Genomic DNA, 72,089 nt, shown 5'->3' with positions numbered 1-72,089 from the left:
AACATCTTTAATAAGACGTTAACTAAAGAGTACATAACGCATCTTCACAATTCTCTTGTGTGGTAGTATTTTGATATACAAATTTGTTATGTGTCTGTGCTGGTTTATATTATAGTATATAAGTCATAAACATAATTAGTTCTTTAAATAATACTAATAACATTTTAATGAGTGTACAGTAATCCATCATATATGATTTTGGTTATCAAAGGTAGTATAATAAATACTATTGCAAGTGGTATAGATATTTATTCATTTCTCATTTTCTCCTCATAAGAATGATTCCTATAAATGGAAGAAGTACTATGTCATAGAATAAAAATTTATGGATGCTTCATCTGTATTGCCAAATTTCTTTTTAGAAAGGATGTACCAATTTAGATGTACAAATATAAAGTAAATATTCTTGTAGCACAGGGACATCAAACACTGTATATGAAAGGTAACACGTGCACTTCTCTGAGCACTGAACAAATGAGAACAAGAGAGAATTTCACCTGTGAATTATCCTGCTTTCATTGCTGTTTTTTGATTATACCAGTTTTGTTATTGATTTATTATTGTATTTTTAATGTCTAAACTTTGCTATAACCTGCTTAAAATACAGAATGCTTTTCAGATATATAATTTAAAAGGGAATTAAGCAAAATTTAACAATACATAATAAAGAAAATGGCTTCTTAAAAATGATTATGATTCGGTTCTTTGTTTTATCAATAAACTCTTAGGAGTTATTACGGAAAATTATTGCCTTCAAAATAGCAATAACAACAAAAATAAAATAGATATATGTGGTAATAAATGAGCAGAAATTATGACTCATGTTAAAAATTGGAAAAGTAATGACAATTATTTTTTAATATTTCGAGAAAATTTAAACATAAAAAAATAACAGATTTTCTTAATCCTCAATGTGTAGACTTAAAAATTGCACCTTGCTAAACACCTTTATTTTTTTCTGATGATCCCTGTTAAATTGAAAGTTAGTAGATGTATAAAAACAAACAAAAATAAACAAAGAAAACAGAGAAATGGTAACTTTAATTGTAAGAATTATAATGAGTAGTATCCCAACTGTGATAGCCAAACAGTAACACATTTGAAAGGAATTAAACAATATACTTTACATAAGTAGTAGACAACAATTGAAATTAAAAGACTTTATAGATAAAACATAATGTAGGAAAGATTCACTTAGCAGAGGAAACAAAGACTAGATAAAAGATGATAGTGGAGGAAATTTACAAGGAAACATTTAAAAAGTGCATTATTTCATCAGGCCTCAATTTCTAGATTGATTTTTTAGCCAAATATAGACTCATTTGCACTTAAACTCAAAAATAAAGTATATCACAGAAAATCTACCTTCAGGGTAAAATGAGGCCTGAACAGCAAGAATACTTTGTAATGCATGGAAATTATATATGTGGCAAATGGATTAAAATTCATTTAAAAAATGCCATCTGTCCATTTCTTTTAATTGGTGTATGTATGAAAAGCAGAACATTTTGTTTTCATGCTAATAGGTGCACAATTCAAAAAATATTTCGCATGTGACAGTCTCTGACAAGAAACTGCTTTTTGAGTAAACTGGAGCATGTGTCTTTCAAATGCTGAACTGTTAAAATGTGGCTCCATTAGCTTAATATTTTGGGTAAAAATTTTTTATCAGTCCTAAAAAGGGAAAATAAAAATTTCTGTCCAACAGTACAGCTAAAAGATTTTCTGATAAAGAAACAAATTTATTTTTATTTTATTGATTATTTTAAAGAAAGTAGCCCACATTATGATACTTTACCACTAAGGGGCTTACCATTCATCTCTAAAAAAGGAGAAACATTTTTTAATACAAACAAAATACAAATAATACAGTCTATGGTTTTTTTCCCCAATTATCCCTTAACTATCTTTTTAATCATTAACTTCAGTGTTGATATTTTGACTATTAGAAGATTTATTTAGAAATGAATTGGACTTCACTGAAACACATTTCAGATCTAAGACTAATGGATAGAAGTTACCATCATATAGTCATATTTCTGCCTATTTTGAAGAATTTTCCAGAATTACAATGACCTGCCTAGTAAAACAGTACATTTCTATGTGCTGTGCTATGCTTAGGTGCCCAGTCATGTCCAGCTCTTTCCCACTCCATGGACTGTAGCCTGCCAGCCTCTGCTATCCACCGGGATTCTCCAGGCAAGAACACTGGAGCAGACTGCCATGCCTTCCGTCTGGGGATCTTCCCAATCCAGGGATCGAACCCAGGTTTCTGCCATTGCAGGAGGATTCTTTACCATCTGAGCCACAAGGGAAGCCCAAGAACACTGAAGTGGGTAGCCTATCCCTTCTCCAGAGGAATTTCCAGACCCAGGAATCAAACAGGGGTCTCCTGCATTGCAGGCAGATTCTTTGCCAGCTGAGCTACAAGGGAAGCCCAGTAAGTTTGCATACATTTAAGCAAAAGCTGTCTGGTCACTTGTAAGGGAAAAAGTAGTGAATATTAGTCAACCTAGATGAGAAGTTGAGTAAAAGTGCCTTCACTTCCATGCTAAGGGTCAATGATTTTGTGGAAAGTGTCATTGCTATATTTCTTCCGTTTCCCATGACTAAAGTAGCTTTAAAATATGTAAGGCAAGTGAACTGTTACATTATATTTAAAAATTAAATGTTAACATAAATACAATGCCATTGTTTCACTTATTTTTCACTAAGTTAGAAACACTTCATTGTATCTTTTCTTATATGAGATATACAAAATTTTAAAAATAGTTAATTCTCTGGCCTGAAACCACCAGAACAAAATGTGTGTGTGGGATGTGTGCGTGTGTGTTTTATCTTAGTAGAGGGAGAAAAAAAGAGAGATCTACATAGATCATGATGACTGGCAAAGAATCACCTTCATGTAACCATTGGAGTACTCATCAATAAATATGTGAATAAACTACCAAGTAAAGATGCACATGAATAATTCATATAAAATGTCACATTCACAGGGCTGGGAGTAGTTTCTGCTCCATCAGCCAGACTGGAAAACCTAACAATTCATCAGGCATGGGGTAGAGTACACAAGAGGGGTTGTCTTCATATCAGGAAATAGTAAACCTATAAGGAGCACTGTTCTAGTCCTCCCTAAGTTTTCTTAACAGGAAGATCTCAAAGGATCAAATGCTCCAAGAAACTTACACTACCCAAAAATAAAGTCAACAAAGTATAAAAATATAAAAATAAAGATTCTAACAAGGCAAAATTCATGCTCTTTGCAGTTTAATAATACTTTAGAAGGTATACCATGGAGCATAAAAAGTACAAAACATAATAAAGAGATATATCACTTAGATGAACATTCAAAATTGAAAAAGATAATACAATTTTCAGAAAAACATGTTAAAAGTCACTGGAACTTTATGTGTTTAAACAATTGAGAGACTTAAAATACACACAGGGGCCAAATTTAATTTCTTCAGGTGAAAAGTACTCTGCATATGATAAAGAATACTCTGAAGGAGATAATTAGAGGAAATCATTGAAAAAAAATGAATAAACTTGAAGACATAGAAATATTTTTTCCTATCAAAACAGAGACATGGCGGTTTAGTTGCTAAGTCATGTCTGACTCTTGTGACTACATGAACTGTAGCCTGCCAGACTTCTCTGTCCATGGGATTCTCCAAGCAAGAATATTGGAGCGGGTTGCCATTCCCTTCTCCAGGGGATCTTCCCCACCCAGGGATCGAACCCAGGTCTCCTGCACTGCAGGTGGACACTTAATAGACTGAGCTACATAGACAAAGCACCAGAGAGATGTGAGACCATTAAAGTGGTATGTGTAACTGGGATCCTTGAAGGAGAAGTAAAGGAGAAGAGAGGTGGAAGTAACAAGGACAAAAAAAAAAAAAAAAAAAGAAAGAAAGAAAAAAATAGATCATTGTGACTTTCAGTTCAGTTCAGTCCCTCAGTCATGTCTGACTCTGTGACGCCATGAATCGCAGCAGGCCAGGCCTCCCTGTCCATCACCAACTCCCGGAGTTTACTCAAACTCATGTCTATTGAGTCGGTGATGCCATCCAACCATCTCATCCTCTGCTGTCCCTTTCTCCTCCTGTCCTCAATCCCTCCAAGCATCAGGATCTTTTCCAATAAGTCAACTCTTTACATGAGGTGGCCAAAGTATTGGAGTTTCAGCTTCAGCATCAGTCCTTCCAATGAACACCCAGGACTGATCTCCTTTAAATGAACTGGTTGGATCTCCTTGCAGTCCAAGGGGCTCTCAAGAGTCTTCTCCAACACCACAGTTCAAAAGCATCAATTCTTCGGCACTCAGCTTTCTTCACAGTCCAAATCTCACATCTGTACATGACCATTGGACAAACCATTGCCTTTACTAGACAGACCTTTGTTGGCAAAGTAATGCCTCTGCTTTTTAATATGCTATCTATGTTGGTCATAACTTTCCTTCCAAGGAGTAAGCGTCTTTTAATTTCATGGCTTTAGTACATTCTAAATTTCAGTGTATATCAGATCTAATCCTTTGAATCTATTTCTCACATCCACTGTATAATCATAAAGGATTTGATTTAGGTCATACCTGAATGGTCTAGTGGTTTTCCCTACTTACTTCAATTTAATTCTGAATTTGGCAATAAGGAATTCATGATCTGAGCCATAGCCAGCTCCCAATCTTGTTTTTGCTGACTCTCCATCTTTGGCTGCAAAGAATAAACTCAATCTGATTTCAATATTGACCATCTGGTGATGTCCATGTGTAGAGTCTACTCTTGTGTTGTTAGAAGAGGGTATTTGCTATGGCCAGTGTGTTCTCTTGGCAAAACTCTATTAGCCTTTGTCCGGCTTCATTCTGTACTCCAAGGCCAAATTTGCCTGTTACTCCAGGTATCTCTTGACTTTCTACTTTTGCATTCCAGTCCCCTATAATGAAAAGGACATCTTTTGTGGGTATAAGTTATAGAAGGACTTGTAGGTCCTCATAGAAGCATGAAACTTCAGCTTCTTCAGCATTACTGTTTGGGTCATAGACTTGGATTACTGTGATATCGAATGGTTCTCTGGGTTGACAAATAGATTAAAGGGATTAGATTTGGTAGAAAGGGTACCTGAAGAACTGTGGATGGAGCTTTGTGACATTGTCCATGAAGCAGGGATCAAAAATACCCCCAAGAAAAATAAATGCAAAAAAGCAAAATGCTTGTCTGAGGAGGCCTTACAAATAGCTGTGAAAAGAAGACAAGTGAAAGGCAGCAGAGAAAATGAAAGACATACCCGTTTGAATGCAAAGTTCCAAAGAGTAGCAAGGAGAGATAAAGCCTTCCTCTGTGATCAGTGCAAAGAAATAGAGGAAAACAATAGGATGGGAAAGATTAGAGATCTCTTCAACAAAATTAGAGATAACAAAGGAACATTTCATGCAATGATAGGCACAATAAAAGGCAGAAATGGTATGGACCTAATAGAAGCAAAATATAGAGGTGGCAAGAATACATAGAAGGAGTATACAAAAAAGATCTTCACAGCCCAGAAAATCAAGATGGTGGATCACCCACCTAGAGCCAGACATCCTAGAATATGCAGTCAAGTGGGCCTTAGGAAGCATCACTGTGAAAAAAGCTAGTGGAGTTGATGGAATTCCAGTTGAGCTATTTCAAATCCTAAAAGATAATGCTGTAAAAGCACCACACTCAATATGCCAACACATTGCTCAAACTCAGCAGTGGACACAGGATTGGAAAAGGTCAGTTTTCATTCCAATCCTGAAGAAAGACAAATGCAAAGAATGCTTGAATACCACAGAATTGCACTCATCTCACATACTAGTAAAGTAGTGCTCAAAATTCTTCGAGCAAGGCTTCAACAGTACGTGAACTGTGAACTCCCAGATGTTCAAGCCAGATTTAGATAATGCAAAGAAACCAGAGATAAAATTGCCAACATCCATTGGATCATCAGAAAAGCAAGAGAGTTCCAGAAAAAAACATCTACTTCTTCTTTATTGACTATGCCAAATCCTTTGACTGTGCGGATCACAAAACATTGTGGGAAATTCTTCAAGAAATGTAATACAATACCACCTGACCTGCCTCTTGAGAAATTTGTATGCAGGTCAGGAAGCAACAGTTAGAACTGAACATGGAACAACGGACTGGTTCCAAATAGGGAAAGAAGTACGTTAAGGCTGTATATTGTCACCCTGCTTAAATATAACTTATATGCAGAGTTCATTGTGCAAAATGCAGGGCTGGATGAAGCACAAGCTGGAATCAAGATTGCCGGGAGAAATATCAATAACTTCAGATGTTTAGATGATATCACCCTAAGGGCAGAAAGTGAAGAAGAATTAAAGAGCTTCTTGTTGAAAATGAAAAGAGGAGAGTGAAAACATTGGCTTAAAGTTCAAAATTCAGAAAACTAAGATCACGGCATCTGGTCCCATCACTTCATGGCAAATAGATGGGGAAACAATGGAAACAGTAGCAGGCTGTATTTTCTTGGGCTCCAAAGTCACTGCAGATGGTGACTGCAGCCATGAAATTAAAAAACACTTGCTCCTTGGAAGAAATGTTATGACCAACCTAGATACCATATTAAAAATCAAAGACATTACTTTGCCAACAAAGGCCCATCAAGTCAAGGCTATCGTTTTTCCAGTAGTCATGCATGGATAAATGAGTTGGGCTATAAAGAAAGCTGAGCACCAAAAATTGATACTTTTGAACTGTGGTGTTGGAGAAGACTCTTGAGAGTCCCTTGGACTGCAAGGAAATTCAACCAGCCCATCCTAAAGAAAATCAGTCCTGTATATTCATTGGAAGGAAGGATGCTGAAGCTGAAGCTCCAATTCTTTGGCCACCTGATGCGAAGAACTGACTCATTTGAAAAGACCTTGATGCTGGAAAAGATTGAAGGCGGGAGCAGAAGAGGATGACAGAGGATGAGATGGCTGGATGACATCACTGACCCAAAGAACATGAGTTTGAGTATACTCCAGGTGTTGTTGATAGTCAGGGAGGCCTGGAGTGCTGCAGTCCATGGGGTCACAAAGAGTTGGACACGACTGAGCGACTGAACTGAACTAACTGAAATTTCAGTGTATTCAAATCCTTACAATCAAGGAAAAAATATACAACACATCTTAATCATATTGCTTAAAACAAACCAAGAAAACCAGATGTTGTTTGCCAAGGAAGAAATATAGGAAAGACATATTTCTCATTGAAAAAAAAATGTAAGCAAGAAAAAAACTAAGAAAATAAATACTGAAAGAAAACAAAAGCCAGTCTAGAATTCTATATGTAGCAAAAAGATCTTTCCAACTTGGATTAAGAAAATAGATTTTATGCACACAAAGGCTAATATAAATATGCATATGTCATATATATATATACACATATGCATATAAATATGAGCATAAAAAGATGATAATATATAGGAAGTCTTTTAGTCTTGAAAAATTAATAACAGAAAAGAATCTAGATTAATATAAAAGAAAGAATAGGCAATAATAATTAAACAGTTTAAAAATTAAGTAATAGAAGTATACTAATGCAAATACACTATTGTTATCGCACAACATATAGCATGAAATAATACAGTATGAATGAAGACTAAGATAAGTTACTGCTATACACTATATACTACAAACCATAAAACAATCATTAAAATAAGCAAATAGCTAACAAACAGAATAAGGTGTTATTAATTTTACATTAACTTTGCATAAATAATACTAAATTAGGCAGAAAACAGGTATTAGAAAAAGATGCCTGATAGAAAACAAAGACAAAATTATATAACAAAAAAAAAAACAAAAAAAATATATAACAAAGATAAAGTGATACAATAGAATCTAATCACATTAAATATAACAGTCTAAATCTCCAATTAAATGGCAGAGATTGCCAGATTTGATTCTTTCAGAAAGGAAGATACAACTATATGCTATCCAAGGAAACACACAAATAAGTTGAAAATGAAAGAATGGTAAAAAATTTACTAATCAAAAGAAAGCTAGAATGTCTCTTGTAATCAGTTTATGAGAAAAGGATATTACCACTAATAATGAAAGTCATTTAATAAGGATAGAGGGATCAAATTATTTATAATGCAAATAATATAATGCAAATAATCCTAAATATTTATCTACCTAAAAATACTTTCAAAATACATGAAGCAAAATTAATAAACTGACAAGGAAAATAGACAAATTCACACTATAGCTGGATATTTCAGTAGTCTTCTCTTAGTTAACTAAAGAAGTAGAGTGTAGTAAACCAATGAGATTATAGAAGATAGAGGGTTGAACAACATTATTAAACTGAGCTAAATGACATTAATAGAACACTATATTCAACAATACCACAATGTAGATTCTTTTAAAAAAGCATAATATTTTTTACTAAAAGGAAGTTATATTAAATTTAAAGCATTCAACTAATAAAGAATGTTCTTTGGCACAATGGTATTACACATCAATAACAGATATACTATTTCTTGAATTTGACCATATATTTGGAAATTAAGTAATGTAATTCAAAATTGCATGGGAGTCAAAGAAGAAAACTATTTAAAAAACAAAACAAAACGTGAAATTAAGGATACCATAATATAGGACATGACTTTAGAATATTATATAGGAAATATTTATAACACAAAATAACTATGAAAAGAATAAAGGCTTCTAATCAATGAATTCTATTCTGAGAATTTGAATAAATAGGACTAATTTAAAGAAATTAGAAGAAAGAAAAGTATCAGAGTAAAAAATCAGTGACATAGAGCACAGAGAGTATTTTTTAGCAAATCAAGACCTATTTTGTTGGACATATCAATAAAACTCATATATCCACAGAATATTAAAAGAGAAAATAAAAGATACACAAAACCATAAGGAATAAAGCAAGCTATATCACTGAGACACATATAGATATTAAAAGGATAGTAAAGGCATATTATATATAAACTCATGCCAATAAAATGACATATTAAATGTACAAGTTTCTTGAAAGAAACGAATTGACAAAGCTTATTCAAGAATAATTGTCCTGAATAGTCAATTGGTATAAAACCATTTGAGTATGCAGATAAAATCACTCTCATACAGAAAATTCCAAATCTACAAATGTTTAAAGAAAATTATAAAAATGTCACAAAAACCTATCCAGAATCTAAGAGATAAGTTTCCAACTAATTTATCATTACCATGATACCAAAACCATATAGACGGTACAAGAAAATTTCAGAGAAGTGATTTTTATAAACATAAATAAATTAGCAAATTGCATCCAAGAAAGCACTAAAGTATTCATACACCATGACCAAATGGGATTTATCCCATTTATACAAGAGTTCAAAAATCTAAGATTAATGTAATACAGCATAACAGCAGACTAAAAAAGAAAGTACACACTAATACATCAATAGATGCAAAAGAATGACTTTTAAAAGTCCAACACCTATTTATGATAAAAAAAAAAAAAAAACTCTTAGAAAACTAGAAACAGAGAGAAACTTTTGCAACTTGCCAAGGACTAAGAATACTCTGCAACTAACATTACAGTTAAAGGTGGAAAACTGGCATATCCACTAAAACCAAGTACAAGGTGAGGATGTCACCTCTTCCTCTTACCACTCCTTTTCAACATCATAGTTGAACTCCTTACTATTGTAATAAGGCAATAAAAGGAAATACAATGTATAGAGCTTGGATAGGAAGACATTAAACATCATTTTTTTGATGATGACATACATCTACATACAAAATTTTAAAGAACTGACAAAACACTCAATATTTTTATAATATTCAAATCTCCCCAAATTGTGATTAGATTTAATGCAATTCTATTCAAAATCCAAGTTGGCATATCTTTTTAAAGAAATTTAACACGGAGAAACTGGAATTCTTGTAAAGAGTGGCAGAAATGTAAAATGATGCAACCAATTTGAAAAACTGTTTAATAGTGTCTTAAAAGTTAAATACTTACCTAAAACATGATTCAGAAACTCCAATCCTAGGTATTATTCATTGAAAATGAAGGCATATGTCCATAGAAAATCTTGAACATGAATGTTCATAGCAGCACCTTCATAAAAGATGAAAAAAATAGATGGCTTTCATCAAGTAAATAAACAAAATGATAAACAAAATGTGGTGAACCAATAGAATGTGCTATTTCTCACAAATAAAGTCATGACCACATAGACCACCACCTTGTCTAACTCAATGAAACTATGAGCCATGCCATGTAGGACAGAAGGGTCATCATGGAGAGTTCTGACAAAAAGTGGTCCACTGGAGGAGGGAATGGCAAACCACTTCACTATTCTTGCCTTGAGAACCCCATGGAACAGTATGAAAGGGCAAAAAGATAGAACACTGAAAGATGAACTACCCAGGTTGGTAGGTGTCCAATATGCTACTGTAGATCAGTGGAGAAACAACCCCAGAAAGAATGAAGAGACGGAGCCACAGAAACACCACCACCCAGTTGTGGATGTGACTGGTGACGGAAGTAAAGTCCGATGCTGTAAGAGCAATACTGCATAGGACCCTGGAATGTTAGGCCCATGAATCAAGGCAAATTGAAAGTGGTCAAATAGGAGATGGCAAGAGTGAACATTGACATTTTCAGAATCAGCAAACTAAAAGGACTGGAATGGGTGAATTTAATTCAGATGACCATTATATCTACTGCTGTGGGCAAGAATCCCCTAGAAGAAATGGAGCAGCCATCATAGTCAACAAAAGAGTCTGAAATGCAGTATATTTGGATGCAATCTCAAAGATGACAGAATGAACTCTGTTCATTTCCAAGGCAAACCACTCAATATCATAGTAATGCAACTCTATGCCCTGACCAGTAATGCTGAAGAAGATGACGTTGCACGGTTCTATGAAGAACTACAAGATCTTCTAGAACTAACTCCCCAAAAGATGTCCTTTTCACTATAGGGGACTGGAATGCAAAAGTAGGAAGTGAAGATATACTTGGAGGAACATTAAATTTGGTCTTGGAGTACAAAATGAAGCATGGAAAAGGCTAATAGAGTTTTGCCAAGAGAACACACTGTCCATAGCAAACACCCTCTTCCAATAACACAAGAGAAGACTCTACACATGGACATCACCAGATGGTCAACACCAAAATCAGATTATTATATCCTTTGCAGCCAAAATGGAAAACTCTATACAGTCAGCAAAAACAAGATCAGCAGCTGATTGTGGCTCAGATCATGGACTCCTTATTGCCAAATTCAGACTTAAATTGAAGAAAGTAGGGAAAACCACTAGACCATTCACATATGAACTAAATCAACCCCCTCACGATTATACAGTGGAAGTGACAAATGGATTGAAGGGATTAGATCTGATAGACAGAGTATGTGAAGAACTATGGATGGAGGTCCATGACATTGTACAGGAGACAGGGATCAATACTATCCCCAAGGGAAAAAGGCAAAATGGCTGCCTAAGAAGGCCTTACAAATAGCTGTTTAAAAAAGAGAGGGAAAAGGCAAAGAAGAAAATGAAAGATAAGCTTTTGAATGCAGAGTTCCAAAGAATAGCAAGGAGAGATAAGAAAGCCTTCCTCAGTGATCAGTGCAAAGAAATAGAGGAAAACAATAAAATGGGAAAGACTTAGAGATCTCAACAAAATTAGAGATACCAAAGGAACATTTCATGCAATGATAGGCACAATAAAGAACAAAAGTGGTATGGACCTAACAGAAGCAGAAGATATTAAGAAGAGGTGGCAAGAATACCCAGAAGAACTATACAAAATAGATCTTCATGATCCAGATAACCACAGTGGTGTGATCACTTGCCTAGAGCCAGACATCCTGGAGTGTGAAGTCAAGTGGGCCTTAGGAAGCATCACTATGAACAAAGCTAGTGGAGGTGATGGAATTCCAGTTGAGCTATTTCAAATCCTAAAAGATGATGCTATGAAAGTGCTGCCCTCAATATGCCAGCAAATTTGAAAAACTCAGCAGTGGCCACAGGACTGGAAAAGGTCAGTTTTCATTCCAATCCCAAAGAAAGGCAATGCCAAAGAGTGCTCAAACTACTGCCCAATTGCACTCATTTCAAGTGCTAGTAATGCTCAAAATTTTCCAAGCCAGGCTTCAACAGTGCATGAACCATGAACTTCCAGATGTTCAAACTGGATTTAGAAAAGGTAGAGGAACCAGAGATCAAATTGTCAACATCTGTTAGATCATTGTAAAAGCAAGAGTTCCAGAAAAACATCTACTTCTGCTTTTTTGACTACCCCAAAGCCTTTGACTATGTGCATCACAACAAACTGTGGAAAATTCTTAAAGAGATGGGAATACCAGACTACCTGACCTGCCTCCTGAGAAATCCGTATGCAGGTCATGAACAACAGTTAGAACTGTACATTGAACAACAGACTGGTTCCAAATCGGAAAGGAGTACATCAAGGCTGTTTATTGACACGCTGCTTATTTAACTTGTATACAGTGTTGGACTGTCTGAAGCACAAGCTGGAATCAAGATTGCTGGGAGAAATATCAATAACCTCAGACATGCAGATGACGTACAGTGGAAGTGACAAATAGATTCAAGGGATTAGATCTGATAGAGTGACTGAAGAACTATGGATGGAGATTCGTGGCATTGTACATTGTACATTGACACCACACTTATCGCAGAAAGTGAAGAACTAGAGAGCCTCTTAATGAAAATGAAAGAGGAGAGTGAAAACGTTGGCTTAAAGCTCAACATTCAGAAAACTAAGATCATGGCATCTGGTCCCATCACTTCATGGCAAACAGATGGGGAAACAATGGAAACAGTGGAACACTGTATTTCTTTGGACTCCAAAATCACTGCAGATGGTGACTGCAGCCTTGAAATTAAAAGACCCTGCTCCTTGGAAGGAAAGTTATGACCAACCTAGACAGCATCTTAAAAAGCAGAGACATTACTTTGTCAACAAAGGTCTGTCTAGTCAAAGTTATGGTTTTTCCAGTAGTCATGTATGGATGTGAGAGTTGGACTATAAAGAAAGCTGAGCACTGAAGAATTGATGCTTTTGAACTGTGGTGTTGAACACGACTCTTGAGAGTCCCTTGGACTGCAAGGAGATCAAACCAGTCCTAAAGGAAATCAGTTTCAAATATTCATTGGAGGGACTGATGCAGAAGCTCCAATACTTTGGCCACCTTTTGCGAAGAACTGACTCATTTGAAAAGACCCTGATGCTGGGAAAGATTGAAGGCGGGTGGAGAAGGGGACGACAGAGGATGAGATGGTTGGATGGCATCACTGAGTCAATGGACATGAGTCTGAGTAAACTCCTCGAGTTAGTGATGGAATGGGAGGCCTCGCATGTTGTAGTCCATGGGGTCACAAAGAGTTGGACATGACTGAGTGACTGAACTGAACTGAAAGTCATGAATCATAATACATACTGCAATTTGAAAGAATTTTAAAATAACTTTGCTAATGAAAGAGAAACAAAAGACAGCACACATTTTTTTTCCCATTTACATTAACTTCTAATATATATTTTTATAAATCCTGTCAAAAAAATTTTAAAAACCCTATCAATTTTGCCTAGAGAGTACTGCACTATAGCCTCAGGTGTTCTTAAGTGCTAGGAAGGAATAGAATCAGCTGGTGGAGAATTGCTATTATCTGAAAGTTTCTCAGAAGTCAGTTTAGAATTAGATTTTTGCTTTGGTTCCATCACCACCACAGAGAAAAAGAAATAGCTTTCACTTTTGAATTGTCACTGTTTCCATTACTTTAAAACCTTATCCAAACACAAAGATTTTGGCAAGTTGTAATCCAAATAAGCAATAAAACAAAACAAGTTTTAGCACTTAAGGGTACATTTAACAGTGTAGAAGCCTAAACTAAGTTTATTGCGTTGGAGTGATGTATCATCACCATGATTTTGTTAATTGAAACCCGGCACCAAAAAAATATATGAGGGAAATTTAGAATATATTTAGACATCATTTAAATATCTTTAAGAGTCCTGGGGAAAGAGAGAGCAAGATAATAATCCAATTCAGCCAGAAATTCTTCTGTTTTCAAATACATATTTTTAAAGAAGTCAGTGAAATAATACAGGACAAACATTGAGGAAATGGTAATGAAATTACATAAAATAAAAGTAGAAGTACTTCTATAGTTGAAAGTGGGTGATGCAAACTTACTTCTTAAAACTAATATTCACATTAAATAGTTTTTAAAATAATTTAACTGGTAATTAAGAATTGGGCTTTCCTCGTGGTTCAGTGGTAGAGAACCTTCCTGCCAATGGAGCAGACACAGGTTTGATCCCCGGGTTGGAAGGCCCCTTGCAGAAGGAAATGGCAACCCACCCCAATGTTGCCTGGGAAATCCCATGGACAGTGGAGCCTGGTGGGCTACAGTCCATAGGGTCACAAGAGTTGGATGTGACTTAGCAACAAACCAACAGCACAACAACAGGTTGAGAGTTAAGTGAAGGAATTAGCCATGCTTTGGGAGTGAAGTTTTAGATAAAATCAGTCAGAAGAAACAGGTCGTCATACACACTGAAGTCAGAAAATAGATTTTGAAGCCAACCCTTTTTGAAGATACTTGCTTAAAATATGCATGCATGTCTAGAAAAAGAATAACTGAGAAAAGATATATTTTTTAGATCCAATATGAACATCCCAGCTTAAGTTTCGTGTATTAATATACAAAAATACAAGAGGCCTGGGGATCAGGTTTTAAAAAATTAAGGTGTATATTAATTTTCTATTACTGAGTAAAAACTTACCACTAAATTAGTTGCTTAAAGTAACACCTGTTTAGTAATTCAGTTTGTATGTCAGAAATCCAGGTAGACTTGAGAGTTTTCTGCTTAGAATCTCATAAGACCAAAATCAGGGTCTCAACCAGGCTGGATTCTTATCTGGAGTATCCAGAGAACTTGCTTGAAAACTTACTCCAGTTGTTGGTAAGATCCAGTTCTTTGGGGTTTACTGAGGGCTCCATTTCTTAGTTGCTTTTAACATGGTGTGCAGTTAGTTCTAAATGCTATTAGTCCCAGTTCTTTTTCATAGAGACTCCTCCATCTTTAAAGCCAAACAACAGCGTAGTGAATCATTCTTGCACCTTGACTCTGTTTAACCTTTCCTTCTGCCAACAGGTGTAGGTAGTTCTCTGCTTTTAAGAGCCCTTGTGATTAGCTCAAGCCTACCAGATACTCTGCTTTTTTTAAAGGTCAACTGTGCAATGTAACATTATCGTGAATGCAATATCTCCTCATGCTCTCAGTGTTTAGGGATTAGGGCTTCGTATCTTTAGAAGACATTTTACAAATAATGTGTTCTAGGGAGGTAGGAACTGGGCTTGGAAGCTGAATTAGTATCATTCATCAATACCAACAGTCTTAACCTAGAGTACAATTTAGAATCAATCACTACTCCTGCTTGAGTTCTTTCTTAGAGCAACGAAATTAGAATTTCTGAGGGTGGAGACTAGGTGTCAGCACGAAGCTTTCCAATCACCCTAATGTGATGATGGTATCAGCAGTTGCAGGTTAACTTACTTAGGGTGATATATGTAGCAGCAAAAACAGAAACAGTTCGAACTAACACCAGATTTTCTCAATCTCATATGACTTTAACTGATGATTTCCCAGTGTCTTTTTCTAATTTCAAAGATCCTGAGTGTTCTAATTAGGTTGAATATCTGTGTGCCCATTATGGCCCACATATGAACAGTGCACATGTGCACATAGGAATCACTCTACAGATGGACAAGCAGGGCTTGCCAAATTTGGAAAATCATTTAAAAACATTCAAAACCTGCTGAAGCATAAAATCATCGTCAAAGGTGGTTTATGCATCAGGAATATCAGGTTTCTGTGTGAGACAGTAGACCCATTAAATATATCTACAAAGCCTGTAAGCATTAGGAATATTATTTGATATTTTAGAAAGGTATATGCAAACCTTTGTAAAACTGAAAGTCTTTCAGCTTAAATTTTTCTATAGTTATATTTACATAAAGTCAGAGATTATTATTGTAATAACTAAATGATTCCAAATTATTCCCTAAATATAGTGAAGCTCATCTGATCATTCATAAATAATGAATTTATTTCAAAATGATCAATTTCTAAGGAAACATCTGAAAGCACCACTAACAATGGCCATAACATAAAAAAATAAATATATTGACTATATTAAAATATTTACATCCTTGTTACATTTGAATCTGAATATATGTCCCATATTACAAATATATAACTGACCTGTTCAAACTGTGAAAATTATTCTAAGCTTCTGAAAAATTAAAAGACAATTATTATGCTTAAGGACCTCAGCAATCCAATGTGGGAGGCAGAAACACTAATGAACAATGACACTAATAGTAAGAATAATTAAGTGAGTGATATTGGTTGAAAGGTTCAAAAACATTAACTAATTGAATCCTCATACCCCTCTGTGGCCTTGATATTTTTGTTTTTCAAATCTCATTTCATAAGAAAATGAAGCCCAGAGAGTTCCAATAACATGGCTAAGATTATACAATTTTTTTTAGACACTGTGGGAGTAGGATTTTAATTCAGGTGGTAAAGCTGCAGAAAGCATACTTTTAGCCACTTTGCTCTACAGACTCCCAGAGTGGTAGGACTGCCTCTAACAAAACTACAATTTGGAGGAAAATGCATGAAGGCTACATGCAAATGTGTATTATTTATTTAGATCTGAGACACGACATTTGAATTGAAGGTAGAATTTCATCAGTTATGAAATTTAAGGAGGGAGAGGATTCAAGACATTGGAAGTATCACGTAGTGTTAATTAGTAGTTTGAAGCACTGAGATTGCATTGTTATCTTTCTTTTATAAATCTCAAAGGTGTGTTCATTATCTGCTTCCTTTATTACAACATCTTGTTATTGTCTAGTTGCTAAGTTGTGTCTGACTCTTCTGTGACCCCACGGACTATAGCCGGCCAGGCCACTCTGTCCATGGGATTTCCCAGGCAAGAATACTGGAGTGGGTTGCCGTTTCCTTCTCCAGGGGATCTTTCTGATCCAAGGATTGACCCTGGGTCTCCTACATTGGCAAGCAGATTCTTTACCACTGAACCATTCTTAAAATATTTTAATTGACTTTTAACAATTCCATATAAATATTTCCTCTGCATTATCTTTCTCCACTTTATTAAAATTGTTGGGTAAAATTCCATAAAATTTTATTGTCAAATTACATGACACAGAAATCATATATATTTGCAAACCTATCATAAGCATACAAGGAAACTAAATGCCAGAATTTAAAAACATTTCAACATTTAAATTTACTAATTATTACCTTATTTTGATGACTTCTTTTAGAATGGAAGTTTCTTAATATAATAAAGGGCATACATATACACTACAACTAACAACTACCTAGTGGTAAACTATTAAACACTTCCCATTATAATTGGAAACAAAAATTATGTTAAATTTACGACTTCAATTTAAAATTTTATTGGAGTATCTAGTCAGCGTAACGACAAAAAATACATAAGGATTCAATGAGATTTTCTGGCCCCTCCCATTCAAAGGATTGTGTTTTGAACTGAGCTATTGTGTCCTCTAGAACAAGATTGCACCATGCTGGAAAGTAGGGTTGGGGAGACAATAAGTAAAACTGATATGAAATTTCTTACTATTTTCAATGTGGTTTTTCCCTTGAGTAGGTATTCACTTGGCTGCTGTAGACCTTTAAGTTTTTTCCAGAGTTCTTATAAAATAACTTTAGTCTCCAGTTTAGTAGTTTTTGTTTATTTGTTTGGTTTCAGTTCAGTATTTCTGAACTTAGAGCTTCCTAATCCACCATTTCAGTTCAGTTCAGTAGTGCAGTCATGTCTGACTCTTTGCGACCCATGAAACGCAGCATGCCAGGCCTCCCTGTCCATCACCAATTCCTGGAGTTTACTCAAACTCATGCCCATTGAGTCGGTGATGCCATCCAGCTATCTCATCCTCTGTCGTCCCTTTCTCCTGACCTCAATTCCTCCTAGCATCAGGATCTTTTCCAATGAGTCAACTTGTCGCATGAGGTGGCCAAAGTATTGGAGTTTCAGCTTCAACATCAGTCTTTCCAATGAACACCCAGGACTGATCTCCTTTAGGATGGACTGGTTGGATCTTCTTGCAGTCCAAGAGACTCTCAAGAGTATTCTCCAACACCACAGTTCAAAAGCATCACTTTTTTTTTCGGCGCTCAGCTTTCTTCACAGTCCAGCTCTCACATCCATACATGACCACTGGAAAAACCATAGCCTTGATCAGACGGACCTTTGTTGGCAAAGTAATGTCTCTGCTTTTTAATATGCTACCCGGGTTCGTCATAACTTTCCTTCCAAGGAGTAAGCATCTTTTAATTTCATGGCTGCAATCACCATCTGCAGTGATTTTGGAGCCCAAAAAAATAAAGTCTGACACTACTTCCACTGTTTCCCCATCTATTTTCCATGAAGTGATGGGGCCAGATGCCATGATCATAGTTTTCTGAATGCTGAGCTTTAAGTCAACTTTTTCACTCTCCTCGTTCAATTTCATCAAGAGGCTTTTTAGTTCCTCTTCACTTTCTGCCATAAGGGTGGTGTCATCTACATATCTGAGGTTATTGATATTTCTCCCAGCTATCTTGATTCCAGCTTGTGCTTCTTCCAGCCCAGTGTTTCTCATGATGTACTCTGCATATAAGTTAAATAAGCAGGGTGACAATATACAGCATTGACGTACTCCTTTTCCTACTTGGAACCAGTGTGTTGGTCCATGTCCAGTTCTCACTGTTGATTCCTGACCTGCATATAGTTTTCTCAAGAGATGGGTCAGGTGGTCTGGTATTTCCATCCCTTTCAGAATTTTCCACAGTTCATTGTGATCCACAGAGTCGAAGGCTTTGGCATAGTCAATAAAGCAGAAAAAGATGTATTTCTGGAACTCTCTTGCTTTTTTGATGATCCAGTGGATGTTGGCAATTTGATCTCTGGTTCCTCTGACATTTCTAAAACCAGCTTGGACATCTGGAAGTTCAGGATTCACATAGTGTTGAAGCCTCACTTGGAGAATTTTGAGCATTACTTTACTAGTGTGTGAGATGAGTGCAATTGTGCAGTAGTTTGAGCATTCTTTGGGGTTGCCTTTCTTTGGAATTGGAATGAAAACTGACCTTTTCCAGTCCTGTGGCCACTGCTGAGTTTTCCAAATTTGCTGGCATATTGAGTGCAGCACTTTCACAGCATCATCTTTCAGGATTTGAAATAGCTCAACAGGAATTCCATCACCTCCACTAGCTTTGTTCGTAGTGATGCTTTCTAAGGCCCACCTGACTTCACATTCCAGATGTCTGGCTCTAGGTGAGTGGTCACACCGTCATGATTATCTGGGTCATGAAGATCTTTTTTGTACAGTTCTTCTGTGTATTCTTGCCACCTCTTCTTAATATCTTTTGCTTCTGTTAGGTCCATACCATTTCTGTATTTAGCTAATATAATACTAGAAACCTAGAACTTCCTGATATGGTTTGTTTCTTAATAAATTTTGAGAATTATTTAAAAGAATTAATACTATGATATTCTATTTAATATAAATCAGGTACTACATTAACATTAGCAATTTTGTTAATCCTTCAAATCTCAGATGAAGAAAAGGTAGAGGTGCAAATAATTAAAGCATTTTTTTTTTCTACTATTAACTTTCTCTGTTGCTAACTGACAATACTGGGGATTTTTCTTTATGTATATTTCATAGGATCACTTTATTAATGCCATGATTATTGAATTTTAAGTTCAGTTTCTATGATATTGCTATAGTTCAATACTTTGAAATTGCTACTGTTATTTTTATGTGAGTATAATAAAAGATCCATATTTTATAGTCAATTGGCTCCAAAGTATGGATTTTTTACTAAGCCATATTTTGGGCCAATATTTAACATGAGGTTGTAGCATCTAATATTACTCTGTAAGATAGTAAAGCAATATTGTGGTATGACCTACCAGCCATGTTGATGTCAAACACTGGTAAACATAGCCCTCAATTTTTAATTTCCACTTGTATAACTTTAACAAAAAATTATGATGAAAGAAGTTACAAAAGCACTTTTTTAAGTGGGGAAGAAGCTGGAAAGGAGAAGGGTGAAAATTTATTTAGAATATTATGATTTCTACAGGTATATTTTCTGAGAACTTCCTAGCAAAAGAAAGAAATATTATGATCAACATTGCCATTTTAATTTTTCCTAAGGTACATATTTTCCTGCAAGCAAGCTATAATTCTGTCAGGCAGAAAAGAAAATATGTTGAATAGTTTTATTACATTTTACATGAACATACTCCATGTATTTTCCAGGTCTCTGTGCATTTAAAATGCTAAGAAAATTTTAAAAGATAAAACAGACAAATACAAACATATTTAATTCATACACTCTTGAAATGCAAATAAACTTTGGATAAATGAACAAACTATACTACTTGCTACTAACTCATCTATTTTAACATATTCTGAAGTCCTAAAATTGGATATTTTCTATATTCTATATGTGTAAATATTCAAGTCAAATAAATATACAAACACAACTCTTTTAAAATCTACTCTTATATGCAATACTACACATTAGGCATTTAAAACTAAAATGATTCAAATCAATTAAGTTGTTGCTGTTCAGTCACCCAGTCGTGTCCGACTCTGTGACCCCACGGACTACAGCACACCAGGCCTCTCTTTCCATCACTGTCTCCTGAAGTTTTCTCAAGTTCATGTCCAGTGCACTGGTGATGCCATTCAGCCATCTCATCCTCTCATGCCCTGGTCTCCTTCAGGCCTTAGTCTTTCCCAGTATCAGAGACATTTCCAGTGAGTCAACTGTCGGCACTAAATGACCAAAATACTGGAGTTTCAGCTTCAGCATCAGTACTTCCATGGAGTATTCCTTGATTTACTGAGCATGGCCCCACCTGTCAGAACAAGATCCAGCTTCACCCACAATCAGTCTCTCCCATCAGGAAGATTCCATAAGTCTCTTATCCTTATCTCTCAGAAAGCAGATAGAATGAAAACCACAATCACAGAAAACTAACCAAACTGATCACATGGATCACAGCTTTGTCTAACTCAATGAAACTATGAGCCACGACATGTAGGGTTACCCAAGATGGGTGGTCCGTGGTGGGGAGTTATAACAAAATATGGTTCACTTGAGAAGGGAGTGGTAAATCACTTCAATATTCTTGCCTTGAGAACCCCCTGAACAGTATGAAAAGGCAAAAAGATATTACACTGAAAGATGAACTCCCCAGGTAAGTAGATACCCAATATGCTAATGGAGAAGAGTGGAGAAATAACTCCAGAAAGAATGAAGAGGCAGAGCCAAAGCAAAAACAACACCCAGTTGTGGATGTGACTGGTGGTGGAAGTAAAGTCCAATGATGTGAATAATAATATTGCATAGGAAACTGGAATGAATCAAGGTAAATCAGAAGTGGTCAAATAGGAGAAGGCAAGAGTGAACATCGGCATTTTAGGAATCAGCAAACTAAAATGGACTGGAATGGGTGAATTCAATTCAGATAACCATTATATCTACTACTGGGGGCAAGAATCCCTTAGAAGAAATGGATTAGCCCTCATAATCAACAAAAGAGTCTGAAACGCAGTTCTTGGGTGCAATCTCAAAAACGACGGAATGATCTCTGTTCGTTTCCAAGGCAAACCATTCAATATCACAGTGATCTAAGTCTATGTGTGAACCTGTAATGCTGAAGAAGCTGAAGTTGAGTAGTCCTATGAGAACATACAGGACCTTCTAGAACAAACACCCAAAAGCTGCCCCTTTCATTATAGAGGATCAGAATGCAAAAGTAGGAAATCAAGAGATACCTGAAGTAACAGGCAGATTTGGCCTTGGAGTACAGAATGAAGCAAGGAAAAGGCTAACAGAGTTTTGCCAAGAGAACACACTTGTCATAGCAAACACAGTCTTCCAACAAGACAAGAGAAGTCTCTACACCAGATGGTCAATACTGAAATCATATTGATTATATCCTTTGCAGCCAAAATGGAGAAACTCTATACAGTCAGCAAAAACAAGACCACGAGCCAACTGTGGCTCAGATCATGGACTCCTTATTGGCAAATGCAGAATTAAATTCAAGAAAGTAGGGAAAACCACTAGACCATTCAGGTATGACCTAAATCAAATCCCTTATGATTATACAGTGGAAGTGACAAATAGATTCAAGGAATTAGTTCTGATAGAATGCCTGAATAACTATGGACAGAGGTTCGTGACATTGTACAGGAAGCAGCAATCAAGACCACCCCCAAGGAAAAGAAATGCAGAAAGGCAAAATGATTGTCTGATGAGGCCTTACAAATAGCTAAGAAAAGAAGAGAAGCTAAAGGCAAAGGAGAAAAGGAAGGATACATCCACTTGAATGCAGAGTTCCAAAGAAGAGAAGGAGAGATAAGAAAGCCTTCTTCAGTGATCAATGCAAAGAAATAGAGGAAAACAATAAAATAGGAAAGACCAGAGATCTCTTCAAGAAAATTAGAGATATCAAGGCAACATATCATGCAAAGATGGACACAATAAAGGACAGAAATTGTATGGACCTAACAGAAACAGAAGATATTAAGGAGAGGTGGCAAGAATACACAGAAGAAGTATACAAAAAAGACCTTCATGACCCAGATCACCACAATGATGTGATCACTCACCTAGAGCCAGACATCCTGGAATGTGAAGTCAAGTGGGCCTATGAGCAAAGCTAGTGGAGGTGATGATATTCCAGTTGAGCTATTTCAAATCTTAAAAGATGATGCTGTGAAAGGGCTGTACTCAATATGCCAGAAAATTTGGAAAACTCAACAGTGGCCACAGGACTGGAAAAGGTCAGCTTTCATTCCAATCCCAAAGAAAGGTAATGCCAAAGAGTGTTCAAACTACTGCAAAACTGCACTCATCTTACACACTAGCAAAGTAATGCTCAAATTTGTCCAAACCAGGCTTCAACAGGACATGAACTAAGAACTTCCAGATGTTCAAGATGGATTTAGAAATGTCAGAGGAACCATAGATCAAATTTCTAATATCCAATGGATCATCGAAAAAGCAAGAGAGTTCCAGAAAAACACCTACTTCTGCTTTATTGACTACACCAAACCTTTTGACTGTGTGCATTACAACATATTATGGAAAATTCTTCAAGATATGGGAATACCAGACCATCTTACCTGCCTCTTGACTATCTGTATGTAGGTCAAGAACAACAGTTAGAACTGAACATGGAACAACAGACTGGTTCCAAATCAGGAAAGGAATATGTCAAGGCTGTATACTGTCACCCTGCTTATTTAGCTTATATGCAGAGTACATCATGCAAAATGTGTGGCCCGATGAAGCACAAGCTGGAATCAAGATTGCTGGGAGAAATATCAATAACCTCAGATATGCAGATGGCACCACCCTTATGGCAGAAAGTGAAGAACTAAAGAGCCTCTTGATGAAATGAAAGAGGAGCATGAAAAAGTTGGCTTAAAAATTCAACACTCAGAAAGCTAAGATCATGGGGAAACAGTGGAAACTGTGGGTGACTTTATTTTGTGGGGCTCCAAAATCACTGAAGATGGTGATTGCAGTCATGAAATTAAAAGACACTTACTCCTTGGAAGGAAAGTTATCAACAACCTAGACAGCATATTAAAAAGCAGAGACATTACATTGTTAACAATGGTCTGTCTAGTCAAGGCTATGGTTTCTCCAGTAATCATGTATGGATATGAGAGTTTGACTATAAAGAAAGCTGAGCACTGAAGAACTGATACTTTTGAACTATGGTGTTGGAGAAGACTCTTGAGAGTCCCTTGGACTGCAAGGAGATCCAACCAGTTCATCCTAAAAGAGATCAGTCCTGGGTGTTCATGGGTAGGACTGATGTTGAAGCTGAAACTCCAATAATTTGGCCACCTGATGTGAAGAGCTGACTCATTTGAAAAGACCCTGATGATGGGAAAGATTGAGGGCAGGAAGAGAAGGGAACGACAGAGGATGAGATGATTGGATGGCATCACTGACTCAATGGACATGGGTTTGGGTGAACTCTGGGAGTTGGTGATGGACAGGGAGGCCTGATGTGCTGCAGTTCATGGGGTTGCAAGGAGCCATACATGACTGAGCAACTGAACTGAACTGAGGGAATTCCAGAAATACATCTACCTCTGTAACATTGACTACATCAAAGCCTTTGTGTGCATCATAACAAACTGTGTAAGGCTCTTGAAGAGGTGGGAATACCAGACCATCTTACCTGTCTCCTGAGAAACCTGCATTGGGTCAAGAAGCAAAAATCAGAACCCTGTATGGAAGAACTGATTGGTTCAAGATTGAGAAAGCAATTGTCTGGGCTGTCTTCTGTTACCCTGTTTGTTTAATCTATATGTTGAGCACACCATAAGAAATGCCAAGCTGGATGAGTTACAAGCAATTAACACATATAATACCTCTATTTCTATCTGAAACTTTTATGAAATAAATAATTGCTTAAAATTGTTCAGATAAACAGAGAACACCATTTTTATGGTGGCTGAACTTTATGAATGCTATTAAAATCAATTCAAGTTCTAAATGGAGTTAATTATGACACTGAGTCATAATGGTGTTTCTTTTTGTAAGATGGCAGAGAAGTGTTGTTAATAATAGAGAAGTGAAGAACTTGACAGTAATGGTTAAGAGTTAAAAGTACCCTTTAAAACTACAGTCCAATTTTCTTTTGGCTTAGAAATTTTAAGTTACTCTCCTAAACTTCTCAAGGTGTCATTGGATTAGAGTCCAGCACTTTTCTTTTATCACAAAAATATTTTGTCTTTAAATGATGTGCTTCTTTTACTTCCTTCAAATATTTTTATGAAATTATTGTGTAATGAATATACTTGATATGTAGGTAAACAGTGAAAGATGAACCGCTCACCAGCTTTACTGTTTGATTTTTCCTTCTCAAAACCAGCCAAAGAAGAATCGGTCCCCATGTGTCTATTTAGTCTATATATGTTAAGGAGACAAAATATCCCTAAGTGACAATGATCAATTCAAGATTTTCACTTTATCATCTTACTTGCTTTTCAGCAGTATTTGAAACAGTTGATCAGTCCTACTTTCCACCAAGTTTCCTTTTACTTCACTCTTAATTCTTTATGTTTCTAATTTCCTGAATCATCCTCCTTGTCTCAAAACCTAAATGTTAGAAAACTTCACAGTGTATCTTTCAAGCACTTTTATTTTTCATCTATGGTCTACTGAAATATTCAAGTCTTATGAATTTAATTAGCATGTATTCACTAATTTCCAAATCCTTTTATCAACCCTCAGTTACCAATTTTAGGTGTTTTTGTGTAATTACCTATAATACACAGCTTACATTAACAATACAGACGGATCTACTCTTAAAATATAGCTTGAACTTAACCATATGGCACCATGCATAGGTATAATCCTTGCCCAGGCCCTCATTTCCTTTGATCTAAAGTCCATATCTTTTTTCTATTCAATACCTTCATAACTAATCTCCTACTTACACTAACAACTCCGTGTTGTCTATTCTCCATTAATCAGCAAAGCATATTGTATTGTTTTCCTGCTTAACGTGTTCTGTGGGTTCCTACACTAGAAACCCACTAGAAAGTTAGAACAAAATTAAAAGTACTATCAGGCTGTACATAATATGGTCTCACAGTTTCATATTACTACTGTAACAAACGAGTTTGAGCAAACTACATGAAATAGTGAAGGGCAGGAAAGCCTGGTGTGCTGTAGTTTATGGGGTCATAAACAGCTGGACACAACTGAGCAACTAAACAACAACTGTAACAAAGGACCAGAGATTTATTGGCTTCAAACAATACAAATTTGTTATTTTGTAGTCCTGGAGATTAGAAGTCCAAATTGGGTCACTGGGCTAAAATCAAGCGGTCTGGAGTGCTGTGTTACTTCTGGACACTATAGGGAAAGATTTATATACATATATACATATATATATATATATATATATTTTTTTTTTTTTTTTTTTTTTTTACTTTATCTCAAGAAAAACCCTTGGGAGTCCCTTGGACAGCAAGGAGACCAAACCAGTTAATCCTAAAGGAAAACAACTCTGAATATTCATTGGAAGGACTGATGTTAAAGCTGAAGCTCCAATACTTTGGCCACCTGATGTGAAGGGCTGACTCATTGGAAAGGACCCTGATGCTGGAAAAGATTGAAGGCAAAAGGAGAAGGGGGAGGGCAGAGGATTAGATGATTAGTTAGCATCACCAACTCAATGGGCATGAATTTAAGCAAACTCTGGAAGGTAGTGGAGCTGGCATACTACCGTCCATGGGGTTGCAAAGAGTTTGGACATAACCTAGGGGCTGAACAACAACTTTCTTTCAGCTTCCCACATTTCTTGACTTATAGCCACTTTTCATCTTTAAAACTGACAGTGGCTAGTTGAGTATTTCTTATTTGTTTCACTGACACTGATGCTTCTGCCTCACTCTTTTAATAAGGATCTTTGTGATTACAGTTAGCCAACAAAGATAATCCAGCAGAATTATCTCATCACAAAGTTAGCTGACAATAACCACAATTTTGTTTGCAATCTTAATTCTCTTTTGCCATGTAATGTAACACATTCAAAGATTCTAGTAATTAGGATGTGAACAATTTTGTTGGGCCATTATTCTGACTAGTCCATCGTCTTTGGCTACATCCACACTCCTATTCCAAAATACTCCTCCTTCTTTATTCCACACATTAATGCTAATGACCATAATTTTCTTCTAACATATCAAGTTTTCTCCTATATCAGGGAATGTAAATGTCTGCTACTTTTTACTGGGAACAGTCTTCCCACATGATTTCAAATAATTTTTTCTTCTTTCACTCAGATTCTATCCAAATTCAGATCTCAAGAAGTTTTTCTTTATCATTCTACTTATAATTTGCTTTGATCTCTTCAACCTTTTTCCAGTTAGCCATCTTTATTATTTATGTATAGCTTGTGGGGCTTCCCAGGTGGTGCTAGTGATAAAGAACCCACCTGCCAATGCAGGAGACATAAGAGATGCAGATTCATTTCCTGGGCCAGGAAGATCCCCTGGAGGAGGAAATGGAAACACACTCCAGTATTCCTCCCTGGAGAACCCAAAGGACAGAGGAGCCTGGTGAGTTACAGTCCATAGGGTCGCGCAGAGTCAGACGCAACTGAAGCCACTTAGCACTCACACACACACATATCTACAAGTATCTATCAATCATTATGTTGTATTTTTATATAATAGTGTATCTATGTGTGTGTATATATAAATTTTTCTGAATTCCCAAATTGGAATATAAACTAACTGAAGTTGAAAAATAATTTCATATTACTTATCAACATCTTGTCAGTAATTGAGATAGTGCTTGGGACCTGATAGGTGCTCCATAAACATTTATCGAATAAAGAAAATACCTTTAAAAATCCTTTGTAATTACAGGCTTTGTTGTTACTTATTTGCTAAGATGTGTCTGACTCTTTGTGACCCACAGACTGTAGCCCAACAGGTTCCTCTGTCCATGGGATTTCCGAAACAAGAATACTGGAGTGGGTTGCCATGTCCTTCTCCAGGGGAACTTCCCAAACTAGGGATCCAACTCTCATCTTCTACATTGGCAGGCAGATTTTTTTTACTATAGAGCTACCAGGGAAGCCCTGATTATATACTACTGAGAGGGTAACAGGCAGGAAGGCCAGGGGTCTTCAAACGGAGGAAATAGGCTGCAAGTGCCAGACATTCTTATTTCTCTTAAGTGGCAGGAGGAACCAAGCTAGGGATATATATATATATATATATATTTATATATATATATATTTTTTTCCTTCCTTCTCTATACAAATTTAAAAGGAGGTTTCTCTTCAAGCTAGGGATATATATATATATATATATATATATTTTTTTTTTTTTCCTTCCTTCTCTATACAAATTTAAAAGGAGGTTTCTCTTCAAATGCTGTTTTGCCATGACACCCAGTTTCTCCTGACGCTAACTATTCTCAAACCTTGAGCTAACCAATATATTTTTTCTTATGGAAATGTTTGTCTTAAGCTATGTTAATGTACCCCAGACTCTGTCTTCAAGTTCCACTAAATGGCTCAGAACCTCCTTGACAAACCAGTATGTTATACTCAGATATCGTTCCCCTAATGTACGTAAACGAAACTATTTGTATGGTAATCTGCTTGAATCTTCTACAAGATTCAAGTCAATCATTTTATGGCCTGGGATGAATCATCTGGTGCCAGGATTATCACAAAATGCAATTTATGGATGAGGGGCCTGGGGCCATTCTGAGTTTTAAGACATTCCTTTCTTTTCATTAACAGACTGCTATTGACTATATAACATCCAGACGAAGACTAGCAGGGGGGTCTCTTTCTGCCCGCTTGTGATGCCTATGTCAGAAGCTTTCTCTATCTCCTTTATACTTGAATAAAACTTTATTACACAAAAGCTCTGAGCGATCCAGCCTCGTCTCTGGCCCCGGATTGAATCCATCTCCTCCGGAGGCCAAGAATCCTGGCATCTTATTGTTCAGCAACAACCTTTCACTACCATCTGTTAATCTACACTATCCATTTTATACCCTTCAAGAAAAAGATATTTTTTGTTTCCAAGAGGAAATATTACAAGTTATTGAAGTACTAGAATTGGGAGACTAATATTTTGAAGTGTTGCTCAAATTTACATCAGTTCATGTCTGGGATATAACTCTTACTTTTTTGCTTTTAGCATCTCAGAAAATTTTAAATGTAACACTTTATAATTAGATCATTGTTAATGTTAACTTTTATTCAATGGCTTCCTTCATAGTTCAGTTGGTCAAGAATCTGCCTACAATGCAGGAAACCCCAGTTCAATTCCTAGGTCAGAAAGATACTCTGGAAAAGGGATAGGCTACCCATTCTAGTATTCTTGGGCTAACTGTGTGGCTCAGCTGGTAAAGAATGTGTCTGCAATGCGGGAAACCTGGGTTCAATCCCTGGGTTGGCAAGATACCCTGGATAAGAGAAAGGCTACCCACTCCAGCATTCTGGCATGGAGAATTCCATGGACTGTATAGACCATCAGGTCCAAAGAGTTGGATGTGACACAACACTTTATAATTTGATCATTTTTAATGTTGACTTTTACTAAATATGGCAAATTCAAGTTTGTGTGAAAGACTCTTAGTTTGTCTCTTTTAATTTTGTCTCTCAAAAGATATAGCAGTTAATATACAATCATTTTAGGGGGAAAAAAAAAAAAAGTTTAAACCAGAAAAGAAAATATTACAAAATCAGAAAGATAAAACAGAAATCATAGTATCATAGCTGATATTTGTGAATAGGACTTAAATGCAAAGAAATCACAGGTAAATCATAATTGTACAAATACTCAAACAATTAGAAATTGGGATGTATAGGGACAAGAAACAAGTACTTTACTTTTGCTGTGAAGTCTGGATAAGTGTCATCACATAAAGGCAGTATTTAAAATTAGCACATCACCAAAATTAAATTCAGAACTCCTTGCTGACCATTCAGGATTAGAAGTAAAGAGACAGAGAAATCAGAACCTTAAGTATGCATCATTCTTGGAAATCAATTTTAAATTTATATTACCTAAAGGGTGAAAAAACTTCAGATACATTTGCATGACACTATGTTATGACCTTGTATAATAATCTCTAATAAGTTAAAATGTGAGCCCAGGGGACTGGGATAAATAAAAATTATATCATTATAAGGTTGAACTAAAATTAAAAAAAAAAAAAAAAAAAAATAACAATTACAGCAGAGAGTCAGGTTATTCAAAAAACAAATAAAATGTATTTCATCAAAAGAATGAGCAATAATGGAAATTTTAAAGAGTCATGGAAATCAGTATTTTCAAAATGTTCACAGATATAGTATCACTCATAACTTAAATATTGATTATGAAAAATAATCAATAATTTTTTATGTATATCTGAATAAGACTAAGATTACAGAAGTTAACATATATATTCACTTAAAGGAGAATTCTGAGAAGATGGCAAAGTAGGAAGCCTGAGGAAACTGTTTCCCTACTGGACAATTGCAATGGCAAAATCTCTCTGATGTAATTATTTTGGAGCTCAAAATCCTAGTGAAGGTTTTCAACTTCCAAAGAAAAGATGTGGATGGTAAACTGCACTTAATTTTGGTGAATTTTAGCTCTTAGCATAGTAGGAATTTTCTATGTCCCACCCCCAGACCTGTGACAGGCATCTGTTCACTGGTCACTGGAGAGATCAGTGCAGGAGCCAAGATAGGTGAAAAAAGGGCCTTGTCCTCCAAATATCTAGTCAGTGCTCTGATAACTGGTTCCTGCTTCTGATCACAGAAATACCAACTAAAGACTAAGTAGCCGTTGTTCTGCTTCCCCACATTGTGGCAGGTTCCTCCATCTTTCGCTAAAGTGATTCCCAGGGGACCGAAATGGTCAGTGCTCTTTCCTGCCCTTCATTTTTCTCTTTTCTTCTTTCGGAAAGCCAGAGATTCCAAAACAACTGCCTATACCGGGAAAATAAAAAGTGACCATACGTGCTCAGGATAAGGTGAAGACTCGGCAAAGACCAGAAAAGACCTTAAATTTACACCTCAGGTTGATTCTTAAACTAGAAACAGCCTATAACAAAAGAGAAAAAGAAAAAAACTGGGCAAGGAGGAGAGTCTGATTACCAGAGCTATCAGATTTAAATGTCCAGTTTTGTATAACATCAACAAAAATCACAAGGAATTCAAAGAAATAAGAAGGCAAAAGTCAACAGAAACTTCCCCTGGAAAAGACCTGATAACATATATACTAGATAAGAAATTTAAAATGACTGTCTTAGCGATGCTGAAAGAACTAAGGGAAGAGGAAGAAAAAGTCAAGAAAACAATGTTCTAACAAAATAAAAATATCAATAAAGAAATAGAAACCCTAAAAATAGGAAATAAAAAGAAATTCTGGAGCTACAAATTATCATAATTGAAATTTTAAAAATTACTAGAAGAATTCAAAGACTGAGTTGAGCAGGAAGAAGAAATGATTCACAGGCTTGAAGACAGGACAAAGGAAATTGTTGAGTCTGAGGAACAACAACAATAAAATCTAATTCAAATATAAGCAAAAGAGGTGAATTGACATGTCTCCAAAAAGAAATAGAAATGGCAGTAAGCATGTGAAAAGATGCTTAACATCTCTAAACATTAGGAAAATGAAAATTAAAACTACAGAGACATAGCAGTTCACTCCTATTAGAAAGACCACTATCAAAAAAAAGAAAACTATGAGAATTTGGAACCCTTGTGCACTGTTGGTGGAAATGCAAAATGGTATATATATATATATTTTTGTTTAATTAATGTGGAACTAACAAATGATCCAGCAATTCCACTTCTTGTTATATATCCAAAAGAATTTAAAGCAAGTTATCAAAGAGATATTTGTGTACCCACGTTCACAGTATTCACAATAGCTCTAATGTGGCAGCAACCCCGTGTTCACTGATGGATGAAAGGATAAGCAAAAGGTGGTATATAGATACAATGGAATGTTAGTTAGCCCTAACAAGAAAGGAAATTCTGACATATGCAATTACATGGATGAACCCCGAGAATGTGCTAAGTGAAATGATGGTCACAAAAAGATAGATACTGTACAAGTCTATCTATATGAAGTGTTTAGAATGGTCAAAAATCATAAAGACAGAAAGTAGAATGGTGGTTGCTAGGGAACAAAGGAGAGTGTTAACTCTTTAAATTTAAAGATATCTTTAAGTTTCAGGTTCATAATATTAGTATTTTACAATATGAAAAGAATTTATGGAGATGGATGTGGTAACAGTTACATAATGTTTTGAACGTATTTAATACTACTGAAGTATATGCTTAAAAATAAGATTTTAAATGCTATGTTTCTTTATCTTACTATAGGTGAACATATAAGTAGATATATGTATGTATATATCTGTATATTCATTGATACTAAAAAGACACTGGATAAGTTAAAACACATACAAGTGAATGTATACCTATACTTCCCTTGCTAATCAAAGTTTCCCTACCTGTCATTCATAGGTAATAAGACATTCTTTACCTGGAGTAATGGTTCTCACTGGCCTTGTCTCCAGAAGTTGCATACAAATAGAAAGCCAAACCACAAGCCCCACTGTCATTATCCCTTAGAGTTAAATTCTAGAATGCTTCAGGAGGCCAATAAAGCCTGAGGAGATACAAACTACCAAAAAAAGAAAAAAAAAAACAGGACATGACTAATTTATAGGAGCTCATTTATGAAGAATATTTGTGGATACGTAGTCAAGCAATGGTGGACCACAAGGTGAAAAAAAAAAAGTTTTGGCTGAATGTATTGATTTAATTCAGTAATTCTCATTCAGACATGATTTTGCCCTCAAGGAGACTTTCAGTAAATTCTGGAAGGGTTTTTGTTTGACAAAACTAGGGGAGTTTATAATTGTCATCCAGTGGGTAGAAGCCAGGCATGCAGCTAAATATCTTATAATGAACAAGACTGATGTCCTACAATAAAGAATTTTCAAGCCCCGAGTGTCAAATGTGCCCAAATAAAGGAAATGTGACATAGATGTGTTTACTACACAATTTAGATTTAATATGTAAACCTAAGCAGCTAGTCCTAATTGTTTATTTGGTTGGTTCAATGTGAGGAAATGAAACAAGATTGAGTTATCATAAAATCCTTAGAATGATGTGATAAATATCAATAAAAACTATTGAAATAGGTTCTAATATAATAACTATTATATAACTTATTCCATAACTATTCCACTACCATACTGTTCAACTTAAAGACTGAGAAGATTATTTTACCATCAAGGCATTGAGAAATTAAGCACTGTTATGGCAATTTCTTACAGGCTAAGGATATTGGTAGATATGGTAGTAAAAATGGAAGATATTTCAAGGGAAATGATTTGACCTAAGAGTGGCAGGGACATATTAAAACACTTATCTGATAGAGTTAAGATATTGGACGGAAAGATCAAAATAATGACCAAAGAGTCTACCCTATAAGGACAAAACCTGGTATATGAAAATTAACCAGGGTGCCCCTAGGACCAAAATATGGATATCTTGTTTAAGTTCCTATTTTAATTTCTACAACCAAAGAAAATGCTACATTTTGATGATTAAAATGGTCAGGCTTGAGTTACCAATGCTTTTGGAACAATTTTACCTAAATTCTAGATCTGACTCATTTCAGAGCCTCAGGGTCTTTCAAATGAAAGGGGAAAGAAATATTGAAAAAGAAACCTGAAATGATATGACTGGTATGTATAATGCATTTCCAACCTATTTCACATCTGCAAAGAGACCTGCAGCAATTTAGCAGTTTGCATGATAAAACAAAAGGGGAAAAATTTTGAAATAAAAGTATTGCCATGTGGAGCAGATTCATAATATTCCTGAGGATATAATGACTTGTATAAGGATGTCAGTCATCCAACTTCCCCTACAGCCTCGGGCTTGCTAAGGTCTTGAGACAAATAAAATGAAGTTAGTCTAATAGTACAGTGGAGACTATTCAGAAACTTATCAAAAGAGACTTCACCTCACCAAGAGGGATCCCATCCACTATTGAAGGCACAATACCTCATCTTCAAGTCTCTCCAATGGATCATAACTCAGGATTTGTTGACAGATGAAATTGGCATGGTAACCCACTCCAGTATTCTTTTCTGGAGATTCCCATGGACAGAGGAGTCCATCGGGCTATGGTCCACAGGATTGCAAAAAGTCAGACACAACTGAAGCAATTTAGCATGCATGCATGAACAAGTTTGACCCATTTTTCAAATCACACATGGAATTTACTTATTCAGTAAATATTCATTTAAATAAAGTATTGAATTCATTCCATAAAGTAGGGACTTTCCTGGAGGCTCAGATGGTAAAAGAGCCTGCCTACAATGCCAGAGACCTGCGTTTGATCCCTGGGTTGGGAAGATCCCCTGGAGAAGGAAATGGCAACCCACTCCAGTACTCTTACCTGGAAAATCCCATGGATAAAGGAGCCTGGTACGTAGCCTATGTCCCCTGCCCAGTCCATGGGGGCACAAAGAGTCAGACATGACTGAGCAACTTCACTAAATATTCATTTAACCCCCAGTTATGTGTAAAAGACAGCTCTGGTTTGAGGTGGCTCAGATGATAAAGAATCTGCCTGTGATGTAGGAGACCCAGGTTGGATTCCAGGGTCAGGAAAATCACCTAGAGAAGGGAATGACAACCCACTCCAGTATTCTTCCCTGGAGAATTCCATGGACTGAAGACTGGTGGGCTACAGTCCATGGGGTCACAAAGAGTCAGACACTGGCTGAGTGACTTTCACAGCAACAGAGAAAATGCAATACAAATAATCAAAAGTCTTTTCTTTGTAGAAAGACTTGCTCTTGCTGGAGTGCAAGGCAAAAATAAGCAATGAGTATCATAAAAAACTCAGTTATATATTGTAAGCCAATAAATATGATGGAGGACAAAAGTAAATCTGAGTTAGAGAATTTTATTGTGTCTGTTGCTGAGATAGGGTAATTAGGGTAGTCAACTCTGAGATCATATTTGAATAAAGATTTGAAGGATACTGGTACTGAATCAGGTGGATAATTGGAAAAACATTGTTTTGAGCAGACGGACATTTTCATGTAGTTGGTGCATGAATAAGAATGACACGGAGACCAACATAATGGGGTGAGAGTAAGGAGATAAGGCGGGAGGGTAGTCAAAGGAGAAGTCAAGTCAGAGAGATAAAATGAGCACATGGCAGGGACCTGTATTCCTACTATATTCCTGAAACACTGGATGCCAGAAATAATCAGCAAGTAGTACTGGGGGCAGGAGGAGAAGGGGGTGACAGAGGATGAGATGGTTGGATGGCATCACCGACTCAATGGACATAAGTCTGAGTAAACTCCGGGAGTTGGTGATGGACAGGGAGGCCGGGCGTGCTGTGATTCACGGGGTCGCAAAGAGTTGGACACGACTGAGCGGCTGAACTGAGTACCGGTGACTACCACTGTGTGGTCTTCTGTTTTCCCAATACTTCACTCACTCCTCTCCTCTTCTTCCTTATAGCTAGATATGGCATCAGCCTCAAAATCCATGTCCTATGTATGCTGTGTGGTAGTCTTGCTATCCAGTCTAGGTGCCCCTCTGTTAGATCCTATGGCCATGAATTGAGAGGACAAGGTATGCCCCCAGACATCCCAAACACAATAGTGAAATAAGGACAATATGACTACACTGTGCAATTTCCATCATAAGGAAAAGGGTAAGACATACACAGTGACATGCTAGTGTCAGAATATATTGACTTCCAAGTCCCAACTATTAAATTTTCAAGAAATTTGTCAGTTAACATTACATTGGTAGCTTGAAATTGGCTGTGGTGGGTATACTTCTACCAGGGAAATCAGCAAATACTAAAAATCAGGGTTATATTTCCCCAGGGAGCTGGTTGTCAAATATTTACTTATCAATAAAAAACTGAGGCCTTCCACAGTCATTTAAAAAAAATTAACAGTATATATTTTGGGAGTGTTCATTACCCTGGGGATAGGAATGATCTCTTGTTAATATTTGATTCTGCTTCTGGAAATTAGAGAAGACCACACTCCCTCTGTGACGGCAGATTACTCAGTTCTCTTTCTGGAAATTCAGGGCTAGGGGAACAGGGGTAACTTTTGGCCTCAAATTGTCCAGACCACTGCTTCTTGAGAAAGCACCCTGCTTTCAAAAATCCAGAGGCATCGTTCTTCTTTAATTCCAATATATTCTTCATGCCAGAAATAATACACAATATTATTTTTGAGATACAAATTTTACATCTCTCTATTTTTTGGATTGCTAACTCATGTGTCTTTTTCTCTATTTCTTTCCAGTTATCTTGAAACTCTTAAGCTTTAGTGAGAAAGTTACATACCTATTCTTTTTTTTTCCCTGAGGCATTTTGTACATTTGAAAGGATATAAATTCAAGTAGGCTCTACATTCTTAACTTGATCTTTGCACTGAGACACTTTAATCCATTCATTGGTTTTTAAAAGTGACAGAAAGCAGGTCAGCAGTTGCCTGGTGAGGCTATAGAGGAGGGGTAGATTACAAAAAGCACAAGAAAACTTTAGGGGGAGCTGGCATTGGTCCTATTCCTGTTTGTGGCAGTGGTTTCTTGGATTGTATACATATGTCAAATCTCATCTTCATATATACTTTGAAATATGCAGGTTATCATATTTCATAGTAATAAATGTGAAGTGTATATTGTCATCTGATATTTACAAAAAGCTTTTGCAGTTTTATCTTTTTCTGGTTGTGTGGGGCATGGAAGGGTTGGGGAGTAAAAAATGCCCACTCCTTAGTGTTCCTGTAGACTTTATACTTATTGGGAATGAGCTAATCATTTTTTAAAGTCATCTTTCCCTTGTCAGTGCCAAAAGTAACCAATACACACTATTTTTTATAAATGTTCTATTATTTTTTTTTAAATCTTCAGCTATATTTAGGTCTTTGATCTTTTTTTGAGATCATTTTTGTGTATAATGTTAGAGAATGTTTTAATTTCATTCTTTTATATAACCAATTTTCCCAGCACTACTTCTTGAAGAAACTGTTTTTTTTCCCCCATTGTATATTCTTGCCTCCCTTATTATATATTGTGTAACCATCAGTGTGTTGTTTTATCTCTGGATTTTCTATCCTGCTCAATTTGTAAACTCAAAATGAATTAAATACCTAAGTGTAAGACTGGACACTATAAAACTTTTAGAGGAAAACATGGTAGATCACTCTCTGACATAAATTGCAGTAAGATCTTTTTTGATCTGCCTCCTAGAGTAATACAAATAAGCAAATAGGACTGAAGTAAACTTAAAAGTTTATGCACAGCAAAGGAAACCATAAACAAAATGAAAAGGGATCCCACAGAAGGGAGAAAATATTTGCAAACAATGCAAATGACAAGGGATTCATCTCCAAAATTTGCAAATAACTCATGTGATTCAATATCCAAAAAAACAAATATTCCAATCAAAAAATAGGCAGAAGACCTAAATAAACATGTCTCCAAAGAAGAAATAGATGGGTAAGAGTCACATGAATAAATGCTCAACCTTGTCAATTAGTAGAGAAATGCAAATCAAGAACTGTAATGAGGTATCACCTCACACAAGTCAGAATGGCCAACATCAAAAACTTTATGAACAATAGAAGGTGTGGAGAAAAGGGAACCCTCCTGCACTGTCGGTAGGATCTAAGGCTGGTACATCACCATGGAGAACAGTATGAAGGTGCATGTGCAGTAAGTCACCTCAGTCGTGTGTGACTCTGTGCACCCCCATGGACTGTAGCCAGCCAGGCTCCTCTGTCCATGGCATTTTCCAGGCAAGGATACTGGAGTGGGTTGCCATGCCCATCTCCAGGGGATCTTCCTGACCCAGGGATCGAACCAGCATCTTTTACATCTTATGCATTGGCAGGCATGTTCTTTACTATAAACACCACCTGGGAGGCCCCTATGAAGTTTCCTTAAAAAACTAAGTATAGAACTACCATGTTAGCCAGCAATCTCATAACTGGGCATATATCTGAAGAAAACCATAATTTGAAAAGATATAAGCACCCCAAAATTTATTGCAGCACTAGTTACAATAGTCAGGACATGTAAGCAACCTAAACATCCATCAACAGAGGAATGGATAAAGCTGTTGTACATATCTACAATGGAATATTACTCAGTCATAAAAAAGAACACAATAATGTCATTTGCAGCAACATGGATAGACCGAGAGTTTGTCATATTGAATAAAATAAATTAGACAAAGGCAAATATCATATGATATCCCTTATATGTGGAATCTAAAAAAAAAAAATGGTAAAAATGAACCTTATTTACAAAAAAAAACAGAGTCACAGATATAGAAAACAAGCTTATGGTTACCAAGAGGGGAATGAGGAAGGGATAAATTGGGAGATTGGAATTGACATATACAGACTACCATAGATATAATAGGTAAGTAGCAAAGTGTTGTGTTAGTCACTCAGTCGTGTCTGACTCATTGCAACCCCATGGACTGAAGCCCACCAGGCTCCGCTGTCTGTGAAATTCTCCAGGTAAGAAAATAATACTGGATTGAGCCGCCATGCCCTTGTCCAGGGTAGCTTCCCAACCCAGGGATCGATCCCAGGTCTTCTGCACTGTAGGCAGATTATTTCCTGTTTGAGCTACCCAGAAAGCCCTACTGTATAGCACAAGAAACTCTACTTAATACTATATAATGGGAATAGAATCTAAAAAAGAGTTGATATATATATATATATGTATAACTGATTCACTTTGCTATATAGCAGAAATTAACACAGTATTGTAAATCAACTATCCTCCAATAAAACTTCATTTTAAAAAACTCTTCACCTAAATTTGTATTTCATTAAGTCAAATATTTAACTACTGACTAACACCTGCAAGCCTCTAGTATCTTCATTTTCTTTTGCCAGGTCTCTAAGCCACAGTCATGTAAAGATAGTTTTATATCACATTACACTTCTAGGAGAACATTTATTTTTCAGTCATAATAGTCTAGGTTATTCAGTGTAACAAATAACTTCCCTGATATTAATTATTTTAAACATCATGAAATTATATCTTACTAACTTTTGCAGTTAGTGTAGTGGCCTTAGAGTAAGCATTTGCCAAGCAAAGAGCAAAACAATAAGGAGAATTCATGCAAGTACAACAATGGGTTGGCAGAGAATTAACTACTCGTCTTTACTCTGAGATTCAAGTTACCAGACCAAGTGCTTTGTGGAACTATGTTAATAACTCTCTGTACAGGCAAGTAGTAGAGATAGATTTGTTGCATGAGGAAGTAAGAAATAATAGGTGGTGTTTGGGGTGTAGAATGCTTGTAACTGCGATTATGGAAGCCTGCTGAATATTGGCAATGACAAGGTCTAGAGTATGATCATGGTGGACATAGAACAATCAGAGGACAAGATCATTAGTCAAGAGTATTTCAAACAACTGAGAAACCAACGCATTGGACTTTTCATCTGGGTGTATAATGACATCACTAAAAATTAGTTCTGGAGTAGAACTGGAGACAGCAACATAAACCATAAGCTAAAATTATTAAGAAAGGAAATGAAGTGAATTGAGCTCACAAATATTCTCTGTTGCCTTGAGGAAAAAATAAAGTATAAGCACAACAATGATAGCTACTCATATTTTTTTTTTATCAGTGGTGTGTTACCAGTATAACTATATTTTAACAAATTTTACATTTATATTAAAGTATTCCCCACTAACTTTTACACAATTTAGGTCATGATCAAATTTACATTTTGGTTCATCGATGACAATATATTGATATGTGATCATAAAGTGACATGAAGGAGAATGGAAAATTGTAGAGAAAATAACCTGATAAACTTTAGAGTTGAAGAGAAAAAGAGTGTATTTCCATTTGTGCTGGTAATGGTATATTATATAGAGAAAGATCTCAAAAGAAACATGTCTAAATTGTGGAATTGTATTGAGTCTTTCATCAGTTAGGGATCTGAAGGTCTGAAACTGCTTTATATTAAGAAATGTTGCACATTATCAGAATTCATCGAAGGTAGAGTCTATATCCCACTATGGAATGAAAAAGGATACTGCTCATCCTTTCTTGCACATTGGACAATATGGTATATGATGTTTCCATTAAGAAGGGAGAGTGAAGCATCTTTTCAGATGGGCACAGCAATATTCAAAAGTCTCTAGAATTCAGTGGAAGTGGTTGTAAAGCCCATTTCTGGTGTCCAGTGTTAGTGGTATTGGCCATGCAGATAACAAACTGTCATATTCAGCTATGGTGGCATGGTTCTCTCTGGCCTCCTTTTGTTGTATGCTCTTTTCTGCCATTGCTTCACTCTCTTGTACTTATACTCATCTACTGATTTTTATTTTTCTGCCTCCTTAAGTCAGAATTTTTTTTTTTTCTTTTCCTTAACTCAGGCAGTTTGTTTCACTTGCAGTTAAGAACACTGACTGTAAGGAGTCTCAGAGATATAACAAACAGAATGGGAGGGGAGAAATCCTCATAGAAATCAAGTCTGAGCATCATCTCAAATAGAAGAAAGACATGAGTCCTTAATTTAAAAGATCACATCAAGTTTTAAGTAAGAAATACAAAAATACTTTCACCTGAGACTCATCAGACTGAAATTACAGAATATCAAAGAAAAAAAAAAAAAACAAAAGGACTTCTTTAAAAAGACTGAAAGACTGGCAGATTTCTCATTTGGAACAATAGATTTCAGAGACAGTAGAATAATGCATTCAAAATAATATATTCAAAATAACTGTCAATCTAGAATCTGATTCTTTTTTTATCAGCCATTCAAGGATAAGAAGAATTAAAAGTCTTTTTTTAGGCTAAAATTATAATGTTATCCCTCATAGGCCTTTACTAAGAAAAGTGCTACAATATAAATTTCAAAAAAGAAAACAATACAAGATGATTCAAAATTAATGATGATTTTTTTAAAAAATGATAAAATTGATATTATGTGGTAAATAAGTATTCAGAGCAACAATTAAAAATAATGTTTTTAAAAAATAATGTTTAAATACAGCTTACAATCTAAAGCGTATCTACTTTGAAGTATATATTTAATATAGTTTGAAAATTTTTATGATGGTTTATATATAATCACCAGAACAATAAAGACAAAAGTATTGCCATCAACCCAAAAGCTCCTTTATGTCCCATTTCTGTCAATTCCTGTGTAGTGACATAGAAATAAATAATCTGCTCAGCTCTTTCAAGAGAACATGTTAGAGGGAACGTGGTTGTCTCCTCTCTGGATCCACAAATGCTCTCATGACAAGACTATGCTTCCAGGAGGCTACTCCCAGCAAAAGATTAAGCACCACAGAAATGCTAATGCTGCCCCTTTCCTAGAGGTTGTGGGACACCTCCAATAATGTCTACACTAGGCTGGTCACAAATGAAAGCTCAGCAGCAGTCACCCGTGACCCTTCCTACCCACCTTACTTACAACGTCTCCTTCCCCTTAGTCTTAACAGGCATTTCCTCTGTTAACATCTTTCACATTAATTCCCACTTGGTGTTTGCCACTCAGTTCAGTCCAGTCACTCAGTTGTGTCCAACTCTTTGCGACCTCATGAACCACAGCATGCCAGGCCTCCCCGTCCATCACCAACTCCCAGAGTCCACCCAAACCCATATCCATTGAGTCGGTGATGCCATCCAACCATCTCATCCTCTGTCGTCCCCTTCTCCTCCTACCCTCAATCTTTCCCATCACCAGGGTCTTTTCCAATGAATCAACTATTCACATGAGGTGGCCAAAGTATTGGAGTTTCAGCTTCAACATTAGCCCTTCCAAAGAGCACCTAGGACTGATCTCCTTTAGGATGGACTGGTTGGATCTCCTTGCAGTCCAAGGGACTCTCAAGAGTCTTCTCCAACATCACAGTCCAAAAGCATCAATTCTTAGGCATTCAGCTTTCTTTGTAGTCCAACTCTCACATCCATATATGACCACTGGATAAACCATAGCCTTGACTAGACGGACCTTTGTTGACAAATAGTGTCTCTGCTTTTTAATATGCTGTCTAGGTTGGTCATAACTTTCCTTCCAAGGAGTAAGCGTCTTTTAATTTCATGGCTGCATTCACCATCTGCAGTGATTTTGGAGCTCCACAAAATAAAGTCAGCCACTGTTTCCCCATCCATTCGCCATGAAGTGATGGGACCAGATGCCATGATCTTAGTTTTCTGAATGTTGAGCTTTAAGCCAACTTTTTCTCTCTCCTCTTTCACTTTCATCAAGAGGCTCTTTAGTTCTTCTTCACTTTCTGCCATAAGGGTGGTGTCATCTGCATATCTGAGGTTATTGATATTTCTCCTGGAAATCTTGATTCCAGCTTGTACTTCATCCAGCCCAGCATTTCTCATGATGTACTCTGCATATAAGTTAAATAAGCAGGGTGACAATATACAGCCTTGACTTACTCCTTTTCCTATTTGGAACCAGTCTGTTGTTCCATGTCCAGTTCTAACTGTTGCTTCCTGACTTGCATATAGGTTTCTCAAGAGGTGTGTCAGGTGGTCTGTTATTCCCATGTCTTTCAGAATTTTCCACAGTTTATTGTGATCCACACAGTCAAATGCTTTGGCATAGTCAATAAAGCAGAAATAGATGTGTTTCTGGAACTCTTGCTTTTTCAATGATCCAGCAGATGTTGGCAATTTGATCTCTGGTTCCTCTGCCTTTTCTAAAACCAGCTTGAACATCTGGAAGTTCACAGTTCACGTACTGCTGAAGTCAGGCTTGGAGAATTTTGAGCATTACTTTACTAGCACGTCAGATAAGTGCAATTGTGTGGTAGTTTCAACATTCTTTAGCATTGCTTTTCTTTGGGATTGGAATGAAAACAGACCTTTTCCAGTCCTGTAGCCATTGCTGAGTTTTCCAAATTTGCTGACATATTGAGTGCAGCACTTTCACAGCATCATGTTTTAGGATTTGAAATACCTCAACTGGAATTCCATCACTTTGTTTGTAGTGATGCTTCCTAAGACCCACTTGATTTCACATTCCAGGATGTCTGGCTCTAGGTGAATGTGAGTGATCACACCATCGGGATTATCTGGGTCATGAAGATCTTTTTTATACAGTTCTTCTTCTTGCCACCTGTTCTTAATATCTCCTGCCTCTGTTAGTTCCACACCATTTCTGTCCTTTTTTGAGCCCATCTTTGCATGAAATATTCCCTTGGAATCTCTAATTTTCTTGAAGAGATCTCTAGTCTTTCCCATTCTATTGTTTTCCTCTATTTCTTTGCATTGATCGCTGAGAAAGGCTTTCTTATCTCTCCTTGCTGCTCAGAGGACTCAAATTCATGCGAATGTAAAGAGAGGGACCCAAGAAACAGTTTGTAAAATTAGATTTTGAAACTGACTCATTTATCTGTCTGGAACACCATGTTTAGATTTGCTTTCTATAATTTTAGAGTTCTATACACATATACAATTTATATTATTGAATCTGCTTCTCTAAATTATGCATGACCCATAATTCCAATATCTCAGATTTAGATAAGCCCACATATTGCTCCCCAGGAAACTCCGAAGGAGCACTCTTTCCCCAGTGTACTTATGGCTAATAATTATTCTGTTAAGATATTTCCTCCAATGAAAGTAGTGACTAAGTAAATAAACACCACGTTTAGTGTAGCAAAAATCCCTGAAAGAATGTTATGACAATTAATTTTAAATGATTCAGCTATGTTTTTTATTCTCAGTTAGCTTTTAAAGGCTAGGCTATATTGTCCTGCAGTTTCTCTTCTTTTGTCAGTTATTATTGTAATGGACAATGAATCACTGTGAACCCACATCCAAAGCCAGTTGTGTATGTACATGTTACATAAGCAGTTGATTTGGTATTCATAATTGACAGTTCTGGAAAGCAATTTATGCAGTTTTTCTTGCCAGTCCATACTGATACTTGAGTTTTAGGGTCTTATTATTTTTGTTTAAGGTTTGTTTTTCCTTACATCAGAAGTAAACTGGAAGTCAAATCACTGCAAGTCATTCTAAATACTTACACCTAAGGACAAAATAGAGGGCTGGAGAGAGCAAAAGAAAGCGCTATTACTGAATAGCGACTTCAATAATGTAGAAAAAGTAGCTTAGAAGCAAGACAATAGCAAAACACTATTCGCAGCAACAAGAGAAATATCACTAGTCTGCTTAGTACTGGCCCTTTTTGTATTTTACTTTGTTGAAAACAAATTTGCAATTTCTTAAAAAAAAAAATATATGTTTTGAGCTTCCCTGGTGGCTCATTTGGTAAGGAGCCCACCTGCAATGCAGGAGACCGCCTACAATCCAAGAGACATGGTTTCAATCCCAGGGTTGGGAAGATCCCCTGGAGAAGGAAATGGCAACCCACTCCAGTATTCTTGCCTGAGAAATCCCATGGACAGAGGAGCCTGGCGTCCATGGGGTCACAAGAATTGGAATGACTTAGCAACTAAACCACCACCAAAAAAAAAAAAAAAAATGTTTTGAAGATTGTTTTATAAGAATCAACTTCGTTTGTTCCCATTTAAACATAATTTTTTTGGTTGAAAACATAACCTTCATATTTACTGGAAATAAACGACTAAAATAAAAGTCTCTACTTTTAAAATTAAGTAAAACAATATATTCTAAAATAGCTAAAAATAGTGATATTCATCTTATAGTTAAACATAGCACGCTGCTTTTTATAAAAGAGTTGGGTTCCCTCATGATAAATACTGCAAAAAAAAATTCATGTTCAGGCTAGAAGAAAATTGGCAGTAAAGATTAAACTCACATTATACTAGAAAGGCAAGGGATTTCAACTTAAGCCTCAAGCAACTAGAAGTTCTAGTTAGAAATATGTCAGTAAGATTAAATGGTTCAAGCTTTCCTCTGGGTAATGTGGACAGGACTGAATTTTCAAACATACTTTATTGTTAAAGAATGGGAGCAGATATTGGAAAGTAACTTTTGTTCAATAAATACTAATAAGTCCTTATTACATGCTAGGAACAGTTCTAGGTTTATAGCAGCAAACAAAAGCAAACAAAACCTCTACATTACGCAGCTTATATTTTAGTAAGTCAACTTCTAAGTCTGGACGTAAAAATTTCCAGTGTAAGGAACTTCATATACTCTTTTTTGAGTATTTATATTTAAATTTGGATAACTTTAAAACAGATTCCCAAGGCTGTGATGAAAATATAACTCTTGCATTTATTTATTATAAAACCAAAAATTTCCCTCATGTCTAAACATAATTAGGTGCCACTCAAACAAAAATTAAAATTTCCTTGGAAATGTTTTATCATGTGTGTGTGCACGTCTGTGTAACTGACTGAATTACAACTTAGTGCTTTTTAAAAAATTATTGTAAAATGTAGAACTAAAAAGGAATTCCATAAGAACATTACATAGTTCAAAATCCCTGTATCACCTAATGAATATTTTGAGGTAATCAGTTCATTTTTATTTCCCCAGTAAAATATTTTTGTTTATTGTAAAATGGTATAAACTTAATTTTCTGAACAGCTGCTATGTTCCATGAAAACATCTGAATTAGTACTAAAAATTAGAAATTTTAAAAGATTCTATTCAAATATCAGGTTGTCTATGAGTAACAGTAAAGTTGATTTTTAAATTATTTCACTGCTAGTAGTACAGTTTTTTTTAATTAAATTAAGCCTCAGAATTATAATAAAATTTATTTATAGATCTGTAGGATAATTTTCTACTCTAGGTAACTCTGCAATATTTCAGCTTGTAAACTAGGCTTTCACAGGTCTTTACTTGGCTAAGAAATATGAACCATTCAATTCATGAGAAAATGTATTATTTGCAACCATCATTATTAGCTTATGATTAATACCAGGTCATATTTATTTGAATCTAAGTTTGTTCCCATAATAATCAAGCAAATATTAAAAATTAAACTACAGGAATATAGGCAAATAGCAAATGAACATATCTCACTGAAGGAATATTGCTCCAGTATAGATATTGATTTTGAGGTCATTTATACAATATACCTAAAAGCCTTTCTAGGTTAGCTGGTACGGTTAACGATGGAGTTTAAACTTAACTCTACATTTCCTTGCTTCTCTGATTTCCATTTAGACCTTTAACATCATTTCAACACTATTGTTTTGGTTCAGTACCTTCTTGCTAAGCAGCTCAGAATTTCCATCAGGGTTCCTATGAGCTCAAAGCAGGACCCACTAAAACCTTCTTTGACAAATAACCTTCTGGTAAGTATGACTTGTGTGGTAAAAGCACACTTATTCATGGCTGACATAGTCTTGTGTCAAAAGAACATAAAATTGAAGTTATAGTTAATAACCTGCCACTTGGTATTACACCTGAATTTTTGGTCTTTTTACAGCTAAGGTTGTAAGAGTATTTCCATTAAAAATTGATTTTCAGTGGTTTGTAACTTAACTGCAAATGATCTGTCCATGAGAGATGAAAACTGATATATGAGTGCATCCCTTAGGAGCCAATATATAATTAAATTTGCATGGTTGTTTTAAAGTTAAATCACAGTAGGTTAAGGGTGATATAAAAAAGCCATGGGTTTAGGGGAATATTGTAAATTAAATTTAGGTTAGATTCCTTTAATTTTTAATTAGCAAATACTATTAATTTAAATAATAATTTGATTTCATAGAAATTATAAAAATATCAAAGTGCATAACATTTTTGCCTTTAAGAATGTGGAGGTTCAACCACTTGTTGGTTATCAATACTAGGAACATTCTACAAAGAACATGCTTTGGATTTTGCTGTTGATATTCACTTTATACAAATTAACCTTATTATTTATAACTTTAAAAAGCACTTATTATTTGAACCAATAGATAACCATCACTTACTTTCTCTGCACAAGATACTATACCAGTTGTGGAGGCTTCACAAATAAATAATACTGTATCTGCATGAAGGAGATAACAGTTTATCATGTGAAAAGAAAATCACACTTAATAGAGTGATAAAGGCATACAGAAATGGTCTCAGAAGAGGAAGTCAGGACTGGAAGTTGGAGGGTAGAGGATTTTAACTATTTGTCCACAAAACAAGTGAATTTGGAGATAATAGATTCACCAAAGCCATAAATGGAAATGTAAGCTTCTTTTTGAATGATCTAGGGACACACTACAGGAAAGGAAAAATCAGGATAAAAATCAGGCATAGGGACATATTTCATTACTAGGCAATAGAACATCACTGACTCTGTTTAGGCAGAATTTTGTCAATGTCAGAAGACTACTTGAGCAAAATTAATCTGGAAATACTATAAATTGGCATTATCATATTTTGTCTGAGTGTGGACTTAGGTCAGATTCCTGTGCTTCAATTCTAGAAGCAATATTCCCTTGCTATGTGAATTTGGAAAAACCTTTTATCTCTCTGGTCTACAAGTGGTTTACTTCTCAAGTGCAGAAAATAAAAAATAAAATACCATACCTCTTGTGTGCTATTGTAAGAATTAAATGAGAGAATACACATAAGCATATGGTGCTATGCTTAAATATATGATAAGTACTAGCTGTTATTATTATCAAGGTGAATGAACAGAAAGAAAGAAAATAAATAAGACAAAAAATTTGGAAATAAATACAATTGTTCAAGACAGAATTACTGATGAGCCTGAGTGACAATTTTAATCAACAAGAATCAAAACAAAATTATGCATTAAATATATAAAGTGTGAAGGTGAAATAAGCAAGACTAAGAAATAGATTGGATTTGGGTGACGAAAGAATTGTGAGTAAAAGAATTATGTCCAGATTTCAAGCCTGGATGACTGGGAGTGTGAAGGTAGTTTCATGACCATAAAAGGGCACCATTAATCATAACGATATGGTTACAGGATGAGTTTAAATATAAATGTTAAAGCTCCATGTGTTCATTGGATATATAACTACCTAGAAGGTAGCTGTAAATATGATGAGGAACTTTAGTATAAAGTTTCCTTTAAAATATATAAGAAAAAATTTAAGTTTACAACTGCAATATATAGAGAAACACAATCACCATTCTAATTCTTCATTGCCCATGTTCATTATCCTTGCATTATAATGCACATAAATAAAAGTAATATGGAAATTTTAAAAATATACATGTATAATACCAAAGATGGCAATGCAAACTATCATGTGTTTAGTAAATTGGAAATATATAAATAAGTCTCCAAAATTTGGGAAGAGGTAATAATGTAAATTACAAAGATGAAATAAAAGTATAAATAAAACACAGTCAAAAAAATCCTTGACTTTCCTAGAAACAAGGAATGCAAAGCAATATGATATATTTACATATATAAGACTTAAAAATTACTGTCTTCAATAAATAATATCTACAGTTTTCAAGATTATAGGGAAAGCAATGTTATCCTACAACACAATATTCTGAATATATTAGTGATGCAACTATAATATTAGTCCTGAATCTTTTATTATCCTTTTTGATATAATTTTGCTATATCTTCTTTCATTTCATGGGGGTATTACTAAATCAGTTCAGGAATTTGCATCAGGTTCTGTTATTCATGTATTTCAGGAAGAAATTAAAGATTCTGTGACTGCCATATGGGTGATTTACTGTTTAAATGTTTACCAGTTTTCCTTGGTCAAACTATATTTTTACCACTACATGTTCACATCTGTGAACATGCAGTCATTAATTCTTGAGCCAGGCTTTTGTGTCTCAGGGGAGGCCGGGAGAGTACAGCTGTTCTATAAATAAGAGGCAAGGTGAAACAGATCACCAGCCCAGGTGGGATGCATGAGACAAGTGCTCGGGCCTGGTGCACTGGGAAGACCCAGAAGAATCGGGTGGAGAGGGAGGTGGGAGGGGGGGATCAGGATGGGGAATACGTGTAAATCTATGGCTGATTCATATCAATGTATGACAAAACCCACTGGAAAAAAAAATAAATAAATAAAGGAAAAAAAAAAAAAAAAGAGGCAAGCAGAATACATGGGCCAGGTTGGAGGGGTATGGGTCTGTCTAGGAAAGATTCCATAGAATCTGGTTTGGTTACAATATTATCTTTTCTTTCAGCAGCAAATGTGAGTTCTTTAAATTATCTTGTGATCTTAATTTATTTCCCAGCACCAGTGTTTGGAGAATATTTTCTTTAAGATCTATATTGAATCATCCCTTAGTTTCCATTATGAATCCTACCACAAAATATAGGTGTTTTAAACTAATGGATAATTACAAGTATTTTTACACTTTTCTTCATCCCTCTCAAATGTCCTTTATCCAATATATTTTTCATTCTGTTCTGAGAACAATATTTCTAAAAATTCCCAAAGGTTAAATAATGTATTCTTCAATAATAACATGCATGTTGTATAGAGAGGAACCAAGAAACATCAAAAAAGGAAAGACTTCTTTGGCATATTTATTCCCCTTGAGATAATACTAATTATAATAATACTGGTAATATTTCTAATAATAATAATTTTACTGAAAAATATATTTAGCCCTTTCTTGCATAGAGAGTAACAATGAGGAAGATATACTATTGATCAAAAAATTATGGCTAAGAGAACCAAACATGTAGAAAAATTTCCCTTGCTCTTATCAACTATGATCTTACAGTACCTATTTCTTATCTAAATCTAGTCACTTCATTTGATGGCAGATACTGGTGAAGCATGGAGAAAAGCCAGTCAATCATTAAAGAGAGAAAAAATGCAATGAATAAACCCTCAATGAGCAAAACAAAACAGAAATAATTTTTGACCATCAAACACACACACATGCACATACACACACACACACAAACAGGATTTAAATTGAACTCAAGTTCCACATCAATAGTTCATATATATCGCCCATCTAACATAATATAGCACAGTGAAACACCTGCAGAAAGTAAAAATATGCAGGAAGTATAGTGAAAAGAAAGAAACATTTCTTAAGAAATAAAATAATTGAGAGACAGGTAATATATGAAATTGCTATTACTTTCTAGTAGAAATTGCAGTTAGTGGTCATCAAATAAGTGTGTGTGGGGAGGTAATGAACCGTGAATATAAAAACGGACATCAGAAAATAGAATAAGTCAAAGTAACAGAACACAGATGGGTAGTGTAGAAAGAACACAAGTTTGGAGACAAAAAATATGATTTTGAGTTGCTGTTTCACTGCATATTTACTGTATAAGCCTGGGGAATTCACATCCTTTCTTTTAATATCTATTTCCAAATCTATAATATAAAGTGTTAAAGGTATGGTTTATCTATCTAGAAATACACTGAGGTATGGAGGAAGAGGGTGTGGCAACCCATTCCAATATTCTTCCCTGGAGAACCCCATGAACAGAGGAACCTTGCAGGCTACCATCCATAGAGTTGCAAAGAGTTGGACATGACTGAATTGACCTAGCCTGCCTATGGAGTTAAATCCAAGTCCCATAGCAATGTCACAGCCAAGACAGGGCCTAGGTTGGTCTTCTTCCAAAGTCTGTGCTTTCTATTTCTGTAAACAACAATGACTAAAGCAGCAGGAAGAAAAAGTTTACATGAAAAATGTGCAGATCTAAGTGGACAGCACTGATCACTTGGCCACTGGCCAAGGTGTCCAGGTATTAATTTGTTAGTTCACTCACTAAACATTTATTAAACTTTTATTAAACATTTGTCACTCACTAAACATTTATTACCATAAACCAGACATTGGATCAGACAGCAGACGGGGAATCTGATGATTTCAAACTACTGAAAGAAAAGGATTCATGATCAGTAAAAGAGTAAAAGACTGTAAAATAGTAGTCACAGAAATGACACATGAAAGACTGATATTAGAAGAGACAACATTGGCAATGAAGACTTCAGTAGGGTGAGAAGGACTGTGACAACTGTAATGGAAGTTTTGAATCCTTTAAAGGCATCTTGGGAAGTAATTGAGATTATGCGTTACTGGGCTTCAAAAATACATGAACTGTGAACTTCCAGATGTTCAAGCTGGATTTAGAAAAGACAGAGGAACCAGAGATCAAATTCACAACATCCATTGGATCATAGAAAAAGCAAGAGAATTCCAGAAAAACATCCATTTCCATTTTATTGAGTATGCTAAAGCCTTTGTGTGGATCATAACAAACTGTGGAATATTCTTAAAGAGATGGGAATACCAGACCATCTTCCCTGCTTCCTGAGAAATCTATGTACAGGTCAAGAAGCAACAGTGAGAAGTGGATGTGGAACAATGGACTGGTTCCAAATTGGGAAAGGAGTATGCCAAGGCTACATATTGTCACCTTGCTTATTTAACTTATATGCAGAGTACCTCATGCAAAATGCCGGGCTGGATGAAGCTCAAGTGAGAAGCAAGATTGACAGGAGAAATATCAACAACCTCAGATATGCAGATGACACCACTCTGATGGCAGAAAGCCTCTTGATAAACGTGAAAGAACCTCTTGATGAAAGTGAAAGAGGAGAGTGAAAAAGCTGGCTTAAAATTCAACATTCAAAAAACTAACATCATGGCATTGGTCCCATCACTTCATGGCAAATAAATGGGGAAACAATGGACACAGTGAGAGACTATTTTCTTGGGCTCCAAAATCACTGCAGGTGGTGACTGCAGCCATGAAATTAAAAGATGCTTGCTCCTTAGAAGAAAGTCTATAAAAAACCTAGACAGCATATTGAAAAGCAGAGACATCACTTTGCTGACAAAGGTCTGTATAGTCAAAGCTATGGTTTTCCAGTAATTACATATGGATGTGAGAGTTGTACCATAAAGAAACTGAGAGCTGAAGAATTAATGCTTTTGAACTGTAGTGTTGGAGAAGACTTTTGAGAGTCCCTTGGACTGCAAGAATATCAAATCAATCAATCCTAAAGGAAATAAGTCCTAAATATTCATTGGAAGGACTGATGTTGAAGCTGAAATTCCAATACTTTGGCCACCCGATGGGAAGATCTGACTCATTGGAGAAGACCCTAATGCTGGGAAAGATTGAAGGCAGGAGGAGAAGAGGGCAACAGAGGATGAGATGGCTCGATTCCATCACCGAGTCGATGGACATGAGTCTGAGCAAGCTCTGGGAGTTGGTGATGGACAGGAAAGTCTGGCATGCTGCAGCCCATAAGGTTGCAAACAGTCAGACATGACTGAGCAACTGAATTAATTGAAACTGAGAGTTGTCTTCTTTTAATTCTTAAGGTACATTTATCAAGTAAGCATTCCTTTTGTGCTTATGATAAAATACTAAAATATTGAGAAAATCATAGTGTTTAAGTTGTCTAGTTTTGAATATTTTATGAAAAATAGCAATAAATAAGCAAAAAAAGAGATTCCAGATATCAAAGAAACTATCTTGTGAAGAGAGCATATTTTGCTAAAACAAGAAACAAGAATAAATAAAACTTTATCAGTACAGACCTTCAGAAAATCATAATTACAAATGCTATTAAGGAGAGTGTGTTATAGATAAATTACATTCCAAATAGAAGATTCATCTAGTGATTTATAAGAATTTATTCATGTGTTTCAAACGTAAATTTTTTGATGTCATTACCACTAATGTTTTTGCAATCCAAGAGCTCATAGTTGGACATTACATTGCTGCTAAATATGTTGCAACTAGACCTTTTGTGATATCTACATTCTTCCTGTTAATTTGTAACATCACATTGTTCTTTAAATATTTTACATATGAAAGTTCATATATCCCATTCCTCCTTATTATTCTCTATAAACTTGTTACTGTTTTCATTCTTCCTACCGTTTTTTTTTTTTGGTATGCAAAACTAATATTTTCAATGGATTGAGGAAATTTCCATGCAACTAAACTTTATATGGAGGGAAAATCAGATGTGGAATTACTTGACTTTAACCAGTTAGGTTAGCTGTAAGTCTCCTTTTAATTATTATCCTAATCCTGTCAATTCTAAGTAAGACCTGGTTTTTAATATTATACTCCTTGACTTTTAACTTTTGTTCCAGCATTCATTTTTTTTATTAACCTTTATGTCAACATTTGATACTTTCCTCTCTGCATTTTAAGTACTTTTTTTTCAGATGTGGCACAAAATGTCAACACATTTCCGTTTACACATCACAGCTGCCATCTCCCTATTTCATATTAAAAAATAATTTTTCTATGGCCAACTCAAAACCGTGGCATAATCAGGACGCTCCAATGATTAAAATATTCTAGAAACAAAATCTATAATATATCCCTGATATTCTTTCTCTAATATTACTTCATTGCGAAAAAAAGTGATTTCAAGTCACTTTATTATCCAACTTAAAAGCATTTATTAATAGTTTCTCCCTCTCATCTTCTCATTTTATTATTTTTCTAGTCATTTGTCCTTTGGACATAACCTGATATGGCAAAAATATCTGCAACTGGTAAAGGATATTTTGCTTTTGGAATAATCTTCATATTTTCCTATATATTGATTTACCTTCCTGTAAAATAGATAATAATATGTGGCTAACTTGCATGGCCAGCAGGCTTCTTTGACTTTACTAAGGTCTTTGAGGCACTTGAATGCAAAAAGAAATTGAAATCCAGGACGTTATTACTGTTGTTATGTAGAAAAATGATATTAAAATACAACTGTATCTTTATACTTCCCCTGGGCCATTGTCCTTTATGTTTTCACTTTATTCACTTTTCTCTGTGTTAGACTGCCATGAATATAAATTTCATAGGAGATCAAAGGCTACTAAGCACAATGCGTGTACTTGAAACACCCCCTGTAAGGCAAGAATTAGTTAAGCTTTTTGGTCTCCTCCTCCTAAATCTATATAAAGGTCTATGCCTTTGGTAAGTATATTTTATTTTCATGGGACTATGATTTAGTCGGTGTATGTATAACTACATGGAGATACTGAATGTGTTGGAAAGATAAAATATGTTAGCTTAAAATCTAATTTTTCACATGAATTACTTGCCTTAGTAGAGTGGATGGCACTTTCTTAAATCATGCATGACAGAAATTTATTTTCTCTTTTCAGTCATTTACAATAAATGTTTTGTCTTGTGATGGTTTTAATGTTAGTCTAAGTGTAAAATGAAATTTTAAAAAAATCCATCTGAGAGAGGAAAGTATATGGATGTGCATATTTTCAGGTTACTTTTTGACCCACATTTTCCAGAGATGATATATGACATTTATATTCCCCTGGTTTCCTTTCAGAGCAATGGGTCATGATTATTTGGAACAAAGTGATACAGCTTGGTGTAAAATCAGTTGCCATGTTGCTTGGATAAGGACAGCAATCTCAAGACTCCTGAGACTTTCCAACAAGGTTAAAATGTGCTTACAGATGTCAAAAGCACGTATACAAATTAGGGAAGAAAGAGAGTGAAAAAACGTGCAAAGAGTTTTATGTGGTGATAGACACTAAAATTTAACATCAGCAACTGTTTTGAGGGCTCCAATTACATAACTTTCAGAGGAAACAAAATTATCCTAAACATTAAAAATTAACACAAAGGCTTGAAGTTTGTAACTGATTTCCCTCTGTGTTTAACATTTCATAATTTGAGGTCAGAAAAAAGTGCTTATCCTTTCAGAAAAAAAATGTAATTGCTATAAATTTATTATTTATTTTTTCTCTTAAGTATTTTTGACATAATTTCAAGTTCATTAAAAAGTTATAAGAATCATACAAATCATTCCATTAATTCCCTTCCCCAAATGTTAACATCTTAATACACTTGAAAATAAGTTTCAGGTATATTGTTCCTTTACCAATAAACTGTGGAAAATTATAAAAGATATGGGAATACCAGACCACCTGACCTGCATCTTGAGAAATCTGTCTGCAGGTCATGAAGCAACAGTTAGAACTGGACATGGAACAACAGACTGATTCCAAGTTGGGAAAGGAGTACTTCAAGGCTGTATATTGTCACCCTGCTTATTTCACTTATATGCAGGAAACACTTATAAACATCTTATAAACATGAGAAACACTGGGCTGGAAGAAGCACAAGCTGGAATCAAGATTACCAGGAGAAATATCAATAACCTCAGATATGCAGATAACACCACCCTTATGGCAGAAAGTGAAGAAGAATTAAAGAGTCTTTTGATGAAAGTGAAAGAAGAGAGTGAAAAAGTTGGCTTAAAACTCAACATTCAGAAAACTAAGATCATGGCATCTGGTGCCATCACTTTATGACAAATAGATGGGGAAACAGTGGAAACAGTGGCTGACTTTATTTTTCTGGGCTCTATAATCACTGCAGATGGTGACTGCAGCTGTGAAATTAAAAGACATATACTCCTTAGAAGGAAAGTAATGACCAACCTAGACAGCATATTAAAAAGCAGAGACATAACTTTGCCAACAAAGGTCCACCTAGTTAAGGCTATGGTTTTCCCAGTGGTCAAGTATGGATATGAGAGTTTGACTATAAAGAAAGCTGAGCACGAAAAATTGATGCTTTTGAACTGTGGTGTTAGAGAAGACTGTTGAGAGTCCTTTGGACTGCAAGGAGATCCAACCAGTCCATCCTAAAGGAGATCAGTCCTGGGTGTTCATTGGAACGACAGATGTTGAAGCTGAAACTCCAGTACTTTGGCCACCCGATGTGAAGAGCTGACTCATTTGAAAAGCCCCTGATGCTGGGAAATATCGAGGGCAGGAGGAGAAGGGGATGACAGAGGATGAGATGGCTGGATGGCATCACTGACTTGATGGACATGTGTTTGAGTGGACTCCGGGAGTTGGTGATGGACAGGGAGGCCTGGCGTGCTATGATTCATGGGGTCACAAAGAGTCTGACACGACTGAGTGACTGAACTGAACTGAACCTCTAGATGCTTTAGTATATTTCCTAAGAACCTGGACTAATAATAAGATTAATCTCTTTTCTGTTATCACAGTACAAGCAACAATTTCAGGAAGTTAACTTCATTATGCTTCCCACATGGCTCAGTGGTAAAGAATCTGCCATTGCAGAAAACATAATTTAAATCCCTGGGTTGGGAAGATTCCCTGGAGAAGAAAACGGCAACCCACGCCAGTATTCTTGTCAGGGAAATCCCCTGGACAGCCTGGTGGGCTACAGTCCATGTGGTCAAAAAAGAGTCTGACATGACTTAGCAACCAAACAGCCACCTCAATATGGTACTGTTATCTAACATACATACGTTATTAATATTTCATCAATTGTCCCGACAATGTCCTTTCGAGCAAAATACAATGTAGGATTACGTATTGCCATCATTTGTCATGTCTCTTTATTCTTTTAATCTGGACTAGTTCCTCAGTTTTTAATTGTTTCATGTATTGATATTTTTAAAGCTAATAGTCCATACATTTTGTACAGCGTCTCTCAATTTGGGTTTGTCTTATATTTTAACACGATTAGATTCAAAGCATACAGTTTTGTCAGGAATACTTGTAAACATTACTGTCATTTTCTCTCAGCAGGCTATGGAATTTTTTTGTTCCTTTTCTGGTGATGTTACAACTGATCACTGGGGTAAGATGGTGCAAGGTTTCTCCTGATATAAAGTTAAATGCAGCCAGGCTTCCCAGGTTGCACAGTAGGAAAGAATTTGCCTGCCAAAGAAGGAGATGAAAGATACTCTGATTTGATCCCTGAATTGGGAAGATCCTCTGGAGAAGTAAAGGGCAACCCACTCCAGTATTCTTGTCTAGAAAAGTCTATGGACAAAGGAGCCTGGAGAGCTACAGTCCATTGGGTCACAAAGAGTTAGACCCAACTGAAGAACTGAGCAGGCACGCACACAAAGTTAAATGTAAACATTTATACATAGACTGTTTGTATATAAGATTTGCCAAGTTTCCATTATCACTTTCAGTAAAGTCTTACCTGTTTTTTTTCCAATGTGTATGTAAAGGTAAGGTACATGAAATATATTTTTAAGAATAATAACGTGAAATACACAAAAGAAAAAAAAAAGAGAGAGAGAGACAAAAGGAAGAAGAAAAGGGAGAGAGGAAAGGAGGAAGAAAAACAAAATGGCTTTTGCCTCAGGCAGATTTGTGCTTAGAATGTCATTTTGAAGTGTATTCTAAGTTTTGTTTTGTCTTCTGAAATACATGGATACAATTTTTTACCTTGCTTGGTTGTTTTAGATTAAAAATAAAATATATATTGGCACAAAGAGAGCAAGTACTCATTGTAGGTTAGATAGCAAACATATTGTAAGCTCTGATCAATTACCCAAAATAATTAGGAGTTAGTGTGAATTTCTATTAGACTCCAAAGAAGACAAAGTAACCTGCAAATATAATATCTGATAAAGCTCATAGTAGGCCCTTCCCTGAGGGGTCTGATGGCAAAGAATCTGTTGCAAACCCTGGGTTGAGAAGATCCCTGGAGAAAGGAATGTCTACCCACTCCAGTATTCTTGCCTAGAGAATTCCATGGACAGTGGAACCTGGCGGGCTACAATCCATGAGTCGGACATGACTGAGCAATTAACACACGAAGCACATATTAGTTGTGGAATCCTTGGTCTCGATCATTCAAGCTAGAAAAAGAATATGTGATGAGCAAAGTCCTCTGCCAATTATTTTTTATTTAAGTCTTCTGCTGTATCTGACTTGTTGAAATATACCAAAATATGCAAGTCATTCCATACTTCATGTTATTACATTGTCAAATTCTCATGATAACTATCTTTCAGACATTAATAACAATATATTCTCTTACTTTAATTTTTATCTTGGTACTTCAGAAAAAAAAAGAGATGGTACACAACTTTGAGAGTATTATTGTCTATGATAAAAATACTGAAAATGTAAATATTATTTCAAAAGTAATAGAATAGCAGCTCATTGTAATAATGTTAAAAAACATGCAATTGAGCTCTATTTTAGATCTCAAAGATAAAATATATAGAACATGTACATTGTTAGATGCATTCTGTTCTCTGGAAATCATTTTTATTATCTCAAATAAATTAACAATGCATTATACTTCTTAATTATTTGGATAATCCAATATTTTTATTTCATTGCATTTAATTTATATGGGAGAATACATTTTGTTTAAGAGTAAATGTTTTGTTTAGAAAATTGAACAAATGATTATTGTAATAGTGTTTAATCTAGAATTCCTCTGAAACAAATGACTACTTTCAGTTGAACTATATGTAGCAGAAAAAAGTTATTGAAAAATTTATCAAAATGGTAGACTTTCACATATATTTTTCAATGTTTCCTTGAGGATATTTTATAGCATGTATTGTTGGTAGCTTTCTAAGCATCCTCCATCCTCTTTCTTCCTTGTTACCAAAAAATTTATTTTATATGGCAGGTGGCTATATCTTTCAAGGCAACTTTCTGGCCTCAGGAAGTAAGTTTGATCAATCTAAACTACAACAGATATATTAGGAATAGGAATATGCCATAAGTATGAGGATATGGTGTATTTCTCAAAAGCGGGTCAGGAGAAGGTATCTGATAAGGCCTTTTAGAAAACAGATGGAAGGAATAATGTTTGATTATGACCGTACCTCCAAAGTTGATATTTTTGTGATGATGAGAGCAAGCTAGATCATAAAATCTACTCATTAAGGATGATAGGGAAAAAAAAGAAAACAAAAGAAATCTGAGTACTTGATAATATTGTAAAACTTCAATTAATCAATCCTGGAATTGCAGGCTTTTTCTTATGTTTAAGAAGTAATGTAGCTTTATTAAGTCATTTGTGGTTTGTTTTTATATTAACTGCAGCCCCAACAATCCTATTTGTGGTGCTTTGATAGGAAAGTAAAGAGATAAATAACATTGTTCATTCATTAAATAATATTTTGAGCATTTAATGTAACTCCAAATCATTGTGCTGGGTAATAAAAATACCTTTAGATTAAGACATGCTTCTAGCCATTAGTTGATTTTCATAATATTTTAAAATATTTAAAGTAAAAAACGAGTACTCATTAAAAATTAAAACACACACATACACGTCAATGAACAAATACAACATTAACTGTACATTATCTTAACTAGCTCTCTGCGTGTGCTTGGTCGCTCAGTCGTGTTTGACTCTTTGTGACACCATGGACTGTAGCCCACTAGTCTGCTCTCTCCGTGGGGATTCTCTAGGCAAGAATTCTGGAGTGGGTTGCCATATCCCCCTCCAGGGGATCTTCCAAACTCCGGGATCAAACCCAGGTCTCCCACACTGCAGGCAGAGTCTTTGTTGTCGGAGCCACCAGTGAACTTGCTCTAAGAGGAGTCCAATGAGATAATCCTGCAAAATTCCAGGCAGATCTTGGCACATGGTAAGCCCTGATGACTTAATTAATAGTAGTCATATTTAAGTGTAAATATTACTAGAAAAAGGCTTTGATATAATTACATATTCTGAATTGTAATAAAACATCTTTTTTAAATATGAGGATAAGTTATGTAAAACTGTAAACAATTGTTTAATTTTTATTTCAAATCAAATGCTTTTGAAAGAAAAAAAATCATCACTTGAAACTGCACTTAAAAACATCTAACTATTTAACACTTAAACACTGCAATAAAAATGAACAACTTAAATTAGGGTGGTGTTATTGTGCTACTATATAAGTTCCAAGAATCTGAAAATTATAGAACTCTATGCCTTTACAATAGAATCCATGCATTTGTGGTTATTCTCAGGGAGCCCTGCTTTGTGTAAGCAATATATTAACCTTCTTCAAAATGTTTTTCCAAAATCTTGCTTAAGCAAGTGAAATTAAGCCATTCTCTGATGCTAGCAAAGAAGAAAGTAGTGTCATAAAAATGGTAATATCAATGAATTTTAATAAAATGTTAATAAATCACTAGCCCATGGGTAGAAAGGTAATCCTACCACATATTCTTAAATCCTTCATCAGAACAGCCCAAACATCTGAATTTCCATTTCTGTTTACATTTCCCTCCACCATAATTGCTAGTTTGTCACTATTTTTTACTTGCTTGGAGGCATTATTCTAAATGAATACATTCTGTGTGTAGAGACGAATCTTCACTCATCAAGACTGTCAATTTTGCCACTTTCCTTTTAGTTATTCTTGTTAGTTACTCTCCTTCTGCTTTTACTTACTTAAGACATGTCACTCATTCAGCAGATGCACTGACAGATAGTTGACTGACATGTAAATTTATTCACAGAAAAGAGAAGAACATTTTTGTTCTGACGTTTTATTTTTATCTCTGTGTGCCATCTTTATTTGACAGATTATAAAGCCATATTCATATTAAAAAGCATCTTTAAATAAAGAGCAATTTGTCATATCAATATTGTCTTCCCACTTCTTTTATTTCCATGGCCTTAGAAGGCTTACTGAAAATAACACTTCTCACATGCAGAGATGGTAATCCAAGTAATGGTGACTAGCCACTGTTCCTATCTTTTTAAAATTCATTTCTGGTTTATTCAGTGTACACAGGGAAAAATGTATCATCTTTCTATACATGGAAACAAGTGGACTGGCATATACTCTGCTTGTCCTTTTCTGAAATGCTGGAAGAGACTGTAACTTATGGGCAGTAGGAAAAAAAGTAATAGTCAATTCCAATAACCTAGGAATAGGAATCAAGAAGAAAGTCTCTTGCATTTAAGAAAGACACTATACAGAAATGACAAACTCTCCTTTGCATGTCAGTGAAATGAGAAAAGGGGGGTCCTTAAAATTAAAGTGTATTTATTTCCTTTAACAGCTTAGGCATTGAAATCTCATAGCTCGTTGGTGAAATGGAGTCAAAATATATATATTTTTAATATTAAAAGTACATATATTTAGTATAATCTTTTTTAAGAAAAAAAAAATTAACAGTCTTCTCAGCTGTTAGAAATGAGCCACTAGTCATGCTTAAAGAGCACATGCCAAGTCAAAAGCCACCCACACACAGCACTCATGGACAGCCTAGTAGCAGTTTTAGACACAAATGAAGTAGATGCTATGAATGTCTGTCAGATGCTGTACATGACACTTTGTCCCATTAAACTTATTCTTTCCATGACTATGATTGCTCAAGTGGTTCTTAAAAGCTAGATGGTCTCCATTTGAAAGGTCACTTAATTGTTTCTAAATAACTTAGGGGATATTCATGTCAATATAATAATGGGGGTGAAATAATGGGAACTCTCCCTTTCTGCAGTAGGCTATTAGTATTTGTTAGGTATGTAAGAGTTTACCACTTATGAAACCTTTCTCAGATATTTACTATTGCAGTATATTTATTTGATACTGTTGTAAGTCTAGAAGTGTTATACTAGAACCAAAGTTGTTCAAAACTTCAAAGAAATACTTAACATTACAATGTGGATTTTGGAGAGAGGAGTCCAAAAGAAAAATATGTGAGAAAAATTAATATGGATAAATGTAAGAGTTTGAAAATGAATAAAAAGAGACTAATGGAAAGTTTTTTTTTTTTTAATAAATTGCATGAAGGTTAAAATTCATTGTTTTGCTTAACATTAGATCCTGAGTGTCTAATGCAGATGTTACTAGCATGTAGTGAATACTTAATGATTGCTGAGTGAATGAATGAATACCCAAGTGCTACAGTTTGAAAAGACCCATACGAGCCACTACTTTAGCTAAATTCTTAATATTTTCATCTTTTCAATTTGCAACTGTGAATTGCTTTTAAACCTAAGTTTAAAAAATCATCAGTTTATAACTTTCAATTGGGTGTTTCGGTAACAAGAAGGTATGTGCTCTTTTCAAAAGAGTTCTGTTATCTCTGATGTGTGTTAGTCACTCAGTCATGTCTGACTCTTCACAACCTTGTGGACTATAGCCCACCATACTCCTCTGTCCATGGAATTATACAGGCAAGAATACTGGAGTGTGGTGCCATGCCCTCCTCCAGGGGATCATCCCGACCCAGGGAACAATCCTGGGTCTTCTAGATTGCAGGCAAGTTCTTTATTGTCTGAGCTACCAGAGGCACTTATCTCTGGTACTCTTAACATGAAGTTAAAAATCACTGCTCCAATAACTACTCATCCACATTTCATGTACCTAGTTGACCTATTTTTCAGAATTCTTGAAAATAAAGGATCAAGCACACTTGACTATATATTGACATGAGCTAATACAAGGCAAGGAAAACTTGTTATTAATGAACACAAACAGTTTTCCAGCTCTGAAATGGTAAAAGAATTTGCACCTCAGTTTTTAATTGAATTTTTTTTCCCTATTACCGGGGGGACACCATTATGAGCTGACACCGGTTGGAAGAAGTTTGCTTGACCCTTTCAGCTCTTTCTTCTGTTGCATTCATAGCCAGTTGCCAGATATACTCATTGGACAACTGATTGCCTGGGCTTGGCTGTAAATGCTTCATCTTGCACTTGGATATGAATTTTACATACAAAATACTGAGGCAGTCATTTCTTTGGCATGAAAAAATATGAATCCAAAACCTCACTGCTTCGTGACAAACCAAGATGACTGATGAATCATAATTTCTCTGAAAAGTTGACTTGAACAAAATAAATGTACCTCAGGACACTTATGCATTCCCAGTTCCCTGGTATTTATGCCTTTCTGTCCCAAATGTCTGGGATAAATTCATCTCATTTGTGACTATTTCCATAGACAAGAACCCTAGATAGAGTCTAATTTCCTTTTGTCAACATTGTTTTAATACTATTTGTTCAACGTCTCTTTAGTATTGACAGTTCTGTTTAATGTTTCTATAACAGTTCTTCCACAGGAAGCTATTTTCTGAATAACTTGAGAAATATTTTAAAAATTAATGGCCTCATGAAGAAAGAAAACATTGGTCTTATAAAGAAGTTGAATGATTTATGTGGGTTAATGTGACATTTTAACTTTTATTGCAGAATATTTATTCATTGTAGAATATGAGAATAACGAAGAAAGTAGTAAGGAAAAAATTGGGGCATTCACCATATTTGCTCTATTTTTATTCTATGTGTAGACTTCTAAAAAATATACCTCTGTAAATGTGTAAGTGGATATATCTCACATGCAATGTATTATCATTTTTCCATGTTATTGTACATTTCCATCAGTTTCTATTTTAAAAATTTTATAGCACAATTGCTATGTATGCTACAAACCTTTTTCTAGCCTTATTCAATGTCCAGCAACTTGTCCATTTCTTTTCTAATGAAAACTATGGTTTTAAATTTTGTACCATTTTTATTCCTGGAAATTCCACTCTCTTCAACTTGTCTTATTTTTGTGATAATTTAAAAATGCACATGAAATGTATTTAATTAGATGGGTCAATAAAAATTCTAGGTGAGTTGTTATATGTAACTTTCTTTTTTATTTTTCCTTACACTAGGTTATATAGCCTACTGCTATTTTGAATATAATATTTAACATAGTATATTATCACTGGTAACATAATGTATGAAAATTGTTTGCTTTGTGTTTATTATTTTTGAATTTATCTTATTAATCAGATTCATATTTCACTTGATTATTATAGATTTTTTGGACATAAACTCATATAAAGTGCAAATAATATTAAACTTCCTCTTTTTTTTATACAGTATTTATCACTGTTCAAAAGACTATTTTTAGCTTTTACTGCCTAAGTGTAAATGAAAGTCACTCAGTTGTGTCTGACTCTTTGTGACCCCATGGTCTGGAATTCTGCAGGCCAGAATAATGGAGTGGCAATGCCCCTCTCCAGGGGATCTTCCCAACCCAGGGATCAAACCCAGGTCTCCCACATTGCAGGCGATTTCTTTACCAGCTGAGCCACAAGGGAAGCCCTTTATTGCCTAAGTTCACACTTAATATAATACCCATCTTCTGTACCTGTTTATTTTGTGAATTGGGAAGCTGAATTGCTTCTCTGCCTGGAATGTGAGTATTCCACCTCTCAAAACTGAGAAGTATAGTGCAATTTATGTGCAAAGGAACCCATCTTTATAGATAAACTTGCAAAATGCAACACAAGTGAGAGCATTTATTCATAAGATTGGTATGCTACCCCCACACATAGAGAACAAACATCATTTTGCCAGCCCAGTCAGTATGCCTTTGTCCTTTTCTTGCTATCTATAGAACAATATTCCCTCAGAAGTAGTTATAAACTTGCTCCATCACACACAGTTCTATCGAGAATGCCAATAAAGGCACTCATCCCACTCTGGCAAAATGATGGGCAAAGAACACAGGCAAGAACTATCAGTGTCTCTTGACCCTGAGAATCAGGATCTTCCAGCTATATAAGGCTGGAAAATGATGGGTTTGTTTCAGTAATCTAAGTTCCCAGAAACATTTCCTGCTAACTATAGTCCCTTTCCTGACCATTGAAGTTCATAAGTGTTTTTGAATCCGCTGAGACGTTTTCTACTTTTCAAAAATTTCTCTTTTCTCTTTTTTAAAATGTTTGTACAAAACTAAGCCAGACATGGTATCTGGTGCTTAAACAGGGAGGACCCTGAAATAATTTGTAAGAAAAATTTTAGAAAAAAATGTAATAACTGTAATCATTTAAGGTTAACTCCATATTTCTTACACTAATAATTTGAGACATGTTTTGAAAATAACTCAAGAAGAAAATATTGATTACTAAATAACAAGATTCTATTTTTAATTTTTAAGATTTTTTTAATGTACATATATACACATACTTGTTTGTATGTGTGTGTGTATAACATATATAGATGTTGGTCTATATTGTCAGATGTGCTTAATAGTATTAAATAATAATGTTAAAAATTCTATAATTTTATATGTCATATATTATTATATACTATACAATTATATGTGCTATTATATATTATTATATATTACATATATTATATGTATACATACAGACACACAAGTTTGCATTTTTTTTTTACAAGTTTGCATTATTAAACACACAATTTTATAGCCTGTTCTTTTAATATAATAAATAATGTATTGTGTAATTTAACCTCTTAACATTGTTTCTGGGCTTCCCTGGTGGCTCAGTGGTAAAGAATCCACATGCTAACACAGGAGATGAGGGTTCAATTCCTGGGTCAAGAAGATCCCCTGAAGAAGGAAACAGCAGCCCACTCCAGAATTCTAGCCTAGGAAATCCAATGGACCAGAAAGTCTGGCAGGCTGCAGTCCAAGGGGTCTCAAAAGAGTTGGACATGACATAGTGACTAAACAAACAAACATTGCTTCTACAGGCACTTATTGTTAAAAGTTTTATGTGTATTATAATATCACTAAGTAATTCCTAACCAGGAATATTTGGAATATTTAAAAATATAGTTATATTTTATTTTCTACCAATGCTGTAATTAATATTAAATGGTAAAACTAATAAGTTCTATGTCTCACAATTTTCTTTGAAAATTGATTAGAAAGTGAATTATTTAGTTTATAAGAAAATATTTTCTAATTTAAATAATGAATGTAAGATTCTGATCCCACACATGAAGGATCAATGCTAGGTACATTATAGGTAAGTCTTTTATATTTTTGTATATTGGGACAAATAATATAAGGGGGAAGATGAGGCAAATATTTTTTATAATTTATTTTCTTTAAGAACTTAATCAAATTCTTCAAAGAACTTTAAAACAGGCATTTGCATAAATAAACATGCTTTTAACTTGTAACTTTACATTATATTAAAAGAAAAAAGAAAACCTTTGTGAACAGCAATTCAGTTCAAATTAGATTTTTCCATTAGTCTAAAGGGAATAAAAACATTAGGTTTGATTTGCCAATCATTAGCCAGCTCTTCTGTATGTGGCTCTATGTACTTTTACCAAATTATATTTTCAAATTAGTTTAATTATAGGGTATTCTCAACAATATTAAGTGTTACATAAAAATAATAGCAATCAGAAATTAGATTTTCACAAAAAGAGATGAACAACATTTACCAGCAAGCAAATCATAAGCTGTCTTCAACCAGTGCCTCAGGCCATAGGGACTGTTGAAAACTTATTTTTAGATTCTTTTCAGAAACTTTGCATCTGGATTCCATAGTTCACATTCATATAGGCATTCATACTCTTCTCCAAAGTTTTCAAATCTCTCTATATAGAAATATCTTTTTTCAGAAAGCATTATTTTTTTAAGGAATATGTTGCAAATACTGTGTTCCTGTCTGTCTGGTGGTTCTGCCTCAGGCCTGCCTATTAAACCACCAATTTCTACACTGAAAAGGCTTTCCCATGATGAAATGTTATTGTTTCATGTATGCTAATGACTTTTCTTGAAGGGTACCAAGTAAAAATAAAAATGAGCTACCCATTCCTGGTATATATATGCATAAAGGCTTTCCAATTAAATGTCTTCTCCAAATGACTCCTGTGTAATTTACCGAAGCTATATTTTCTGATCAGGTTCGACCTTTACATTGATTTGATCTCTCAACATGAAATAAAATTCACCTTTGACCAAACAGAAACTTGAAGAAAATAAGAGTTCTATAAGCCAGTAGCCAGACAGTGTGTGTCTGTATAAAGGTTTGACAAAGGATTGATACTGTCAGTCAGCTTTTTAATTAAGGAATAGAACAATGTGGGGAAAAAAGTTTTTGTGAGTCTTTTTTTTCCTTCAAAGTTTTCTATATGGATTCTTGTTATGGGGTGATGTGAAAGACAGAGAAAGAGATGATTATGAAAAATCATTCAACTTTTCCACCCAATATTTCAAGACTTTGGACTACAACTGTCAGTTAAAATCCATTTACTTATATTTTAGTCTTGAAAAAAACTTTCACATAGAAGTATCAATTATTTTTAATTGTACAGAAAATATTAATTATATTAATTTAGTATCTCATAAATATTGATTAAACTAAAATTTTATAAATATACCAAGCTGGCTCATTAATGTGAGATATATGTTTCTTTCCTCCATTTTAGCATTATGTTTTAAATTATGATGGTACACTTCTAATATTTTCTTATCTGTTACCATAAAACAAAAGTCTGAAAAGAGAGAACTCTCACCTTAATATTAATATTAAGGAGAGTATATGGAAGATCTCTAAAAATCACTGTTATTGAAATACATTTACTGTGCAAAAATGTTTAGCTTTGAAATTGATATTAAAAAGCTGCTATTTGTGTATTGTTGTGACCCAATAGGGAAAACACATAGGCTGCCTATCAGTAAATAATTAATAAGGTTAATCTGATTATTATTTTATTTTATAAATTACAGAAAAAGACTTTAAAATATGATTATGGTGCCTATAATTCAAGATTCTGCTATAAATGTCTAAATATACTTTTCAAATGTGATGATATCAAGAAACCAGATTAACCTAGCTAAACTGCTACCTTTTATATTTTTTATTTTTTTTCTATTTATTTTTATTAGTTGGAGGCTAATTACTTTACAATATTGTAGTGGTTTTTGTCATACATTGACATGAATCAGCCATGGATTTACATGTATTCCCCATCCCGATCCCCCCTCCCACCTCCCTCTCCACCCGATCCCTCTGGGTCTTCCCAGTGCACCAGGCCCGAGCACTTGTCTCATGCATCCAACCTGGGCTGGTGATCTGTTTCACCATAGATAATATACATGTTTCGATGCTATTCTCTCGAAACATCCCACCCTTGCCTTCTCCCACAGGGTCCAAAAGTCTGTTCTGTACATCTGTGTCTCTTTTTCTGTTTTGCACATAGGGTTATCATTACCATCTTTCTAAATTCCATATATATGTGTTAGTATGCTGTAATGTTCTTTATCTTTCTGGCTTACTTCACTTGTATAATGGGCTCCAGTTTCATCCATCTCATTAGAACTGATTCAAATGAATTCTTTTTAATGACTGAGTAGTATTCCATGGTGTATATGTACCACAGCTTCCTTTTCCATTCATCTGCTACCGTTTAGAAACCACTCACTTCTTTATCAAATATTAATTGAAATCTAATATTTACCAGTGATCATATAGGACTCTGGAGATACAGGAATAAGTGGGCTAAACAAAGCAGGAGACACATAGAGTAAATTTTCCACCAGGATCATATAGAAAAGAAACATAAGAAAACTGTGGCAATTTTAGATAATAAAAGTGATATTAAAGAAAGAAATTTTAGACCATTTAGGCATTGTAGGCTGAGAATTAATTTATAGAGCTTGATAACAAAATTTCTGTCTGTATAGAACTGAAACTTAAATGGCAAAAGACAAGAGGTGAAAATTGTTCTAGCAGAAAGAATCGCAAGTTCAAAGATCCTGACATAGATTTATGTGCAGTATTCTTAAGGCACTGTTACAAGAAGGATTTGGCTGGAATCTCATGAACAAGAGAGGAAAATGATAGGAACTGACATTGGAGATATAGCCTGGGATCAGATTAGGTGAGGCATTTTAGGCTTTGGTCTGGGATTTAGAATTTGTTGTATGATATAAGCCCAAGAGGAAGGGAGAGCTTTAAGTCAAGCTTTAGGTGGTTTGTACTGGGATGTTTCACAGCGGAGCTTATGAGAAGTTTTAAGATTCTAGATAAAGTTTGAAGCTATTAGCATTTGATGTAGAGACAAATATGACCAAGAGTAGGGTTGGAACACTTAGCAAATAGTATGCCCATGTAATTTTTAGAATGTACGTATATCATATTATTTGTTGTTTTTCTGAAATTCCATTTTGTTTAGGTACACTAAATTTTATCTGGGAAACCTAAAATCCCTGACATTCTTTTGAGCATTTTGGGAAAGGAAGGTCCTGTGGACTTGGAAGGGGAAGACTAGAAAAGAGCATTGGTCTGGAGCTGGGAAGGTGGGGGACAGAACACATAATTCCATGCTGAAGATGTTCTGTATGAGAAGTTGACTAGCCATGCAAATGGAGATGCTTGAGAAAAGCTCAAAATAGAAAAGAGGGTTGGAGATATGTTAGTCATCAGCATACAGTTGCTATTTAAAATTTGGGGAATACCTGAAAGAAAATTGCTGGAGAAGGTCACAAGAGAACCAGGAGGCAGAAGAAATCTCGAGGATGTGGTTTCACAGAAATCTAGGGAAAGTGATCAACAGCTAAATGGGGAGGGGAAATTTAGTAAAATAAGAACAGAAAGCAGACTACTGGACTTCACAAAAGGTGGCTGTTAGTGTTTAAGTGGAGTGATAAGGAAAGACCCCCAACTGAGGTGTGTTAGGATGGAAAGGGGGTGAATAAGAGGAATATAAACCATGTTGAGAAATTGGGCCACAATTGGAGAGGAAGAGAGTGGGGTGAGAGTAGATCACAGGGGATCATGGGATCAAGAAAACTTTATTTTTTTCAAAGTGAGTATGATTAATGCATTTTCTCATGTGGATGACAATTTTTTGTTAGCAGTAGAGGCTGAGGCAGCCTCAATATACAATGTGTGTGGGCCAGTACATGTGAAATCCAGAGCTCAGGTGGAGGACGTATCCCCAAGAGAGAATCAAAAAAGTGCTTCTGTTGTTCCGACAGAAAATGCAGACTAAGGAGGAATAAATCGGTAAGATAGTGACGAGCGGTCAGAAGCAAAATAGTTCTCATCTCATCATACGTATCTACTAAAAGATAATGCTATATCATTTGAAGATTGTAGAGTGAATTAAAAAAAAAAAAAAAAAAAACCAAAACAACAACATCTTAGGGACACACACACACTTCAAGTCTTCATCTCATCTTTAAGTCTGGTTCAGAGAACTCTCTATGGAGCTTTCAAAACTCTTCTCTGTACAAAAAACTTTGTACTTTAATTTCCATTCTATTAACACAGAGTAAGGATATTTAGTATTCTCTTCATAACCCTGGTTATGCCATTAGCCTTTAGAAATTTTAGTATGTGATAAATATGTGATGAATGAAGGAATTAAAATTTTAACAAAGGTAAAATGAATACATGTGTCTCTGGAATTTTAGACAAATCACTGTTTACCCTACAGCCTCTAAATAAATTTTTTTTTATAACATTTGGAAAAGTAAAAGTAGCATGTGCATTGTGTATCTTTGACAAATCACTTTTCTTTTCTGTGTTTTAACAATTTGACAAACTTAAAAAGAACTTTAGAAAGTACTCTAACTAAAATTATATCATTTGCCACTTGTGGAGTTTTATCATCTAACGCTTCTTTAGACAAACCAATTATATACAAAAATAGTCTTAAATTTCAAATCAGTTTAGTTCAGTTCAGTTGCTCAGTCATGTCCAGCTCTTTGTGACCCCATGGACTGCAGCACGCCCGGCCTCCCAGTCCATCACCAACTCCCGAAGTTTACTCAAACCCATGTCCATTGAGTCGGTGATGCCGTCCGGCCGTCTCATCCTCTGTCATCCCCTTCTCTTCCCTCCTTCAATGTTTCCCAGCATTGGAGTCTTTTCAAATGAATCAGTTCTTCACATCAGGTGGCCAAAGTATTGGAGTTTCAGCATCAGTCCTTCCAATGAATATTCAGGACTGATTTCCTTTAGGATGGACTAGTTGGACCTCCTTGCAGTCCAAGGGACTCTCAAGAGTCTTCTCCAACACCACAGTTCAAAAGCATCAATTCTTCGGCTCTCAGCTTTCTTTATAGTCCAGTTCTCACATCCATACATGACTACTGGGAAAGCCATAGCTGTGACTAGACAGACCTTTGTTGGCAAAGTAATGTCTCTGATTTTTAATATGCTGTTTAAGTTGGTCATAAATTTTCTTCCAAGGAGCAAGCGTCTTTTAATTTCATGGCTACAGTCACCATTTGCAGTGATTTTGAATTTCAGTGATTTTGCATTTAAAGTGGTATTGTTCAAATTTATGGTGATAGAAAATCAGAATCTAAAAAATTAAAAAAAAAAATAAAAAAAAAAGAAAATCAGAATCTAGAGTGTTATTTTCCATTGAGTGACATTATGGTGTTTAAATACTGAACTATTTTAATTAATGAATGCCAGGTTCTATTGATGCTTTCTTTGCTAGAACATATCTTCTAGAGATATGTATTGTATCAATGGTGATCTAAATTGAAAAGGTTTAGAAGTCACTACATGATGTTTTTCTTAATTGTTCAGAAATACATTATGGTACCCTCTGAGACAAAATCAATATTTAGAATAGAAAGATACTTATAGAATATCTAGTTTATGTGACTTTAACCTATATCTATACAATATTGAGACAAAGTATGTTCATATTTACCTTACATCACATTACACTGTCATTATTATTAGAATTTGAAAGAAGTTACAAAAGGCATGTTTGAGGGCAAAAGCCTGAAAAAATTCAAGATGGTAATTTTTTCTTTTTTATTTGATATAAAAGATATGAATTTTTTCTTGAAATTTCAATGAGAGTGATTCATGGTATTTAAATATTGAAATTAATTTAGCAGTGTTATGATTATGTATATTACTATTTAGTATTTCAGAGAAGTGAGACATTTTTTAATCTGATATTTTGAAAACTTAAATTCATTCTGGAACTGTGTTTTTTTCAAAAATTTTTCATAATAACATGAATTAGTGATTAATTTTAAATGTTATCCAAACTTATAAACAAAATAAGAAATATATGTTCTTTTAATAAATTACCATTTATTTAACTTCAGCACCTTAAGGTGAAAGAAAATATAAGTGTGTGATCTGCCAATTTCCCTTCCTGGTTATGAGTGGTGGTTTTGTTTTATCATTTACAGCTACTCATGTTGGCAGTCTCTCAATGTACACTGCCCATTTTTCTAAGTCACTTCCCTGGCAGTGCTTGATGACTAAATAAATTTTGCTGCCTAGAAATCTTTGGATATTTCACAGCATCACTCAGAATACTTCTTATATTTACTTTGTTCATACTCAGTTTATGTTGGCATTTTAGATTTTACATTATAATCATATCTGGACTATAACTTTATTTGGATCATTATTTGATAGAAATGATATTTGAATCATTTACATAAATTGAATCTCCATTACTAATTTAGAAGAGTATCTAACTCATAATTCCAATTACATCACTGTGCACCTTAAGAATTGGTCTCTCATGTTGAGGTATGGTTTCTGGTTTAGTCAGAATTGCTACAGGGTTCTCATTAAGAACAGATGAGACATATGTATAATATATATACTATATATATATATATATATATGAAAATTATAAAGTGAATAGTTGAAGGACAATATACTATAGTATTACATCATCTTTTCTGATAGAGATCAATGACTTGAAATTTCCAGTAGAATTTTAATTAAAGCTTGATCGTTATACTTAACCTTATTGCTGTTTTTATTAGCATTTAATTGTTCCATTTATTGGCATAACTCCTTTCATTTTGTATAAAAATATTCATTTTGTGTAAAATTATTCCATCTAGATCAGATTTGAATCCTATTAGACTTTTTATGATCTTTTCTTATCATTAATCATTAATGTTCAACACATTCTAGTTAGTCTAATTAACATAATTCCACATAATTACAGGTGTGGAACTGACACAAGTTATTTCCAAGTTACTTTACTCATAACATATCAAAGGAAATCCTAAAATAA

Source organism: Cervus elaphus, chromosome 31 (genome assembly GCF_910594005.1).
Source record: "Cervus elaphus chromosome 31, mCerEla1.1, whole genome shotgun sequence".
Lineage (NCBI taxonomy): Eukaryota > Metazoa > Chordata > Mammalia > Artiodactyla > Cervidae > Cervus > Cervus elaphus.
This window is presented reverse-complemented; position numbering follows the sequence as displayed.